At 41.9% G+C, this 72,089-nt stretch overlaps 1 protein-coding gene across 2 annotated transcripts; it reads right to left on the reverse strand.

The window, feature by feature from the left end:
* Positions 1-25,409: 25,409 nt before the first annotated feature.
* Positions 25,410-56,230, reverse strand: FLT3LG (fms related receptor tyrosine kinase 3 ligand). 2 transcript variants are annotated; one of them, XM_070766810.1, is made up of 8 exons: positions 55,982-56,230; positions 50,103-50,181; positions 42,681-42,791; positions 38,742-38,795; positions 37,737-37,883; positions 31,900-32,056; positions 30,422-30,597; positions 25,410-26,460 (listed from the first exon to the last, which is right to left on the reverse strand). In XM_070766810.1, exons 2-8 carry the CDS (start codon positions 50,136-50,138, stop codon positions 26,437-26,439), a joined length of 705 nt encoding a protein of 234 aa, XP_070622911.1. In that variant the 5' UTR covers positions 50,139-50,181; positions 55,982-56,230; the 3' UTR covers positions 25,410-26,436. The 2 variants fall into 2 exon arrangements, with proteins under 2 accessions (XP_070622911.1, XP_070622912.1); XM_070766811.1 differs by lacking the exon at positions 31,900-32,056 and having other exon boundaries at positions 37,740-37,883.
* Positions 56,231-72,089: the final 15,859 nt, after the last annotated feature.

The raw sequence follows: 72,089 nt of genomic DNA on the forward strand, positions 1-72,089 counted from the left end.
GTGACTAAAATTGTGTTAATTATTGCTGAGTAAGAAAGGCTACTGCTTTCTCTTGAGTGGCCAACCACATCGGCACCCGCCCAGTGTGAAAAGAGGTAAGCAAAGGATTTGCGTGTTCAGCCGAGATCTTTTAGAAGATGCAATGTGTGACTGATTACATTTGTAAGTATTTTATTTTTTCTCCATAGAAATTCGCTTGGGCGGGGTGTCTGAAAATGAATCTACTTTGTGCTGCTTTTGGCCCGTTGCTACTTGTAAGTCTGAGTTACGCGAGGGATAACGTGTCATCAAGCACACCCCTTTACTCCTCTTCTTCATCTCTTCCCACCACATTGTCACCCACGCCACCAATGACCTCTGAATCCACGCAAGATCCCACATCTCTCCAGTCCACCAGTCCGGATACCACCTCTCCACCCAATTCATCCCTGCTGCCTCAGCAGAACCAGACCGAGCCCTCGGTCTCCACCGTCCAGGGTGAGGCTCCCGAGTTGGTCAAGGAAGAAGAGGAAGACAGTCCATTTGGGATTTCTGACATGGGTGACCCTATAAGAAATTATGAGTGGGAGGCTGCAGCTAGGCGTGCGGATATGGTGCTGAACATGACCGAGAGGTTTGAAGAAGAGGAGAGGACTCGTCTCAATCTTTCTGGCCTAAATGTGGAAGACTCCGATAAAAATCAGCCTGCACCTCGGGGAATGGCCATTGCGCTGCTGAAACCAAAAGGTGAAGGGCAATTGGGAAGGAGGTTCCTGAGGGGAAATCCCATTTTTGTTCAGTTGAATCTAGGATCCTTGAATGGTCCAGGTTTAGCTTGTCCAAAGAGTAACTAAACATTTAGAACAAGGGTGGGGAACTACGGCCATTTTATGACTAGTGGACTTCAACTCCCAGAATTCCTGAGCCAGGCTGGGAGTTGAAGTCCACAAGTCATAAAACGGCCATAGTTCCAGAGTTGAGTTCCTTCCGGTTTGGGCCAGTTTTCCTGAACTGGTAATAAACCATTGGTAATGTCATGATGATATCACCAAACCAGTTCACTGTCAGTGCTGGTTTAAGAGTGCCAACATCTTTAAAACATAGAAACATAGAAGTCTGACGGCAGAAAAAGACCTCATGGTCCATCTAGTCTGCCCTTATACTACTTTCTGTATTTTATCTTAGGATGGATATATATTTATCCCAGGCATGTTTAAATTCAGTTACTGTGGATTTATCTACCACATCTGCTGGAAGTTTGCTCCAAGGATCTACTACTCTTTCAATAAAATAATACTGAAAGAGTAGTAAATCCTTGGAACAAACTTCCAGCAGACGTGGTAGATAAATCCACAGTAATCAGACCCCCCCAATATTTTTTGGGGGGAATTTTTTCCATTTTTTTCATTCTGTGCATGTGCACAAGCTCAGTTTCTGGCATTGCGCCTCTGTTGCCATCTTGTTTTCAGCTTTTTGGGGGGTTTTAAAATTTTTTGCCACTGAGTATGCACACACCCACAAAGCACATGAGGAATTGAACCAGCAGTGAGGTACGTTAAACCCACCCCTGCCATAGTTCCCCACCTCTGGTTTAGAAGATGGTCCATCCTAATGTGCAATGGTGACCGAGATAAGAATTCAGTATCACTTTTCCTTCTCGTAATTCACATGCGTCACAATGTCATCGTACAAATGAAAGTAACGTCATTTGAGCAATGCCACCACCATGCACATCGTTTTCCTCCCTTGCCCTTTCTCTTGGACACCCCAGCCAAGATTTTTGAAAAACGTTAGCTAGAAATGAAGGAGAATCATGACTAAGACATAAAATCAGCCGCAGCAAAAATGATCTAGAACAGTGTTTTTCACTGATGCGTGGACACCAACTCCCGGAATTCCCCAGCCAGCAAACCCCAAGCTGCCCAGGTTAACAAACACTGATCTAGGTCACGTTTTTCTCCTACTTTCACGGTGTTAAATGCGAGGTTCTTAATGTCCCTGATAGTTTTCTTGCAAAAGTTTCAGTACTTAACCTAGATCCCCCCTAGTTTGGGTAATGAAACTTCTGCAAGAAAACAACCAAGCTCAAAAAGTACCAAGGATCCCTCATTTTCAACCCCGAGCACAATAATTCTTCTTTATTGGTACAGTGTTAAAACTTATACTTTATTTATTTGGTCAAGTGTGGTTAGACATACAAAAAAATTGTCTCTTGAAGTCATTTACTGCTAGGACTGATAGGAGGGAAATTCTTTTTTTTACAAAGAGTTTTGTTAAATCACAACATTTGTTGCTAGCAGCTGTGGTGGCTCCATGTCCTTATGATTTTCTAGATCATCTGTAACAGAAATCTGGAAGCGGAGATGTCTCCTTGTATTGATCTGTGACAGTATCCATAAATTCCCGAGTTCTTAAAAAGTTTGTGGATGACAATCAAACCTTCTCATCTTGGATTCTGGGGAAAAAAACAACCCATGCAATACAGAAATTCTTCTGCTAAATTTGAACAGTATTCCATGTAGACTTGTTCCCTTTCCTCAAAATAATATTCTACTATGAAAAAAGATGGAGGAGTAAACAGTAGGAAAGTAGGACTGGTTTACTTGTTGCAGTTGCTGGAATCCTTTATAAGGCTCCGTGATTGAAGACATACAATTGTAAATTGGATATTCTTTGGACTTGGCTACAAATGCTTAATTATGAGCTCATAAGTCTTAGTCAGACCTCACGAATATTCAAAAATAATAATTTATGGACAATAGAACACAAGCTAATTCAACACCTGTCTGGAAAATAACCAATAATTTAAATCTAAGACCAGGTTTAACATTTCCCCACCCAGCTCCACCATTTGAATTATTGTACAGTGATACCTCGTCTTACGAACTTAATTGGTTCCGGGACGAGGTTTGTAAGGTGAAAAGTTTGTAAGATGAAACAATGTTTCCCATAGGAATCAATGGAAAAGCGATTAATGCGTGCAAGCCCAAAACTCACCCCTTTTGCCAGCCGAAGCGCCCATTTTTGCGCTGCTGGAAGTCCCCTGAGGCTCCCCTCCATGGGAAACCTCACCTCCAGACTTCCGTGTTTTTGTGATGCTGCAGGGGAATCCCAGCAGGGGAATCCCAGCAGTGCAAAAACGGGCGCTTTGGCTGGCAACAGAAGTCCGGAGGCGGGGCATCCCAGTGGCGGCAGCTTGGGTTTGTATGGTGAAAATAGTTTGGAAGAAAAGGCAAAAAACTCTTAAACCCTGGGTTTGTATCTCGAAAAGTTGGTATGACAAGGGGTTTGCAAGACGAGGTATCACTGTACTGTATTATTCCAAAACCAATTGCATCTCACAGACTCAGATAAATGTGTGTCTTCCTGGGGAGAGCAAAGGGAATGAGACATTCTAGGCAGAGGAGAGAGAGAGAGAGAGATGCAAGACAATTGGGTGTGCTAAGTGGTGCGTTTGATTTCTTGGCTTTTATTCAAAAAGGAAAAAGTGCAATTGGGGTGGGTCGGTTGCATTAAATGAAAACTGGTAGTGAATATTCAGCACAGTCTCTGGTTATAAATCCAGGTTAATGAAATAGGGTCATTCTGAAGACAACCCCCCCCCAATGCCCAAAGCAATCACATGGCAGCTTTAGCCAACAAAGGGAAGCAACAGCTGGGTTCCTTAGACTGCTGAAGTACAGTGTTCCCTCGATTTTCGCGGGTTCAAACTTCGCGAATAGCCTATACCACGATTTTTCAAAAAATATTGTTTTTAATAGGAAAGTGAACACAAGAACAAGGGGACACAATCTGAAGTTAGTTGGGGGAAAGATCAAAGGCAACATGAGAAAATATTATTTTACTGAAAGAGTAGTATATCCTTGGAACAAACTTCCAGCAGACGTGGTTGGTAAATCCACAGTAACTGAATTTAAACATGCCTGGGATAAATATATATCCATTGTAAGATAAAATACAGGAAATAGTATAAGGGCAGACTAGATGGACCATGAGGTCTTTTTCTGCCGTCAGTCTTCTATGTTTCTATGTTTCTATTAATTAATAAATACTTCGTGGGTTTTTTTTCTATACCACAGTTTTTTCTCATCCGATGATGCCATATGTCATCACCAAACTAATAATTTTTGCAAGTAAATAACAAAAATAATTATTGTTAATAATTATGTTTATAAATATCAGGATCACTAAGTGTCTTATTCAATGGTGAGTACCAGTAATAATGGTGAGTAAATGGTTGTTAAGGGAATGGGAAATGGTAATTTAGGGGCTTAAAGGGTTAAGGGATGGCTTGTGATACTGTCCATAGCCAAAAATGGTGTATTTTCTTCCGCATCTCTGCTTCGCGGAAATTCAACTTTCGCGGGAGGTCTTGGAACGCATCCCCCGCGAAAATCGAGGGAACACTGTATTACTGTTATAAACTGATCCCATTTCCCCCCCCTTGTTTGGTATGTATTGAATGAAAACTTTTTTCCCCCCTCTGTAAAGGTCAAGCTGGGGAAACTCAAGGAATATCCAAGAATGCCATAGCCCTGTTCCTCTGGGTGTGCGGTATATTGCTGTGCCTTTTCGTGGGAATCTATTGTGCCCACAGTCGAGGATCCAAGAAAGAATCATTCACACACCATCGCTTGAACGAGGATGCATTTGATGACCCGGGTAAACCTGTCCCCCAGGTCCTTCGGGATGGGAAGGGTAACTTAAGAGATCGCTGTCTATGTCTCTCCCCTGTATTTTGCTCCCATAATTACAAGCTTCTCCCTTCTAGTTCATCGACGTCGTTGACAGCCTTTGGTTGAAAGAAAAAATGGTAATGGTGGTAGGAAAGAGTCTACAAGTCTCCCTCTTTTAATAACCAAAGGGTGATTTTTCCAAAAGACAACTGGACGTTCTTGTTTTGTTATTTTTGTTTGGAAACGTTTTGCTCCTCATCCGAGAAGTTCAGAACTGAAGAAGCTTCTTGGGTGAGATCCAAAACAAAAAAACCCAAGGAAGTCGATTTGCCTCTTGGATTAAAGGATCTTTGGAAAAACCATAACCTGGACAAGTGAGAATCGCCATAGACTTTTGATGACCACTGGTTCAACAGCCATTCATAGAAACATAGAAAGTTGACGGCAGGAAAAGACCTCATGGTCCATCTAGTCTGCCCTTATACTATTTCCTGTATTTTATCTTAGGATTGATATATGTTTATCCCAGGCATGTTTAAATTCAGTTACTGTGGAAGTACCATGTCTGCTGGAAGCTTGTTCCAAGCATCAACTACTCTTTCGGTGAAATGATATTTTCTCATGTTGCTTCTGATCTTTCCCCCAACTAAACTCAGATTGTGCCCCCTTGTTCTTGTGTTCATTTTCCTATTGAAACCTTATTTGACCCTATTACCCTTCAAAGTTACAACAGTGCTGAATGAGTGGTACTTAAATTGGTCCTCAAAATATTGGCAGATCTAGCCCCCACCCTCTGGTCAAGTGACCTTGATCTAGACATTTGACAACTGACTCATTTTCACAACACTTGTGGCACCCCACAGTCAGGGGATCATCACTTATAACCTTCCTTGTTGGTGTCCCACAGATAAAGTCAGCAACGAAGGTCAGGGGTCACTCTGGTAAGTTTCTCATATTTTTCCATGCTTGGCTGGAACCATCCCTGGCTCTGCCATGCTCATGCTGTGGCTTGCCAGACACCTGCGCACCCTCTTCTGCCCAGCAGCAGCTGCTTGCCTGCTTGCAACCTGCCCGAGACTTGTTTATCAACCCATGATAGCAATAGCAATGGCACTTAGACTTATATAGACCATATTTGGAATACTGTGTTCAGTTCTGGAGACCTCACCTACAAAAAGATATTGACAAAATTGAACGGGTCCAAAGACGGGCTACAAGAATGGTGGAAGGTCTTAAGCATAAAACGTATCAGGAAAGACTTAATGAACTCAATCTGTATAGTCTGGAGGACAGAAGGAAAAGGGGGGACATGATCGAAACATTTAAATATGTTAAAGGGTTAAATAAGGTTCAGGAGGGAAGTGTTTTTAATGGTAAAGTGAACACAAGAACAAGGGGACACAATCTGAAGTTAGTTGGGGGAAAGATCAAAAGCAACATGAGAAAATATTATTTTACTGAAAGCGTAGTAGATCCTTGGAACAAACTTCCAGCAGACGTGGTTGGTAAATCCACAGTAACTGAATTCAAACATGCCTGGGATAAACATAGATCCATCCTAAGATAAAATACAAAAAAATAGTATAAGGGCAGACTAGATGGACCATAAGGTCTTTTTCTGCCGTCAGTCTTCTATGTTTCTATGCTTCTATATACTGCTTCACAGTGCTTTCCAGCCCTCTTTAAGCTGTTTACAAAGTCAGCCTATTGTCCCCAACAATTTAGGTCCTCATTTTAACCCCAGATGGATGGAAGGCTTGAGCCTGGAGAGATTTGAACTGCCAAACTGCAGGTAGCCAGCAGGCAGCAGAAGTAGCCTAAAGTACCACACTCCAACCACTGCACCACCATGGCTCATGCTTAATCATAGCAACGGGGAATGCTGGCATTTCTGCCATTAAGCAATGCAGTCACATGACATGCCACTTACGATTGCATCACTTGGTGGTGGAAATTCCGGTCGCGATTACTGTTGTTAAGGGATAATACTATGCAACTAAAACATCCAGTTATAGATACAAGAATGAAGCTAAGGACATGAAAATGTTTCTATACCAAATCTTATAAATAGGAAAAGGTCTTTGTCAGGTACCAAAAAGACATTGGTGTAAGTACAAAGCAAGCATTATAAGCACGGGGGATATCATAACTGAATGGTTACCATGGCAAACTCACCACGGGACAACTCTGTGCAACTGACTTGCCACGGGACAATTCGCTGTGGACAATTCCATGTGGGATAATTCAACGCAATAAATGTTATTGTTTCTTCTACATTGTTTTTCTCAATGGAAATAATGTAGAACAACAAACAATGGTGGATAGCATTTATTGCGCCTATCCTGCGTGGATCATCCTGCAGCAAGTTGGCCCATGGTAAGTTGGTCATAGTGAGTTGTGTTGTGGCAAGTTGGTCATGGCAAGATGATTGTGCCGAGTTGGCCATGGCAAGATGGCTACGGTGAGTTGTCCCATTCCATAACAGAGGCATCTTACTGGGCAAGTAAAATCCATTTGAGATGGTAGCAGGACCTAGATAGATAATTCAACAACAATCATCACAGTTTGTAAATAAGGGGCATGGAAGAAGATCCAGGAAGAGCTTCAAGTAGCATTCTCATACACAGTAATTATGCCTTGTGTGGCAACTGTTTTATGAATGGGAATGCCCACCCAACAGTCATTTTGGGAGAGAAGTACCTATGTCAGGTACTGAATCTTTCAAATGTCCAAACCATTCCAGACCTGAAATGCTAAAGTGATAGATGTTGTTATAATTAGTTAGTTGTTGTGTCTGATCCATTGCAACCCCCTGGACAACATTCCTCCTGGCCTTCCTATCTTCTACCCTCCCAAGGAGTCCATTTAATCTCACACCGACTGCTTCAGCGATTTCATCCAGCCACCTCATTCTCTGTCGTCCCGCTCTTCTTTTGCCCTCAATCGTTCCCAGCATTAGGCTCTTCTCCAGTGCGTCCTTCCTTCTCATTAAGTAGCCAAAGTATTTGAGCTTCATCTTCAGGATCTGGCCTTGTAGAGAGCAGTCAGGGTTGATCTTCTCTACCACTGACTGTTTGTTCGCCTTGCAGTCCAAGGAATTCACAGATGTCTTCTTCAGCCCCATAGATCAAAGGCCTCAATTCCTTGGCCTTTCTTATGGTCCAACTTTTACAGCTGGGAAAACCATAGCTTCGATTATACGCACTTTTGTTGGCAGGGTGATGTCTCTGTTTTTTAGTATGCTGTCTATCATTTATTACAAATCTAATAAATAAATAAATTTGCCATAGCTTTTCTCCCCAGGAGCAAGTGTCTTTTACTTTCTTGGCTGCAGTCTCTCTATGCGGTAATCTTGGAGCCCAAGAAAAGAAAATCTGTCACCACCTCCATTTCTTTCCCATCTGTTTGCCAGGAACTGAGAGGGGCAGATGCCATGATCTTAGTTTTCTTAATGTTGAGTTTCAAGCCAACTTTTGCACTCTCTTTCTTCACTGGCGTCAAGAGGCTCTTTAGTTCCACTTCACATTCTGTCATTAGAGTGATATCATCTGCATATCTGAGGTTGTTGATATTTCTCCCAGCAATCTTAATTCCAATTTGTGATTCATCTAGCCCTGCCTTTCTGATTATGTGCTCTGCATATAAGTTAAATATCTCCGAGACCGCCTGCTGCCCCACAAATCCCAGCGACCGATTAGGTCCCACAGAGTGGGCCTTCTCCGGGTCCCATCAACTAAACAATGTCGGTTGGCGGGCCCCAGGGGAAGAGCCTTCTCTGTGGCGGCCCCGGCCCTCTGGAACCAACTCCCCCTGGAGATTAGAACTGCCCCTACTCTCCTTGCCTTTCGTAAGCTCCTTAAGACCCACCTGTGTTGTCAGGCATGGGGGAACTGAGACATCTCCCCCGGGCATATACAATTTATGAATGGTATGTGTGTATGTATGTGTGTTTAGAAAATGGGGTTTTAAAAATGTTTTTAGTAGAAATTTAGATTTGTTGTAAACTGTATTTTCACTTTGTTGTGAGCCGCCCCGAGTCTGCGGAGAGGGGCGGCATACAAATCTAAATAAACATAAACATAAACATAAATAGGAAGGGCGAAAGTATACAGCCTTTGACCCAATCGGTGATTCCATGTCCAGTTCTCACTGTTGCTTCTTGACCCACACTTCTCAAGAGACAAATAAGATGGTCAGTGCTCCCATATCTTTAAGACTTGCCACAGTTTGTTGTGATCCACACAATCAAAGGCTTTAGCATAGTCAATGAAGCTGAATTATATGTTTTTCTGGAACTCCCTAGCTTTCTCCATGATTCAGCATATGTTGGCAATTTGATCTCTGCCTCTTCAAAATCCTGCCTGTACTTCTGGTAGTTTTCAATCCACATACCGTTGAAGCCTTGCTTGTAGGATTTTGAGTGTACACTTAGTAGCATGTGAAATGAGTGCAATAGTGTGGTAGTTTCAACATTCTTTGGCATTGCCCGTCTCTGGAATTTGAATATAAGCTGACTTTTTCCAATCTGGTGGCCACTGTTGAGTTTTCCAAATTTGCTGGCAAATTGAGTGTAGCATTTTTACTGCATCATCTTTTAAGATTTTCAACAGCTAAGCTGGAATACTGTCACATCCACTAGATTTGTTGTTGCTCAAATTTCCTAAGGCCTGTTGTGGTTAGCTCTGGCCCAGCTCCTGCCCCAAGGACTGTGGATGTGGGGGAGACATCCACATGCTGCAGGCCTGTTTTGCCACTGGTGGAATCTGCTGATGAAGGCTCCTCTGACCAAGAAGACATGAGTGACAGGGAGGAGGAGAGTGGGGCAGACAGCTCACAAGGAGATCAATTATCTAGCTCCTCCTTGGATTCAGAACAAGAGTTAATGATACAGCCACGCATGCGGAGAGCGATGCATAGGCAACAACAACTGAGAGATTATCAAAGAAAATGAGGCCACCTGTGGTTGGGTGGGGCTGTGGTAATTAGTGAGGCTGCTATAAATAGCAGCCTGTGGGTTTGGCCATTGTGGAGGATTATCTGATCGTTGTGTTTCATGACTGCTTTGCTGACTTTGATCTTTGTGTGCTGATTTTTCCCCTCTTTGAAACTAACCCAGAGCAAAGTGTGTTTCACTTTGTGAAAGAAGAAGGACTGTGAATTGCCTCAAAGCTGCAAGCTAAGTACCACAGAACTGATAAGGGACTTGTACAAATTACCAATTTGTTTGGAGACAAGTGCTCTTTGCTATACAAAAAGAGTGCTCTGTTTATTTGCATTTTCGGTATAAAGAACATTGTTTTGAATTTTCAAACGTGTGTGTGTGTCTGAAATTGTATCTGTGCATTTTTGGGAGGATTCTACCAGAGAGCTCGACAGAACAAGGCCCATATGACTTCACATTCTAGGATGTCGGGCTTGAGGTCAGTGACTACCATATCATGGTTATCATGGATATTAAGCTTGTGCTTGTATAGTTCTTCTGTGTAATTTTGCCATCTTTTTAAAATCTCTTCTACCTCCCATGGGTCTCTGCCATTTTGGTCCTTTATCATGCCCATTTTGGCATGAAATGTTCCCAAGAAAAACTTGAAGAGATATCTGGTCCTCCCTATTCTGTTGTTTCCTTCTGTTTCTTTGCACTTCTCATTTTAGAATGCATTCTTATCTCTTCCAGCTATTCTCTGGAATTCTGTGTTCAATTGGGTGTATCTTTCTCTTTCTCTCTTTCCTTTCGCTTCCTTTCTTTCTTCAGCTATTTGTAAAGCCACTTTACAAATAGCTGCACTTTCCTGCATTTTTTTCCCTTTGGGATGGTTTCAGTTGCTACTTCTTTCATAATGTTGTGAACTTCCATCCATAGTTCTTCAGACATATCTAATTCCTTAAATCTATTTGTCACTTCTCCTATGAGATTTAATTCATACCTGAGTGGCCTAGTGCTTTCCCCTGCTTTCTTCAATTTAAGCCTAAATTTTGCAATGAGAAGCTCATGATCTGAGTCACAGCTGGTTTCTGGTCTTGTTTTTACTGACTGTATTGAGTTTTCCATCTTTGGCTGCAGAGCACATCGTCAGTCTGATTTCTGTGTTGACCGTCTGGTGATGTCCACGTGTAGAGTCGTCTCTTGGGTTGTTGGAAGAGAGTGTTGGCTATGACCATCGTATTCTCTTGACAAAATTCTACCAGGCTGTGTTCTGCTTCATTTTGCCCCCCAAAGTCTGTTATTCCAATGATCTTTTGGCTTCCTACTTTAGCATTCCAACACACACCCACCCCCGTGATTATAAGGATAAGCATTTTTTTGGGTGTTAATTCCATCAGGTGCTGTAGGGCTTCATAGAACTGGTCAACTTCATCCTCTTCAGCATGAGTGGTGGGGGCACAGAGTTGAACTACTGTGATGTTGAATGCTTTGCCTTGGATTCGAACTGAGATCATTCTGTCATTTTGGGGATCGTACCCCAGTATTGCTTTTCCTACTCTTTTATCGACTATGAAGGCTATCCCATTTGTTCTGAGGGATTCTAGCCCGCAGTAGTATACCTGATGGTCATATGAATTAAATTCAGCCATAGTCCTGTCAATTTTAGTTTGCTGATTCCTAAGATGTCAATATTCAGTCTTGTTATCTCTTGTTTTACCATATCCAGCTTGCCTTGATTCATGGATCTTACAGATTCCTATGGAGTATAGATGTTTACAGCATCAGATTTCTTTTTCAGCACCAGATACACCCACAGCTGAACATCCTTTCAGCTTTGGCCCAGTTGCTTCATTCATTCTGACGCTACAAGTACTAGTCCTCTGCTCTTCCCCCACACTGGACACCTTCTAACCTGAGGGGTTCATCTTCCAGTGTCATATCTTTTTGCCTTTTGGTACTGTCCATGGCAGTGATGGTGAACCTATGGCTTTTTGGCTTGCATAGAGACTCTGGGAGGGCATTTCTGGCCTCCAGAGGGCCTCCGGGGGTTGGAGGAGGGTGTTTTTACCCTGCCCTGGCTCTAGGGAAGCCTTTGGAGCCTCGGGAGGGTGAAACACGAGCCTACTGGGCCCACCAGAAGTTGGGAAATAGGCCATTTCCAGCCTCCAGAGAGCCTCCAGGGGGCAGGGAAAGCTGTTTTTACCCTCTCCAGGCATTGAATTATGGATGTGGACACTCACGCATGAGAGATAGCACACGCGCACACTCTTTCGGCACCCGAGGGAAAAAAGGATCGCCATCACTGGTCTTTGGAGTTTTCATGGCAAAGATGAGAGTTGCCATTTCCTTCTCCAATGGATCTGCTCTCTGCTATGACCTGTCCATCTGTGGTCCTGCACAGCATAGACCATAGCTTCAATGAGCTACACAAGCCCCTTTGCCACGATAAGGCAATAATCCATGAACCACACATATTTCTTTAACTCCCCGCTCTCTTCTTTTCTTTTCAGCTCTCTCCCTGGACAGCCCCCAACATTATGACTGGTTCTTCAATGAAACGGATGGTTATGTTTACCCAATTCCAACACAAATCCAACTTAAACCAATGCAGGCCCTCTCGGTCCCAGATCTTAAACAACCTGCTCCTAAGCTTGAAACGTCACCCAAGAAACCTGCTAAACCTGAGACAGGACCAGACACCAAGGAGATGCCTCGAAGCCCTGTGAAACTGGAGTGCCTGTCTCCAGCCAACCTTGGGAATCTCATCTGAGGTCAAGCTCCTCTCGAGCAGCTCCCCTTTCCTCCGGTACAACTCCTTCCCGTATTTTATTTAACATGCATCTCAATCTGGAAATAATCTGGCTAAGTATGGTTTGAAGAAATTATGATGAATTCGCAGATCCGTGAAGGGCTGGGTTCCCAACAGGGATTAAAAAACAGTCCACTTTCCTAAATTAGGCTACTAGAATATATGTGTAGCTATATAGCTAACTTGTATGCAGGTAGTCCTTGACTTACAAACACAATTGGGACCAAGATTTCCGTTGCTGAGCAAGGCAGTTTTTAAGTGAGTCACATCAGATTTTTTACATTTATTTGCCATGGTTGTTAACTGAATCAGTGCAGTTTTTAAGTGAACCATTCGGTCGTTAAATGAATGCAGCCTCCCCCATTGACTTTGGTAGTTGGGAAGGTCACCACAGGCGATCACGTCACACCTGGATGATGCAATATCATAGGTACATGCTGATTGAAAGCATCCGAATTTTGATCATGCGACCGAGGGATGGGGCAATTGTCATGAGTGTGAGGAATGGTGGTAAGTCACAATTTTCAGGGGTATGACAACTTCCAACTTTGAAGTCGCTAAATCAGAGGTCCCCAAACTTGGCCACTTTAAGAGTTGTGGACTTCAACTCCCAGAATCCTCCAGCCAGCAAAGCTGGCTGGAGAATTCTGGGAGTTGAAGTTCACAACTCTTAAAGTGGCCAAGTTTGGGGACCCTTGTGCTAAATGAATGGTTGTTAATTTGAGCGGTATCTGTATCTTTTCCCCTTCCATATTTCCTGTCAATTTGCCCTCTCCACCTTCTAGAACAGGGGTGTCAAACTGAATTTCATTGAGTGCCGTATCAGGGTTGTGTTTGACCTTGGGGGGCGTGGCCACGGTGGGCGTGGCCAGCTTCATGTCATTTTTTTGTTGGGAGGCCCTGTGGTGGCTCAAGTGCTCTGCCATCAAAAACAGGTTCCACTTTTGGCTGCAATGGCTTCCTGCGACCCTCTGCTACCAAAAATGGAGCTTGGAAGGGCCTCAGGCGACCCTCCCAAACCCTGTTTTTGCTGCCATAGGCACTGTGGGCTTGTCCTTTGGTCTTTCCAGGGATCCTCATGGGCCGGATGTAGGCCCTGGGCCTTCAGCTTGATACCCCTGCTCTAGAATCTAGATGGATGTAACCAGGCGGGGGTTGCCGCTACGACTGCTACCGGTGTGCTGCGCACTCTGCTTCAGGTCTCTAGAGTGTGTGCATATGCATCCCAGTGAGATTTGCTCCTGTGCAGGCACAGGAAGGAAAATCTTGCAAGGGGAAACATGCGTGTATGAGATTTCGGGATTTTTTTTGCTTCTATGCATGCACAGAAGCAAAAATTCACCGGAATCTCTTTCATGCGTATGTGAATTCCTGCACATGCACAGAAGCAAAATATTTCTGGGACGCATGCGCATGCACACCAGAGACCCGAAGCTCCAGTTTTACTTCCAGTGTGGTGTCCTCATCCGTTCCAGCTACTGGATGTAACCCGGTTTGGCACTCTACTGGAAGCAGCATGCTGGAGGTGTTCCTGGACACTGTCTGATCAATTCCATTGCTCAGCTCCCAACAGATAGACAAACCTTAGACCAGTGATGGGGAACCTTTTTTGGCTCGTGTGCCGAAAGGGTGTGCATGGGTGTGCTAGCATGTGTGCATGCACCCACACCACTTCCCTTTCCCCCCATGCATGTGCAACCCCCCTGCGTTGCCCCCTGTGCATGCACACTGGCCTTATTGAAGCCTGGCACATGAAAAAAATGCCCAAACGGGCAAACTGGAAGTTTGGAAAATGCACTTCTGGTTTGCCCACTGTGCTGTTTTGTGCACTCTGGGGCTTCAGGAAGCTTCCCTGAACCCTCGGAATGCAAAAAATAGCACAATGGCAAACTGGAAGTGCATTTTCCCAAACCTCCGGTTTGTCCATTTTGTTTTGCCTCCGGGGCTTCAGGGAAGCTTCTCTGAAGCATCCTGAGGGCAAAATGACCTTTCCCAAGGCTGAAAATCATGTGCATATGCACTGGAGCTGACACAGGGCAAAGTGTGGCTCTGCATGCTGCCTGTGGTTCGCGTGCCATATGTTTGCCATCACAGCCTTAGACCAAACCCTTTCCCCGTGCACTAATATAATTGCTGTATCGCTAGAGATAACCACAAGCAGATACAGATTCCATCCCAAAGGGACATTTGCACCATCACCTATCCTCATATTTTACAACTGTCAATATCACCAACTATTCTCCTTCATAGGGTTCTGCCACATGAAAGCTTTAAACTCCCTTGATGACATCATTTGAAAATGAAACCAGTTTAAGAATTTACTCTTTGGATTTCAATCTGTTCTTCAGCTTTGGCAACAAGTGTGCTGTCTGGCTAGCGATTATAAGGATGTCTGATTGAGAGATCCCATTGCTTCTTCACTCCCATCGCTCCTGGGAAAGCACATGCCAATTATTTTGCTTCTAATGGGAACATATGGTTTCCATCAATTGATCTTTTATATGAACTGCACTTGACACTTTCATCTGGCATGTCCACTCTTGGAATGGCGGGGGAGGGGGGGAATACCGCAGTTTAACCATTATTTCTTTCATTGAAGGGAAAACTCTTACAACTCTTATGAATTTCAGCTTGGGAAAGGGAGGGAGGAGGGGGAGGGAAGAAGGGGAAGGAGGGAGGGGGAGGGAAGGAGGGAGGGAGGAAGAAAGGAAGGAAAGAAGGAAGGAAGGAAGGAAGGACGGAAGGAAGGAAGGAAGAAAAGAAATAAAATGTTTGACTAGTCCCTATGAATTCATATTAATTTTAAAAAAAGTTGTGGAGATAGAAACCAGAAAATTGGTACTCCCTGTGACCTCTTCCTGAAGATGTAGGGGGAGCTATGTGCAAGCCCAACTTGCAAAGCATGGGAGTTCAGGTTTTATCTAGGCTTAAGTCCTATCCTCAAACATAACATTTCAAAGATGTTTAGAGGAAGAAATAGCCAATATAGAATAGAATAGAATTCTTTATAGGCCAAGTGTGTTTGGACACACAAAGAATTCATCTTGGTGCCTATGCTCTCAGTGTACATAAAGAAAAGATAAGTTCGTCAAGAATCATAAGCTACAACACTTCATGATGTAATCCTTAGACTCAGAGTTCGCACTGCAGGCACAAATGACCAGGGTCAAATTGCCCTATTTCAGTCACATCATGTGAAGTTCTAGTTCTTTGGAGAAGGCTCTAAAGCTGGGAAAGGCGGAAGGCATGAGAAGAAGAGGATAATATGGTGTTTGGGTTCAATTATTTTGGCAATAAGCACATAGGAACCTGAATAACCAGGTTGGAGACAGATTTATCCTGGACAAAATCTATCAATTTGGTCAGTAAGAATTGACAGCACATATAATCTATCATGAAGGCAGTTATTTCTAAGACGTGAAGAGCAAAACCTAGACACTGAGATGGCATCTCATTGCAAGGTAGACTTCCCTAAAGAGGATGTCGCCAAAGTCGTGATGGTTGTTGAGTGTGGGCTTTGTTCTCTAATACATCTGAAGACATCAGCTTTGGAAAACTGATGATGGGGGCGAGATGTTTCCATTGAGGAAAACGCCAGTTTCTTCCTTTGCTTAAGTTCTGAACTAGTTTGTAATGGCTTAATTAAAATACTATCCCGTGAGCTAAGTTTAAACCAAAGCACAAACCAAGTGTAATTCATCCTTCCTGCAAATTAATGGATTACTTTTACTGCAGCCTAATTACTGGGGGGAAAAATATCACACCTAAATATTTGCAAGAGTTGCTTGTCATATTATAGAGTTAAGGTGTACCTCCTTTAGCGCAAACAGAGGGAAGGAGTGGTGTGAAGATACTGTCAGTTATATTGTTACAAATAAATATACTTTTTCCAAAGTTCCATTGTACTGTTTCCATTGTTCATTTGTGTTCATTTTGGCGTTTGGATATTTAGTGCAGCTGTATTCATTAAGGTTAAAGTTGTGGTGGCAAAAATTTTAAGAATCCTGTGCTAAGCCTATAAACCAGTGGTTCTCAACCTGCGGGTCGGGACCACTTTGGGGGTCAAATGGCCGTTTCACAGGGGTCGCCTAAGACCATGCGAAAAAAACATATTTCCTATGATGTTAGTAACTTAAGCTTCTATTCTGGCACCATGGAATATATTTTTACAATCCAACCAATCAGGCATTTACAGTGGAGGTGTCCCTCTGACCTTCCTGTCAATCCGCTTAAAGCTCTGTTGGGAGAATTGGTGTTAGACTTATGGTTGGGGGTCACCACAACATGAGGAATTGCATTAAGGTGTCACACCATTAGAAAGGTTGAGAACCACTGCTATAAACTGACCAGATGATTTAAGCTCACCCCAATTAGCTGCCTAACAAAAAGGCATTATGAAAGATTTCAGGTTATCAATCAAATATCTGGCAGCAAATTTAGATTATTAAACTCTTGAACTAATAAAAAGTTCAAACTTCTCAGGAAATTTAGATGTTGCCCTGAGAAAGATGTTTTTCTCTGGAACATATGAAGAAACAATTGGCTACAGATGTGTCCGAGAATGCTCTTAAATGTGTATGTCTATTATGGGTGGATCAGGGCAGAATTGATTCACACTGGAGTAAAAGAAAGACAGAGCCAATGCTAATGTCATGGCAAAATGTCATAAACTCTGTTTCTGAAGATAAAACAATAGCTGGATGGAGAAATCAGTGAAAGGAAGTCTGGCTAAACTTCATAAAAACGATTCGTTTTGTTAAAATGCAGTACAAGGAGATGGCTTTGTAATGGGTGAGGAAAATTATTTTTGTTGGTTAAGTAGGAGGGGGCAGTGAACTTTACCCCATTTTCAGTCATTCTAATGTGTACTGCCTCAATATGAACAAAAAAGAATAATGCCCAGGTAATGTATTGAAAGAAGTTAGACCCAGCGGTGGACTACAAGCCGGAATGCTATTTGCGCTCGCTGCCGCAGCTCGTAAATTCTTGCGGGACCAACGCGATTTTGCTGCTGCACCTGTGAAGGTGGCAAAATAGCGCACGGAGCCGCAGGTAAAACCTCGCTGAAACACGGGAGCAATTTTGCTTCCTGCACAGGTACAGCAGCAAAATCGTGCTGGTCCCGCAAGAACTTAGGAGCCGCGGTGGCGAGCGCAATTTAGCATTTCGGCTCGTAGCCCATCGCTGGTTAGACCCATTTTTCTCCTAGAAAAGGAAGTTAGCACATTTTTCTCCTAGAAAAATGGAATAATCCTAAGAAATATTGAAAAGGGAGAATATGTGTCCCTTGATGAGGAAAGGAGAAACATGTTAAGCAGCTTCCTGCAAGTACCTGCCCTAGGGTGATGGAATTAAGACCTTCACCCTTAGGACATGATAGGAATTATCCCTCTACCCCATGGAAAATTACTAGGAGTCAAGCAAACATGTACTCAAGACAGCCTACAGCAGTGATGGCGAACCTTTTTTCCCTTGGGTGCCGAAAGAGCATGCGTGCACGCTATCACGTCTGCGCAAGTGCCCACACCCACAATTCAATGCCTGGGGAGTGCGAAAACAGCTTCACCCACCCCCTGGAGGCCCTCTGCAGGCCAGAAATGGCCTTTTCCCCAATTTCTGGTGGGCTCAGTAGGCTTGTGTTTCACCCTTAAGCCGGGGGGAGGGTAAAAATGCTCCCCCCAATCCCCCGGAGGCTCTCTGGAAGCCAAAAATGCCCTCCCAGAGCCTTTGTGTGAGCCAGAAATAACCTGGCCGGCACAGACATGCATGTTGGAGCTGAGCTAGGGCAACATCTCGCATGCCAGTAGATATGGCTCTGCGTGCCACAGGCGCCATAGGTTCGCCATTATAGAGTTGCTCCTCCCTGACCCACTGGATACACATAAACACATGAATGAGCCAGGGTGGCGCAGCAGGTAGAGTGCTGTACTGCAGGCCACTGAAGCTGACTGTAGATCTGAAGGTCAGCGGTTCAAATCTCATCACCGGCTCAAGGTTGACTCAGCCTTCCATCCTTCCGAGGTGGGTAAAATGAGGACACGGATTGTGGGGGCAATAGCCTAGCTCTGTTAAAAAGTGTTATTGCTAACATGTTGTAAGCCGCCCTGAGTCTAAGGAGGGTGGCATAAAAATCGAATAAATAAATAAATAAACAATAAACTCTCCAGATGGGGCCCAAGAGGGCATAAAACCAGAGAACTCCGCTCTTTTTCTCCTCTTCACCCAACATCTGGAAGCATGTGATCCACCTTTTCTTTTCAGGAGTTCATGCCATGTGCTCTTGGCCTCCATTACATTTAGATTTGATTTAGATTTAATTGGATTTGTATGCTGCCTCTCTCTGAGGACTCGGGGCGGCTCACAGCATGTGCAGAAAAACAAGAAACAATAACAACAATCCAATTAATACATTAAAAAACAATCTTTAAAATTTTAATTAAAAAACTATCAATATCATTCATTCAACTATCAAACTAAAGCATTCATTGGTCAGGAGGGAAGATCTAAGGAACCCCAGGCCTGGTGGCAAAGATGAGTTTTTAAACTCTTTCGGAAGGTGAAAAGGGTGGGGGCAGTATGAATCTCCGGGGGGAGCTGATTCCAGAGGGCCGGGGCCGCCACAGAGAAGGCTCTTCCCCCAGATCCCACCAGCTGATATTGTTTGGTCGATGGGACCCTAAGGAGACCAACTCTGTGGGACCTCACCGGTCGCTGGGATTCGTGCGGCAGAAGGCGGTCTCGGCGATAGTCTGGTCCTATGCCATGTAGGGCTTAAACCTTATTTCTAAGCAACTTCCATGAATCCAGTGTCTTTTTCCCACTGAACCCAGAAGGATATTCCTGAAGGAATTATGCAAGACTAGATAGCTCTAACTATATAGTTAAAAATGAGAAACAATTAAAAATTGGTCTATACTTAGAGAGTATTAGAAAGATTAATGGAAAATGTCAGTAGTTTGGTTATATCCGACAATAGCTTTTGGTCGATAGGGGGACATCAACACCCCATTTATTTGTTTGTTGTATGTCTTTGTCTTTGAATAGGTTTATTGTATGTTTTTGTCTTTGAATATGTAAAGGCTCTATTACTTACTTACTTATTTACTTACTTACTTACTTAATTGATTAATTAATTAATTGATTGATTGATTGATTGATTGACTGACTTATATGCTACCCTTCTCCGAAGACTCAGGGCGACTAAGTGATGTATATATAATTATATGTATAATTGAAAATAGAAGTATCTGAAACAGGAAATTGTATTAATCATGACTAAATTTGATTAGCCTTTGGCTATAAATTCCCCACTTGTTTGTTATATTTTTTTTCTTTTTCTTAATATTTGTTTTTGGTTGTGTTACTTGTGTGCTATAAAAATTTAAAAATAAAAAAAGGATATTCCTTATAATAGCATGCCAAAGTGACCTCCAAATTTATTGTTTTTAACGGCTATTTGGAAAGAATTCTACTGCCCTGCTAAAAAGTGTTGTTTTCCATTTCATAAGTGGATCATTTTCCTGAGTTCTGACTCATGCAAGATATTAGGAACAATTTGTCATGCAAATTTACGAGCAAGTTAACCAGTTATTTGCTCAGCAAATCTTCACAAGAAGCACAATTAGTGATTTGTAATACTACGTTTACTATGAAAGGAAGCTAACAGAATCTTGCAAGTCTGAAAGGGCTCTTTCCACATTTTATTTTATTCTCGTCAAAACTAAGTAGGATCCCATCTGGGATGCTTTCTCCAACCCAATTCCCTCCTTCAGATTCAGATTTGTCTACCGGAGTATTGTGTAGGCCAGGGATCAGTAACCCATGGCTTTGGGCCACCTGTGGCACTTTCATCGCTCTGCCATGGTTCCTTATCACCAGTGGCGCCACAACTGACTGGGCTTTCAGTTAGCATAGGTAGAGGAAAAAGGACGCTGCACTAGGAAGAGACTCTATGATGGGGGAAACCGGACTTCCGGTTGACTCCAGAATTGAACGGGGGGCTTCAGTTTAGGACCTTTGCGGCTCTTTGAGTGCTGTAGTCTGTGGCTCCCAAGCTCATCCATACATGTCATTATAGAGGTGGATTGAGAAACCAGCAGAGAAAGATGATTTCTTATCAAACGACTCATTAGATAATCCATCACTCAATTTTCTAAACATTCCTAAAACACACAGCCAAGTCAATTGTGGATGATGATAAAATCCAAATTCTGATTGTTATCAGATACTAATTGTGCAGATAAAAGATTTGGGACAGAAAATGAATGAATCATTGTGTAAAATCAGTAGGACTAAACAGGAAAGCCTTGTCCAGCAATATGTCTTGAGGTGAAGAAAAACAGATTTCGGGTTTAATTTGTGTTCTTTCTGCCATGGAAAATTGGACCGGTTTTTACTAAAGGGAATTTCAGTTAAAAGTTAGTTTTTGGTCTCCCTAGGGAAAAGACTCTTTAAGTTGTGAAGAATGTCTGGAATCAAAATTTCTTTTCCTCGGAAATTATAATGAATGTCAACATGGATATTTTTTAGGATGGAAGGAAAGAGAAGAGGACAGCAAGGTTTGGTCTTGATTACAGTGGTGATGGGAGAACTATGGGAAAGTCTGGTGGGCCAAATTAGGGAAAGAGCGATCATGAAAAAACATTATTATTATTATTATTATTATTATTATTATTATTATTATTATTTCAATACAACACAGCAAATGAGATCACTATGCTGGATTTCGTATTTCATCCCCAGTCAAGTGCTTCCCAAGCACCTAGGACTGCGTGATGTAGCAGCGAATTATGTTTGCCGATCCCAGTAAAGTGACCTTTTGCAATTGACAGATGGAGATTTTGTCAATTCCGATGGTTTTCAAATGTCCGCTGAGATCCTTTGGCACTGCGCCCAGCGTGCCAAGTACCACTGGGACCACTTTCACTGGCTTATGCCAGAATCATTGCAGCTCGATTTTTTTTAAATTATTATTATTATTATTATTATTATTATTATTATTATTATTATTATTATTAATTAGATTTGTATGCCGCCCTTCTCCGAAGACTCAGGGTGGCTCACCTATGTAGTTGCTAAGAATTGTTATCAATATTATGACACCTATGAATAACCATCCACTTACAACAATTCATTTAGTGACCATTTGGTTACAACAATCTGAAAAAAAGTAACTTATGAACATTTTTCACACTTACAACCTTTGTATCATCCCCATGATTATGTGATCAAAATTCAGATGCTTAGCATCTGGTTCATACTGATGACCATTGCTGTGTCCCAATGTCAAGGGATCCCCTTCTGACAAAGCGAAATCAAAGGGGAAGCCAGATTCACTTAACAACCGTATTACTAACTTAGCCACTGCAATTATTCAATTTAACAATTAGCGCAACAAATATTGTAAAATGTCTTCGCTTAACAACAGAAATTCTGGGCTCCGTGGTAGTTATAATTCGAGAACTACCTCCATTAGTCACCTTGTAGGAGCGTATTTATGATGGATGCTTCTTCCTTAAATAAAAACTGAATTTAAAAGGTATTTTGTGAGTACAGGAAGTATTCCACTTACGAATGACAACTTAGCAATCAGTTACAATGGATCCAAAAAATGGTAGTCAGATTCAAAATTCTGAAAGCTTCCCCTGATCAAGTGATCTCTTTTTGGATGCTTGGCAACCAACCAGAAGTGTTTTGGACTGGTTCGCCCCAAACCGGTAGAAAACTGCTGATGATGTCACAATGACTTCATGGAACAGGATCGGTCGGTGCTGGTCCATGGGTATTGCCATCTTTTTTGTTAAAAAAATTCAGATTTTTTTTTCAATCCCCCCCCCCCCCCAGTTTTTTCTTCTTCTGCGCATGCAGAAAAGCCAAGTTTCCGGCACAGCACATGTGTCACCAACTTGTTTTTGCGTTTTTTGGGGGGGGGGGATTATTTTGGATTTTTTTGGGGGGGATTATTTTGGATTTTTTTTTGCCCTGCGCATTCATGTGCACAAAGTGTGCGCCCACCCATGTGGCACGCCTACGTGGCAAGGCAGGAGGCGAACCACAAGGAGATAAATGAGAACCCACCTCTACAGCTAACCCATATTTATGGTGATTTGTGGTGTCCTGGGACCACAATTGGCCATTGTGTTTATTTATTATTGTTTTGTTATTCTTCGGTATCATTTTGCTTCCTTTGTAAACAGTTGTCAGAGATGAGATGAAGAGAGCTACCAAATCTGGGCTGCGCATGCTGAGTGATCACAAGGAAACAGAAAAATGATTCCCAAGTTCTGACTTTTCTCATATCTGGTCTAAATTGTCCAAAACGGATCGCTCTAGATGGTTTTCAAATTATTCATTTTAACATGATTCTGTTCCTATCCTCTGAAGTTAACACAATGATTCCTTTATTAGGAATGCCAAAAGTCCTGGCAAATACAGTGATACCTCGTCTTACGAATCCCTCTTCATACGAACTTTTCATGATACGAACCCAGTGTTTAAGATTTTTTTGCCTCTTATTCCAAACTATTTTCACCTTATGAACCCGAGCAGCCTCCGGGATTTCCCTGAGCTCCTCGATTCCCTTCATTTTTGCCTGCGCTGCTTTGAATCCCAGCGACAAACTCCCCCCTCGCAAACTGCATGGGGAAAAGAGTCATGGAGCTCAAGAGAGGAGAAAGGTGTTGGGAAAATGAGCAGAATGGGGTGGGCAAAAATGGGAGGGAACATGGAGCTCAAGAGAGGAGAAAGGTGAAAACGGGAGGGACCCATGGAGATCAAGAGAGGAGAAAGGTGTGGGGGAAATGAGCAGAACAGGGTGTGCAAAAACAGGAGGGAAAGACCCATGGAGCTCAAGAGAGGCTCTTTTCGCCTTGCTTCCTTGGGACTGCCACCTCTTGCCACCTCTCACTGTCACTCCCCCCACTCCGTTTGCCTCAGCTTTGTCTGCCTGCTGCTTTTTTTTTTAAAGCCTTAATGTTTTGGATTTTCCTAATGGGCTTGCACGCATGATTGGCTTTTCCATTGATTCCTATGGGAAATATTGTTTCATCTTACGAACTTTTCACCTTACGAACCTCGTCCTCGAACCAATTAAGTTCTTAAGACAAGGTACAGTGATCCCTCGAGTTTCGCGATCTCGAGTTTCTCTAAACGCTATATCGCGAGTTTTCAACCCGGAAGTAAACAACACCATCTGCGCATGCGTGCCTTTTTTTTTTATGGCCACGCATGCGTAGATGGTGGAGTTTCCCACCGGGCAGATAAGCTGCTGGGCGGCTTCCCTGGGTCTTCCCCCTCTTGCCCCGTAAGACCCCAGCGGCGGCGCGAGCAACGGCGTGGACGGGCGGGCGGCACGCGCGGGGACACCCCAGCTCCGCTTCCCAGCTGGGAAGCGGCCCCAGCAACGGCGTGGGCAGGCGGGCGGTGCGCGCGCGCTTGGGGAAACCCCAGCTCCGCTTCCCAGCTGGGAAGCCGCCCCAGCAACGCGCGCGCGCTTGGGGACACCCCAGCTCCACTTCCCAGCTGGGAAGCGGCCCCAGCAATGGCGTGGGCGGGCGGTGCGCGCGCGCTTGGGGAAACCCCAGCTCCGCTTCCCAGCTGGGAAGCCGCCCCAGCAACGCGTGCGCGCTTGGGGACACCCCAGCTCCACTTCCCAGCTGGGAAGCGGCCCCAGCAACGGCGTGGGCAGGCGGGCGGTGCGCGCGCGCTTGGGGAAACCCCAGCTCCGCTTCCCAGCTGGGAAGCCGCCCCAGCAATGCGCGCGCGCTTGGGGACATCCCAGCTCCGCTTCCCAGCTGGAAAGCGGCCCCAGCAACGGCGTGGGCGGGCGGGCGGCACGCGCGGGGGAAACCCCAGGCGCGAGCAACGGGGTGGGCGGGCGAAGGCCGGGCGGCGGTGGAAGTAAAAACACCATCTGCGCATGCGCAGATGGTGTTTTTACTTCCGCACCGCTACTTCGCGAAAATTCGATCATCGCAAGGGGTCCTGGAATGGAACCCTCGCGATGATCGAGGGACCACTGTATTACTGTAGTTTCTCTCTCACGGCAGGCTAACAATTCTGTCCAGCAGGGAGATTAATAATTGCCTGCCACATCTATTCATCTCTGCCTCCTGCCATTTATCCCCAGATGCAGGATGGGGCTTCACGAGCTGCGGTGACTCTTCTATCCCAAGGATCAGCCCATGGATTTCCACTGCTCTCCTCTCCCTTCTGTGTATCCGGCATCAGACACTGGATCCAGCTGTTCCTCCTCTTCCTCATCAACCACTTCCAGAATTGTGGGCTGTTGATTCTCCATCTGAGCGCTGACAGATGGCCCAGTCTCCACCTCTCTCCCTCCCCCCCTCTCTCTTCCCTCTTCATCCTCTGAGCTCCCAGGTTGCCTTGATGCTGAACCTGACTCCCATGCCTCCTTCTCCTCTGATTTGACTGCCGAAGTGGCCAGCGGCTAACAGGCCACAACAGATTCAGGGAATGAGAGCTGCATAAAGATGATATGTCAGAACCTCAGCAACATTTAAGATGTATGGCCTTCCACTCCCAGAATCCCATGCTAGCGGAGGAATGCTGGGAGTTGAAGTCCACACTCGTTAAAGTTGATGAAGGTGAGAAACACTGTCTCAGGCTTATTTCCTCTCCACAGGTGATTTTGGGACAGCCTGTCTATTGCTTGATTCCAGTAAGAGACCATTACAGGTTAGCTGGCCACATTCTACAAAAATGCACTGGAAAGTTCCTCTTTGTGGAACATTCATGCAGTTATTAAACATCTGCTTTTACAAAATAAAAATTTACAAAATAAAAATTTACAAAATAAAAATTTGCTTTTCACAAAATTAAAAAAAAACACATATTAACAATCTTCCTCTCTGTGTGTCTCTGTCTCTTTCTCTCTCCCTCTCTCCCTTTTCATATAAGTCCATATAGCACATACCATATAAGCACGAGTTACAACTTACAACCATTCGTTTAACAACTGTTCAAAGTTACAATGGCACCAAAAGAAGTGACTTACAACCAGTGAAGGGCTACCAAAGATTTTACTACCACACTGTGGGCGTGGCTTATGCATTTTCTTTTAACATCTTTCAGTGCAAATTAGGGGCTCTCGGGTGGAGCTCCATTTTCACTACCCCACTGCGTTCCCTCCCCCCACATTCGGGCAGTAGTCCACCCCTGCTTACAACCCATTCTTGCCCTATGGACATCACAGCATCCCCATGTTAATAATGTGATCAAGATTTAGATGCTTGGTAACAAACTTATACGTGTGATGCTACCAGTGCAGTAGTGGACTGCACACACACAGAGTTGCTGTCGGATTACACAATTTGTACACAACCACTCTGGTGGCAGTACAATGGGTGCCGTCATCTTTTTTTCGTGCGCATGTGCAGAAGCAAAATCCTGTGAGGGAACACACGCATATACACAGTTTTGGTGATTTTTTGCTTCTGTGCAAAGAAATTACATGCACCCCTTCATAAAATTTTAGCACGTTTTTGCTTCCTGCACGTGCTGATGTGCAAAATATGCTGGAGACACACAGATGCGCATGCAACACAACCGAAGCTGCACGCACTGCGCACCGGTAGCAGTCCGACCCTGGCTGCAACACGTGGTCACCTTCCCAGCTGGCTTTTGACATGCAAGTTAATGAGAGAAGCCAGATTTAATTCACAACTGCATGAGTAACTTAAGAACTGCAGTAATTTGCTTAACAACCGTGGCAAAAGAAAAGAAAAGAACGTAAAATCAGACACAATTGACTTAACATCCATGTTTCTTGGCATCACAAATTCTGGTTCCAATTTCAGTCATAAGTCGAGGACTATCTATACACTAAAAAAAGAAAGGTGCAGCATCTACCGAAGGGTGGGAGCCACAACTGAGGATCGTGGCTCATTAGCAGGTCTTTTTTTGACAGCAGCCCCTCTGACCCGTTGTGCCAGGTTAGTCCTCCAAGGTAAAGGCTGGGTGTGGGAGAGAGCAGGACCTACGATGCTGGGTGATGTGGGTCCCGTACCGCTTTGTGGGACGTAGTAACTTTAAATTGCTCTCGAAGAGGAGCACTGAAAAAGATAAAAAGACAAGAAAGGGAAAATATATTGAGGGAAAGAAAACGTGGGGCAGATACAACCTGTCAAGTAATCTACAACCGTATTTATCAACCTTTTAAGATATATGGAGAAAGAGAAGAGAAAGAGAAAGACAGGGAGGGAGGGAGAGAGAGAGAGAGAAGGAGGGAAGGAGGGAGGGAGGAAAGGAGAGGGAAGGAGAGAAAGAGGGAGGGAAGGAGGGAGGGAGAAAGAGAGGGAGGGAAAGAGAGAGGGAGGAAAGGAAGGAGGGAGAAAGAGAGGGAGGGAATGTAGGGAGGAAGAGAAGGAAGGAGGGAGAGAGGGAGGGGGGAAGGAGATAGGGAGGGAGGGAGAAAGAGAGGGAGGGAGAGGTCTCCGTGGTCACAAAACGGTTATTTGGCAACTAGGTTTATCTGATCACCTGTTGCTATCTTCCCAGTTGGCTTCCGACAAGAAAAGGCCATAAGGGATTCACTTAATGACTGCATGATTCACTTTACAACTGTGGCAAAAAAATTAAAATTTGGGAGGACTCACTTAACAATGGAAAGTTTGGCACCTATTGTGGTCATAAGTGGAGGACTACTTTTACTATGGGATAATCTCAATTTGTGGACTCAGGTAGTCCTTGACTTATGACCACAATGTTGCTAAGTGACAATTGGTTAAGTGAGTTTTGCCCCATTTACGACGTTTCTTTTACCACATTTGCTAAGCGAATCACTGCAGCTGTTAAATTAGTAACATACTTCTTTAGTGAATCTGGCTTCCCCATTAACTTTGCTTGCCAGAAGGTCGTAAAATATGATCACACAACCCTAGGACACAGCAACCATCATAAATATGAATCAGTTGCCAAGCTGAGTGTAAATCACATGATGATGGGGATGTTGCAATGGTCGTAAGTGTGAAAAATGGTCATAACTCACTTTTTAAATTGTAACGTTGAATGATTTCTCAACAAACTGTTGGAAGTCAAGGACTACCTATAGTAGCTTGCCCTGTTAATCTTGGTGGGGTGTGGTTCAGGGGCGGGTTCCTCCTGCCTGCATACCGGTGCGCCATGCATGCATAGCAACATTTCTCATGCATGCACACATGCTATGCTCATGCATGCGTGCATCCCATCATGCAATTTTGCTTCCGTGCTTGTGCAGATGCAAAAAATCACCCTAAATGGCACATGGACAAGCATCCCCTCGCATTTTTTCTTCCATGCATGCGTAGAAGCAAAAATTGGTAAAAACAAATGGCACTGGCAAAGAACACCAGAGCTGTCATGCGCAAAATGCGCAATTGGCGGGTTACTACCGGACTACTGCATGGGGCACCCCAGTAGGAACCCATCTTTGCTGTGGTTTCTTCCTTCATAGCTCTTTCATTAGAATATTATTTTCTCTCTAATTGTTTATCTATTGCTGCTTATCGCCTGTTGGAAAGGATATCTTTTACAAATGTAAGGGATATCCTGCAACCATATTAGTCATAGAGATAAGGCTTGTTTATCTATCATTTAAATATGCAATTGAACGATAAGTTAGAAGACCTTATGTTTTATCTTCATTGTTTTGCATTTGGCAGGGAAAATTGAGCAAAAACGAGCATTGTGATGGTTTATGGTTGTATTCTTCTGCAATCCAGTTCAGTTCGCAGTTTTATAACCTGACCCAATTGGCAAGCTACGGGTTACACTCAACGCAGTAAAAATGCAGAATGAAAACAAAGGAATACTGAATGTGAAATTAATATAATTCCTCCATATGGACAGGAGAAACCAATCCTAATTAAAGCATGGTTGAACTGGGTTGTTATGAAAATGCCTGAAAGGGGGAAACTTCTCAAATTATTTTATTTTATTTTATTTATTTTATTTTGTCCAATACAAATTGAAAGGTAAAGAGAATAAAAACATGTAGTAGTAAATATCAGGGAAGGGATAGAAGAAAAGATATGAGAACAGAATACGTCAATGAAGAGTAGAGGAAAGGATATATGAATGGGAGAAAAGGTATGTAAAATATAGGAGAGACAATTGGACAGGGGACGGAATGCACCCTAGTGCACTTTTGCTCGCCCCTTACTGACCTCTGAGGAACCTGGTGAGGTCAATCGTGGATAGTCTAAGGGAAAAATGTTGGGGGTTGGGGTTATTTTTTATTTACAGTTACAGTTATTTTGTATGTATGTATGTATTATGCACGCATAGTCAATACTTAGAATAAGCAAAGACGACAAAGGTGTGTATGTTTGTAGAGGATGGGAAAATAGGCAAATATCAAGACATATTAATGCAGTAGAAAGATAGTACTGTATGTGGTCATTGCAAGAAAGGAACAATGCTATCTAAGATTTGGAAATAGTACTTGTATTGATAATGCTTGTGTTGATAACAAATAGCAATTAGATTTACGTACCGCTTCACATTGCTTTACAGCCCTCTCTAAGCGGTTTACAGAGTCAACAATTTGGGTTCTCATTTTACCGACCTCAGAAGGATGAAAGGATGAATCAACCTCAAGCCCTGATATGGTCTAAAATTGAATCTGCCTTCTTGGTTGCTCTATGACAGTATGAACCCATGTTCACTTGCAATAAGCTATTATTCAAGATCATTTTCACAAATGCAATTACCAAGCTATTATCAATCCACTACACGTGAATTGTGTTTCTTGAGTGAGGAACTTTGTACTGTATGTATCTCTGTTACTTGCAGTCCATATCTCCATTCTCTCACACAGCATTTTGTGAATTTTATTTCTGTCTACTGGGGAATTAGGAACTCGTCCAATTAAATACCATCTACAGGACTGGTTTTCTCTATCTCTTTATCCAGATGTTTCAATGACAATATTAAAGAGCATAAGACTTTCTGCCTGTAAATAAACCGATATTCTAAGAAATATCGGTTTGAATATTTACTAAGTCTGCACTACTATTACTACTAGTTTTTTCTCACCATTCCTGTCACCCATTTCCTCCCACTTATGACTGTACGACCATAACTTGTTGCTTGTATCCTTAAGATTTTTTATTAATATTGTTTCCTCATTGCTGAGTAAATGTATCTTTTTCTTTTATGTACACTGAGAGCATATGCACCAAAGACAAATTCCCCGTGTGTCCAATCACACTTGGCCAATAAACAATTCTATGCTAATTCTTTTTTTTTTAATAAAACATTTTGAAATTGAATTTAATATAATACAATTTAAAATGAAATTGGAATACAATATAATTTTAAATGAAATTGGAATAAAATACATTCTAAAATTATATTGAAGAAAATACAATAATTTAAGATATAGATAATATATGATAAAATTATATTTTGATCTTTACATAAATAAATAGAGGCCATTCAGTGAGAGCCTAGCAAAGTTCCTTGGAGACCCTGGAAAGTGACATTGTTCCTCTTTGGGGTCTGTGTATGGTTTGGCCTCTGCGTTCAGGGTGTTGTGTCACCAGAACCACCAGCTGAAGATGAGGAGGCGGCCTTCATCACTGTGGAATCCAAATACAGCAATCCATCAATTCCCACATCACCATAATTGATGAAAGATGATGTCAGACCTTCAGCCCTGGTCAACAATGTGATGGTTGCTGCAATTTGTCCTCCGTCGTTCATCAGTTATGGTGATGTTGGGGCTGATGGATTCGGAGATGTCGGGTTCCACCATGATTATGGCAGCCTCCACATCTTCACTTCATGGCTCTGGTGACACTTTCTGGGAAGATGGGTGGCCGTCCGCCTTGCGGAAAGAGGCGGACGATGGTAAACCGGAGGTCGGCAACGCCATGTCTGCCTCGGGGTCGCCCTCTCTGAATTCCCTTCCGGCAGCGCTGTTCTATGCTAATTCTATTCTATTCTGTAACTAAGGTAGAATCCAAGGCTGTTTTACACACTACTGCCGTATTATGCATTTTTACCAGAAGCCGTTTCTTGTTAAGAATTTACCTGGCATCTTTTCCATGAACTGATGAGAAGACAGACGAAGACGGGTGAAAGAAGTAACCACCAGTAAGTCCTTTTGTGGGGTATGGGCTCAGGGGGCTGCCTCTTTTCCAGCTTCCAATCAGAAGTGTTGGTTTTGATGGGTAACAGAATTTTCTGTAGTACAGAGAGAGACTGACCTATAGGGGCAGATCAAATGCCAGCTGGTAACAAAGGGGAGGACGGGGAGGATGGAGCAGAAAGTAAATGATATTCAGAGGAAAGACACGGTGGCAGGATAAACATACACATGCTAAATTTTCAACCTGTTCATAAAACTTGTCGGTTATGTTGCCGGGCCAAAATCAGTCATATTATGGCTTTAACAGGAAGATTGACCTCACCAGGTTCCTAAGAGTAAGTAGTGTGCCTTCCGTCCATCCCCTGTCCAATTGCCCCTCCTATATCTATATATCTTTTCTTCCATTCATATATCCCAGCGACCGATTAGGTCCCACAGAGTTGGCCTTCTCCGGGTCCCGTCGACTAAACAATGTCGTTTGGCGGGTCCCAGGAGAAGAGCATTCTCTGTGGCGGCCCCAGCCCTCTAGAATCAACTCCCCCATGAGATTAGAACTGCCCCCACCCTCCTTGCCTTTCGTAAACTCCTTAAAACCCACCTCTGCCATCAGGCATGGGGGAATTGAGACATCTCCCCTGGGCCTATACAATTCATGTATGGTATGTTTGTGTGTATGTCTGCTTTAATAATGGGTTTTTTAAAAATGTTTTTTAAATTATTAGATTTGTCATGAATTGTTTTATTGTTGTTGTGAGCCGCCCCGAGTCTACGGAGAGGGGTGGCATACAAATCTAATAAATAAATAAGTAAGTAAGTAAGTAAGTAAGTAAGTAAGTAAGTAAGTAAGTAAGTAAGTAAATAAATACGTACATACATACATACACAAACAAACAAACAAACAAATAAAATCTTTTCCTTCCTTCTCTGGTACCTTAGTATGATCCTTAATTACTTTTAAAATGGGAAATAATTAAATAGTATGTTTTTACTCCTTTAATCATTTTAATCATTATTTAGAAATGAGCTTTTATCACAATTAAATAACAAAACCTTAAAATGTGGCTGTGCTCCTCAACAAATAATGCTATCATTTGTCTTTTTTGTGGCTATTCAAATAATGTGACTTAATAAACTGAAAAAGAGTCCAAGCACCTATTTGAAAACTTATCTTGGTCAGTAAGCCACTCCCACCCATGACCTTTAAGCCACTCCCCAGTCACATGATTGTCAAGCCACTCCTACCTGGTCACATGGTCGGCAAGCCACTCCTACCTGGTCACATGACCATCAAGCAACACCCACACAATAAGCCATGCCCACAGTGTGGTAGTAAATTTTTTTGCAGCCCTTCACAGCACACATGGAGACATGGCCAAAACCTTTGTCCCCTCACACCCTTCCCCATCCCTTAAAATGTTACCTATTTGGCTCTGAATAATGGTGCAGTTCTTAAAATCAACAGGCTTTTCTTCTGATGTAATATCCTCTATTTTCATTGATAGAGACTGAAGGCGGGAAGGAATGACATCTACAAACTGAGAGATATTTATCAATTCAAAACTGGTAGAACTATTACCCTGAAAAAGAGCAAGAAAAATACAAAGCATTAATGGCCGCTTGCTCATCCCGGTGTGACAGCTGTAATTACTACCTCATACTTCAGAAATCAATGCCAAAGTTCAGACAATGTTCATTATTCGTGGTTTTGCATCTTTTGAAGTTTAGTTTGAAAAAAAAAAGCCCAGCAAAAAGAAACTAGTTGAGATGACAAAAGTGACTGCTTTGATTAAATGTCAAAATTAGGCGGGTTTTCTTTCTACATAGAAACCCTTTGAAACTTTTTGCTTGACAAAGATAAAAACTAAGTCTTGATTTTGATTAGATATGTATTGATCATTATAGAAATGTGTGGAGTTTAATAGATATGTATCTTATTTTGGCTTTTTATGCATTTATTTCCATTTGAAGTAAAGCAGTGGCTCTCACCCTATGGTTTGAGGACCCCTGGAAGCCACGATGCCATCACAGGGGGTCCACAAAGGTTTGAAGAAATGATATAATTTAAATCTCAAGTTAAATCTTGTGGATCTGTGGCCATAGTCTGTGGCTACAAAGGGGGATCCATGATGAAGAAAATATTGAAAACCACTGAAATAAACATAGAAACATAGAAGACTGATGGCAGAAAAAGACCTCATGATCCATCGAGTCTGCCCTTATACTACTTTCTGTATTTTATCGTAGGATGGATATATGTTTATCCCAGGCATGTTTAAATTCAGTTACTGTGGATTTACCTACCACGTCTGCTGGAAGTTTGTTCCAAGGATCTACTATTCTTTCAGTAAAATAATATTTTCTCATGTTGCTTTTGATCTTTCCCCCAACTAACTTCAGATTGTGTCCCCTTGTTCTTGTGTTCACTTTCCTATTAAAAACACTTCCCTCCTGGACCTTATTTAACCCTTTAACATATTTACATGTTTCGATCATGTCCCCCCTTTTCCTTCTGTCCTCCAGACTACACCTTTAACATATTTAAATGTTTCGATCATGTCCCCCCTTTTCCTTCTGTCCTCCAGACTTAATGATTGAGTTCATTAAGTCTTTCCTGATACGTTTTATGCTTAAGACCTTCCACCATTCTTGTAGCCCGTCTTTGGACCCGTTCAATTTTGTCAATATCTTTTTGTAGGTGAGGTCTCCAGAACTGAACACAGTGTTCCAAATGTGGTGTCACCAGCGCTCTATATAGCGGGATCATAAAGGATGTATTATTTATAGATATTTTCTTATCCAAATAACTAATAATCATAATATGTGTATTTGTGGAATTGATGCATTTATGGGCTATATATTTTATTTAGACTGAGAGAGTTTGACATCCCTGTAATCTGTTTATTGAGGATAGAATCTGTGTGACTGAGCGGTGCTTATCATTTAGTGTCTGGATGCCCTTCCTAACGCCTATAGGGAGGTCATAGCAAATATTTAATCCTTGTACCCTGACATACATGTCTAGGCCACATTTAGACTAAGAGACCATTGTTATTATTTGATTGTTGAGTATGGTATGTATACAGGGGTGGGCTACTGCATAGATGGGGGGGGGATGCAGAGGGGTAGTGAAAATAGAGCTCCACCCCAGAGCCCCCAATTTGCACTGAAAGATGTTGAAAGAAACTGCAGGGCGTCCTGCATAAGCCATGGCAACAGTGTGGTAGTAAAAATTTGGGTAGCTCTTCAATGTATGTACCGTATATATTTTATATTTATATAAATATTATCTTGTTTTATCTTACAACTTTATCTGAACTGAATGCAGTCAAGTATAGTAACTTTTGGTTGGCATGCATTTATGTGGTATGAGAAGAAGAACATACATAGTTACTTTCAGAGACATATTATAAGAGGTTCATTAATGGCAATTTGGGAAAAGATGAAAGCGAAACACTACTCAAAAGTACCATTTTGGATATCGATGATAGAAGTGTTTATGCACCCCAATAGACTAAACTGGTCTAATATTTTAATATATAAGGATATACTGACCCAATCATTGAAGTTAAAACCTCTTCAAGAATTAGAAAAACAAGGCATAAAACTGGATTATGTAGAATAAAATAGAACAGAATAGAATAGAATTTTATTGGCCAAGTGTGATTGGACACACAAGGAATTTGTCTTGGTGCATATGCTCTCAACGTACATAAAATAAAATATACATTTGTCAAGAATCATGTGGTACAACACTTAATGATTGTCATAGGGGTCAAATAAGCAATGAAGAAGCAATATTAATAAAAATCTTAGGATATAAGCAACAAGTTACAGTCATACAGTCAACATGGCAGGAAATGGGTGATAGGAATGATGAGAAAAACTAGTAGAAGTGCAGATGTGTAGAAAGTCTGACAGTGTTGAGGGAATTATTTGTTTAGTAGAGTGATGGTGTTCGGGAAAAAACTGTTCTTGTGTCTAGTTGTCTTGGTGTGCAGTGCTCTGTAGTGACGTTTTACAATCAAGATTTGAGAAAGACTTTAAAACAGAAAGTATTAACTTACAAAAAACAGAATTAGATCAAATCTTATTGGGTCAGGATGTTAACTTGATCAAAAAAATTTACAAATATTTCTTAACGGTTGAATTAAAATTGGAGCAGGCTAAGGACACAATGATAAAATGGATGAGAAATATAGGTCATACAATAGATAGAGATTGTTGGCAGCAATTATGGGAGAGAAATTATAAAATGACAATGTCAACTGCATTTAAGGAAAATATTTATAAGATGTTTTATAGATGGCATATATCACCACAAAAGCTAGCGAAAATGTTTCAGAATCTGTCGATGAACTGTTGGAAATGCAGCGGGTTACCTGGCTAATTCTATCACATGTGGTGGACTTGTCTGGAAGCACGTAAGTTTTGGACATGAATTCAACACTGGATTCAGAAGATTTTAAGAAAGACTATTTATCTTAGATCCGAGATATACCTTCTGGGTGTTTTACCAGATAATTTTGATAAAGAAGAGACATATTTAATTATACATATAATTACAGCAGCTAGGATCATATATGCACAATGTTGGAAATTGAATAGGATACCAATGGAAAGGGAAGTTTTGAGAAAAAATATGGATTGTGCAGAGATGAGTAAATTGACTTTGAAACTTAAAGATAAACAAGACTTGGATTATTATAAAATTTGGGGGAAGTTTTATGATTGGATAGAAAATTAAGAGATACATTATGTATGTATTAGTAATTGGTTAATTTTGGAAAAATTGAAACAAGAGAATTTGATTCAAGCTTTGCAAGCAGATGGCAAAGATGAGAAATGGTGGTAGCACTATATAATGACATAACACCAAATTTACTTATTGTTTAGATTTAAACATATAGAACTTTATTTTACGATGTAGGTGACATATTATGAATAGTTTCTTTTACTAAAGACACACATATATAGAGAGAATTTTTAATTAGCTATATGATGCAAGATTAAATTTAGATAAAAGAGATTTTATTATTCTTTACATTGTTGTAACCTTTTGTAGTAAGATGGTGAGGGAAAAAATTTAATTTATAATTTTAAGAATTGCTAATAATGTATAAAATTAACAGAACATTTTATACGGGGAGAGATAACACCCACCATGGAGCGAGTAATGAGAAAAGAAATGTTTGTATATGATTGATTTTAAGCATTGTTGTTGTGTTTATAACTATATATTATTTGGTGGAGAAAATAAAAAATCTTATACCGAAAAGTATGGTAACTTTTTTTCCTATGTAAATTTTGGAGGGCTTTTTAATATTACTTTTAAAATTTTCCCTCTTGTTCCTCCTCCACTTTTCTACTTTTTGTTGCAACATTTTAATTTTTTTATATTTGAAGCTTAATAAATCCTTTTTTTAAAAGAGCAATGCAAACGGTAGGAAATGGGCTTGACAGCAATTTCCAGCTTAAGACCTAGTGATGCTATTTATTGCAAATAATAATCATTTTGGACTAGATGATCTCAAAGGTCTCTTCCACTTGTACACCACACGGTGGAGTTAGGGTTGATTCGGACTGGAAATGCTCAACACCTTTTGCTTCCAAAAGAAACAAACCCACTTACATAACAAATATAGGTAGTGCTTGATTTACAATCAATCATTTAGTGACCATTCAAAATTATAAAGGCATTGAAAAAAACGACATGACTATTTCCCACACCATTTTCATACCATTGCTGCATTCCCACAAGTCAATTGCTCAAAATTTGGGCGCTTGGCTACTTGCATGTATTTATGTCAGTTACACTGTCCCTGGGTCAAGTGATCACCAACTGTCTTCTGACAAGCAAAGCCAATGTGGGGGGCCAGGTTTGCTTAACAACCACATTTAACATCTGCAATGATTCACTTAACAAGTGTGGCATAAAAGGTTGTAAAATGTGGCACAACTCATTCGACTTAACCGTCATTTTTAGCAGCATAAAATTTTGGACTCTGATGTGATCGTAAGTCGAGGTTTACCTGTAACAAAATCTGTCTCTCAAAAGAAGGGAGGAATTTCTCTTCCAGTCAGAAAAAAACTGAGGAACTTAAATAAATTCAAATAATTTCCCATTTTCTCCCAACCCAAAAATAGGGTTAATTTTTTTAAATGTTTCCTTTTCTCTCATTTTGATTACAAGCGGTCAAATTGGTATTGATGCTTAGTGACCACGTACATAAAAGTTTTTCTGTCAGACAAGGAATACACACAGAAGTGTTCACACTTCATTTAGCACAGGGGTCCCCAAACTTTTTACACAGGGGGCCAGTTCCCTCGGATTGTTGGAGGGCCGGACTATAAAAAAACCTATGAATAAATTCCTATGCACACCTCACATACCTTGTTTTAAAGCAAAAAACAAAATGGGAACATACTATTTAGAGGGAGGAGAAGGTCTGAAATTCGTATATGTTTATGTTTTGTTTTTAATTTTCTTTTGTTGACATCTGATTGGCTTTACAAGGTTTTCTTGGCTTATGAAAAATGTATAAAGAAAGAAGGAAGCACTTTGGCATAATGGTTAATAAGTTAGAAATATAATTGGTGTTGCACTTTTTGAAGGAACATTAAGGAGGATATTTAATTAAAAGAAATGAATATAACTGATGACAAAATTAGAAAAAAAACATTTGCAACTTTTTTGATGATTGATATTAGTTACTAACAAAATACTGCATTTTATTCATGGAAAATTGGATGGTCCACCGTGTTGTTTGAATGTATGTTGAGAGAAAAAATTAAAAAAATTACTCCCCCCAAAAAACAGTCCTTCCTTCCTCTGTCCCTCCATTCATTTCATTCTTCCTTCCTTTCTTCCTTGTTCCCTCCATTTCTCCTTCCTTCCCTCCATTCCTCTCCACTTCTCCTTCCCTCCCTCTCTTTCCGTTTTCTTTCTTTCTCTCTCTCTTTTCCCTGTGCTCTTGTCACTCACCGACGGGCCGGATAAATGGCCTCAGTGGGCCGCATGTGGCCCGTGGGCCATAGTTTGGGGACCACTGATTTAGTATTATTAGAGCCCTGAATTAATTTAAGTCTTCTCTCTTTAGTTTGTTCAGATCTAAATTAACACTGCATTTTAAAAAAATAGGAAATTTTGATTGTAGTCTGTTCTAAGCTATTAGGAGCAGGCAAGTTAGGTTAAATTGTGAATAAAATAGGTATGATTTGTATTGTATTCCAAAGTACTCTAAACAAAGTTCAACTTACTACTTCAATATTACAATCTTCAACAAATTTTGTGTGATTATATATCTTCTCGAATAACTTTTTCAATCTTTTCCCAGACACTTTGATTAATTTCTTTAAGTTTTCATTGATGAAATGAAGGTCCCATAACGAACTGCAGAATATGTCCTGGGGAATATAAATGGAGATGGGATGCAGAGAAAACATGAGACCAAAAAGAAGAAAAAAGATTGTGCCCTCATTATAAATCAAAACTACCAAAGTTGGCTTGCAAACCTTTGAATTCTCGGTAGATGGGAACAGAGAGACACAAAATCTGGGCTCACTGCTGCCAACCAGTGGTTCTCTATATCATTACAGACCAAATCTGCTAGCATGGCTACTAAGAATATTTTACTCAAGCAGAAGTAGCCTGCATTGCTGAACTCTAACCACTGCGCCACCCCATGCAATGATGTTAAGGATCCCTGCAGACTTAATTTCCCACTACCCCGCCATTAGCATATTAGAGGTCTAAAATAGACATATTAATTTTTTTAAAAAACAACAATCCTCCAAAGCATTTCCAAATTGAACTCCAGCAACTTTGAACTTTCCTCCACCTAGAAAATATTGGCTAGATACAAAAGTCTTATTTCAACATCAGGCTATATTCTCAGTTGCATGGCAGGAAATTTGTTGAAGGTTGACCTGTCATCTTTAGCCAATAAGTCATGGGCAGTTTCATGAAAAAGGTTTGGCTATTTTCATTAACAGAAGAATGATCAATACACAATAGTAGAATGATCAATGTACAAAGCAACGTTGTTGATTTCATTGAAAGGCAAAAGTATTCATGAAAAACAGGGGTGGAGAACTATGGCCCTTTTACAGTCTGTGAACTTCAAATCCCAGAATTCCTGAGCCAGCCAGGCTTGTATCTACCTGAGCCAGCCAGGCTTGGGAATTCTGGGAGTTGAAGTTCACAGATCATAAAAGGGCCACAGTCCCTCACCTCTGAGGTAAAAGCTGCCATAAAGACTGTACCGGTTTCAGATTGAACGGCATGGATACTTTGTAGTCCAGGAGCAAATATTCTTTCTGAGGAGAGAGAAGGAGAAAGACAAGATTGCAGATAACCTTTGACCTTCGACCCTCCATTAAGATCGTAAATCAAATCACCTATGTCAGAAACCCAATGTTGGGTTTGTGTGAAGGTGTTTAAACAACTGCCTGTTGTGGTTGTTAAAGTGACTGTCACCATTCTAAGAAAGTTGTTAAGTAAAGCAATTGGCCAATTTTGCCAAAAAACAGAAATAAATGAACCTTTTTCCCCTCAGGTGCCAAAAGAACATGCACGTGTACCCACACACATAATTCAACGCCTGGGGGGGGGGGAAACAGTTTCCCCCACCCCCTCCGTAAGCCTTCTGGAGGCCGGAAATAGTTCATTTCCCAACTTCTGGGGGGCCCAGTAGGCTCGTGTTTCACCCTCCCCAGACTCCAAAGGCTTCCCTGGAGCCTGGGGAGGGTAAAAATGCCTTCTCCATCCCCCCCGGAGGCTCTCTGGAAGCCAAAAAAACCCTCCCAGAGCCTCTGTGTGAGCCAAAAATCAGCTGGTCGGCACACACATGCATGTTGGAGCTGAGCTAGGGCAATGGCTTGTGTGCCAGCAGATATGGCTCCGTGTGCCACCTTTCGCACCCATGCCATAGGTTCGCCATCACTGTGCTAGGCTGTTGGCAAAACATCATAAAACATTGTCACATGACCATAGGATGCTGCAAATACTGGAAATACAGATATCCCTCGACTTACAACCACAATAGATCTCAAAATTTATGATGCTAAGCGAGACATTATTAAATGAGTTTTGCTTCATTTTATGATCTTTCCAGCCACAGTTGTTAAGTAAACCACAGTAGTTGTTAAGTTAGTAGCATGGTTGTTAAGTGAATTTGGCTTTCCCATTGACTTTGGTGGTCCGAAAGTCGTAAAAATGACTCTATGACACTATAAAGATCATAAATATGAGTCAGTTGCCAATGGTCTGAATTTTAATCACATGATCATAAGTCACTTTTCTCAATGATGATGTAACTTTGGACAGTCACTAAATAAACTATTGTAAGTCACACACTACTTGTATGGGTCAATTATTGAGTAACGCATGGTCATGTGATCCCAGGAGGGAGGCCCGACTAAGTCATAAGTACCCTTAAGGAAGTCTGTTGTAACTTTGACCAGTCGCTAAGCAACCAGTTATAAGGACTACTTGTAAAGTGCTATTAGATGCTCCTTGTATTTCAGTTCCACGGGTAAGCTGAAGAGTGGAAATAAAATACCCTTAATTCCTAGATCAAGAGTAATTGCCCTCATGGCTGGAAATGAGGGAATGAGAAGTCCAGGGGTGGGTTCCTCCCAGTTCAGACTGGTTCACCCGAACCAGTAGCGACCCACTGGTGATGTCACGATGATGTCATGGCACCCAGTTCAATTGGTGTCAGTCTGTAGGTGCCGCCATCTTTAAAAAAAAAATTTAAAAAAATTTTCTTAATTGTTTTTCTTCTTCACATGCGCAAAAGCCGAGTTTTAGGCACTATGCATGCAGTCACCACCTTGTTTTCGGCTTAATTTTTTAAAAAAATGGAACTGCGCATGCATGCGTCTATGAGGCACCCCCATGAGGTGTGGGAGGATGCGAACCGGAAGTGAGGTAAGTTAGAACGCAACCTTGTATTAATCCAACAGGTTTGGAGAGTGCCACGTCAGGCTATAACAGTGTTTCCCAACCTTGGCAACTTGAAGATATTTGGACTTTAACTCCCAGAATCCCAGCATTCGCTGGCTGGGGAATTCTGGGAGTTGAAGTCCAGATATCTTCAAGTTGCCAAGGTTGGGAAACAATGGGCTAGAATGATGTAGTTCAGTTTTGTGTGGTGCCATAACTAATGTTTTAAATTTAAAGTCTGTTTTTATAGATAGATGTTCATTCTAAACTTTTGACAAGATGGAATTTATGACTGCTTTTTTCTTTTACACATTACAGTTCCTTAGCTGAGGAAGTCAGCTTTGTCCCAAGACATTTCCCTGGACAGGGAGCCAGCACGATGATTTTATTTTATTTTATTTTATTATTTTATTATTTTATTATTTTATTATTTTATTTTATTTTATTTTATTATTTTATTATTTTATTTTATTTTATTATTTTATATTTTATTTTATTTTATTATTTTATTTTACTTTACTTTACTTTACTTTACTTTACTTTACTTTACTTTACTTTACTTTACTTTACTTTACTTTACTTTATTTTATTTTATTTTATTTTATTTTATTATTTTATTTATTTTTGTTTTTTGTTTGTTTGTTAGATTTCTATGCCGCCCTTCTCAAGGGACTCAGGGTGGCATAGAAATCTATATATACTGTATTTAATTATTCAGGGTTTCAGTTCTTTAGCCTAAAAACTCCTCACAAAATAAGGGACAGCGTGTCCTTTCTGCAAACATGTTTTTTGGATTGACTGTATGATTTTTTCATCACTATAACCAGCACCTGTATTTTTGCCATTGATAGAAGTAAAAACAAGAATGAAAAGATGTGCAGAGTAAGGAAGATGACCTTTGTCAGGGTTATGTAAGAACCATGATCTATTCTAGGCAAAAGGGGTTGAAACATTATTCCAAAGTGACTCAGGAAGGCACTTCCCTGATTCTCAGGGGTATAGGACGTTTGTGGGGAAGAGAAACATAGAAACATAAAAGACCTCATGGTCCATCTAGTCTGCCCTTATACTACTTCCTGTATTTTATCTTAGAATGGATATGTTTATTTCAGGCATGTTTAAATTCAGTTACTGTGGATTTACCAACCACGTCTGCTGGAAGTTTGTTTCAAGCATCTACTACTCTTTCAGTAAAATAATATTTTCTTACGTTGCTTCTGATCTTTTCCCCAACTAACCTCAGATTGTGCCTCCTTGTTCTTGTGTTCACTCCCCTATTAAAAGCACTTCCCTGCTGGACCTTATTTAACCCTTTAACATATTTAAATGTTTCGATCATGTCAGTGGTGGGCTACGAGCCGGAACGCTAAATTGCACTCGCCGCTGCAGCTCATAAGTTCTTGCAGGACCAGCACGATTTTGCTGCTGCACCTGTGAAGGTAGTAAAATCGCGCATGCAGCTGCAGGTAAAACCTCGCTGAAACACGGGTGCAATTTTGCTACCTCCACAGGTGCAGCAGCAAAATCACGCTGGTACTGCAAGAACTTAGGAGCCGCGGTGGCAAGCACAATTTAGTGTTCCGGCTCATAGCCCATCACTGGATCATGTCCCCGCTTTGCCTTCTGTCCTCCAGGCCATACAGATTGAGTTCATTAAGTCTTTCCTGATAAGTTTTATGCTTAAGACCTTCCACCATTCTTGTAGCCCGTCCTTGGACCCGTTCAATTTTGTCAATATCTTTTTGTAGGTGAGGTCTCCAGAACTGAACACAGTATTCCAAATGTGGTCTCACCAGCACTCTATTCAGCGGGATCACAATCTCCCTCTTCCTGCTTGTTATACCTCCAACTATGCAGCCAAGCATCCTACTTGCTTTCCCTACCACCTGACTGCACTGTTCATCCATTTTGAGACTGTCAGAAATCACTGCCCCTAAACCCTTCTCTTCTGAAGTTTTTGCTAACACAGAACTGCCAATACGACACAAATACAACACAATTAGGCTTGCATGATTTTGTAATTATTTGGTAAATTTTGAAATGTGGATAATTGTTTTATACGTTTATTTTAATTCATTGTTCTACACCATTGAAAATCTTCCCTGTCCCCTGAAATGGGTAGCCATATAAGTTTGTTCCAAAAATAAATTCTCGCCAGTGTCAATAAGGATAGATTTAATTTTCCATGAGGTTGAGTTCTTGCTCGATTCTACTGAATGAGGTTGGCAGCCTGCTGAACTATGCAATATACTCACCAATGGTTTTATATCCTGGGAAAAATCAGAAGTAGCGATGGGTGGATAATTAAAACTACAGCTCTTGAGTGGCCCAAACGGGGAGAAAAACAGCAATAGGAGCAGCAAGACCTAGGAGAAAATTGGCACATTCCTTTTTATCTAGAGCTAAGTATCTCTAAGTATACTTAATATTTTAATTGCAGTAATAAAAAAAACCCTATTGCTGAGTGGAGAAATTCCTCGTGCTGTCTGAGCTCGGGTGGTTTCTTGCAGATGTTTTATTTATTATTATTTATTTATTTATTAATTGAGCTTATATGCCGCCCACTCCCTAAAGACCCTGGGCGGCTACCAATAAATAAGAATAATACATAAACACAGCATTAAAATCCCACCCAAACATGCATACTCTCACTCTAACTCTTAGCCAAATTTAGGTTTAATTCGCTCAGTGGTTCCTGGCCTGCTGGAAGAGCCAAGTCTTCACAGTTTTATGGAAGGCTGGTAAGATGGGAAGAATAAAAATCTCCGGAGGCAGTTGGTTCCATAGAGTCGGAGCCCCCACAGAGAAGGCCCTTCCCCTGGGCCTGTCATTCAACATAGTTTGGCTGATGGGCCCCGGAAAAGGCCAACTCTGTGTGCTCTTATTGGTTGCGGGGAGGTATGTGACAGAAGGCGGTCCCAAAAATAGTCTGGTCCTGAGCCATATAGGGTTTTATAGGAAATATCTAACACCTTGAATTGTGTTCAGAGACCAACCAGCAACCACAGCAGCTCGTGGAACATCAGAGTTATTTGGGGGTACCTGGAAACACCCATAATAGCTTGTGCGGCTGCCTTTTGTACCAGCCGTAGTCTCCGAATGCTTTTCAGGGGTAGCCCCATGTAGCTTTATTATTCAAATGGATGGAAACTAATCAAGGAGAGACCCAATCTAGAATTAAGGAGAAATTTTCTCACAGCCAGGACAATTAATCAGTGGAACGACTTTCCTCCAGAAGTTGTGAATGTTCCAACACTGGAAATTTTTAAGAAGAGATTGGACAACCATTGCCTGAAATGTTATACTCAGGTTTCCTGCCTGAGCGAGGGGTTGGACTAGAAGATCTCCAAGGTCCCTTTCAATTCTGTTATTCTATTCTAAACAGGTAACTTCTTTAAGCTCAGGGAGCACCAGGGACTATATATATTTTCTTCTACTGGTACCTTCTTGACTTTATTCCTCTTTTCTAATCCACAGGCTTCTGAAGTCCTTCCAGAATGCCACCCTTGTTTTGCAGATCAAGATAATCCCTTCTGCAAATCTCTTCTGTTTTTCATTCAGAGAACCATTCAAAGCAAGTATTCTTCTTTCATGTTTTTATTTATATATCTGCTGGCACGTGAGCCGTTGCCCTAGCTCTGCCCCAACATGCATGTGTGTGCCGGCAGCTGATTTTTGGCTCACACAGGGGCCCTGGGGGGGCGTTTTAGGCTGGGGGAGCACATTTTTACCCTCACTGGCTCCAGGGAAGTCTTTGGAGTCTGGGGAGGGCAAAATACGAGCTTACTGGGCCCCCCAGAAGTTTGGAAACAGGCTATTTCCAGCCTCCAGAGAGCCTTCCAAGGGGTGGGGAAAGCTGTTTTTGCCCTCCCCAGGCATTGAACTATGGGTGTGGGCACTCGCGCATGTGTGATAGCGTGCGTGCACACACACACTTTTGCCACCCAAGGAAAAAAAGGTTTGCCATCACTGCATTAGACAATACCCAGTAGTTTTGAAATACAGTGATCCCCCGCTCGTTGCGAGGGTTCCGTTCCAGGACCCCCCGCAACGAGCGGGTTTTCGCGAAGTAGCGCTGCGGAAGTAAAAACACCATCTGCGCATGTGCAGATGGTGTTTTTACTCCCACAGCGCTAGCGAGGAGCCGAAGATTGGGGGCGGCGCGGCTGTTTGCCGCCGGCATGGAGGGCTTCCTAGCCCCCCAAATTCGCTCCCGGACTCAGCTCGAAAGCGCCGATAGCAAGCGGCAAGGAACGGCTTGTCCACGCCGTTCATTCTCGCCGCTTTCGAGCTGAGTCCGGGAGCGAATTCGCTCCCGGACTCAGCTCGAAAGCGCCGATAGCAAGCGGCAAGGAACGGCTTGTCCACGCCGTTCATTCTCGCCGCTTTCGAGCTGAGTCCGGGAGCGAATTCGCTCCCGGACTCAGCTCGAAAGCGCCGATAGCAAGCGGCAAGGAACGGCTTGTCCACGCCGTTCATTCTCGCCGCTTTCGAGCTGAGTCCGGGAGCGAATTCGCTCCCGGACTCAGCTCGAAAGCGCCGATAGCAAGCGGCAAGGAACGGCTTGTCCACGCCGTTCATTCTCGCCGCTTTCGAGCTGAGTCCGGGAGCGAATTCGCTCCCGGACTCAGCTCGAAAGCGCCGATAGCAAGCGGCAAGGAACGGCTTGTCCACGCCGTTCATTCTCGCCGCTTTCGAGCTGAGTCCGGGAGCGAATTCGCTCCCGGACTCAGCTCGAAAGCGCCGATAGCAAGCGGCAAGGAACGGCTTGTCCACGCCGTTCATTCTCGCCGCTTTCGAGCTGAGTCCGGGAGCGAATTCGCTCCCGGACTCAGCTCGAAAGCGCCGATAGCAAGCGGCAAGGAACGGCTTGTCCACGCCGTTCATTCTCGCCGCTTTCGAGCTGAGTCCGGGAGCGAATTCGCTCCCGGACTCAGCTCAAAAGCGGCGAGAATGAACGGCGTGGGCGGGCGAAGGGCGGGCGGCAGCGAGGAGTTTGCGTGGGCGGTGGGGAAACTCCTCGCTGACGCCAGCAAGAGGGGGAAGACTCAGGGAAGCCGCCCAGCAGCTGATCTCCCGGTTGCCATCTACGCATGCGTGCCGATAGAAAAAACGGGCATGCATGCAAAGATGGTATTTTGACTTCCGGGTTGAAAAATAGCGAAGTACCCTGTTCGCAATGGTTGGGGACGCAATAAACGGGGGATCACTGTACTGTATACTAATGGCATGGTGGATCAACAATTCCTAACTTGGGAACAGAAGTCAAAATATGTCTTAAGGATGCTGCTAACAAAGCACTTGAAATGTGTGACCTAATGTAACTCCTCATGGGAATAGTTGTGGGATCAATGTACCTGTGTCAATCAAAATCTCTTTTTACATGTCTGGAATGCACTAATGATATTTTGTGCTTCTTCCCTCTGTCATTTGAGTCTAAATCACAAATTGTTTTAATCTCGGGAATATTTGTGGAAAGGTCCTGGGTTCAATTAATACTCAGGTGTGGAAATTTCTAGCTTAGCCTTAGAATTAAAGTTAGCTAATTCTAGATCTTAGCATTAAAATTAGCTAATTCCAAGACTAGCTCATTCAGAGAAGAGCAAGAAAGATGATTAGGAGACTCAAGGATAAAACATATAAAGAACAGTGGCTGGAACTGGATATGTCTAGTCTTATGAAAAGAAGGACTAGGGGGTGACATGATAGAGGTGTTCCAATATTTCAGGGATTGCCACAAAGAAGAGGGGGTCAAGCTTTTGTCCAAAGCACCTGAAGGTAGGACAAGAAGCAATGGATGGAAACTAATCAAGGAGAGAAGCAACTTAGAACTCAGGAGAAATTTCCTGACGATTACAACAACTGATCACTGGAATAGCTTGCCTCCAGAAGTTGTAAAGGCTTCAATGTTGGAAGTTTTTAAGGAGAGATTATATAACCATTGACTGAAGTGGTGTAGGTTTTCTTGCCTAGGCAGGGGGTTGGACTAGAAGATCTCCAAGGTCCCTTTCAATTCTGTTATTCTATTCTAAACAGGTAACTTCTTCAAGCTCAGGGAGCACCAGGGACTATATATATTTTCTTCTACTGGTACCTTCTTGACTTTATTCCTCTTTTCTAATCCACAGGCTTCTGAAGTCCTTCCAGAATGCCACCCTTGTTTTGCAGATCAAGATAATCTCTTCTGCAAATCTCTTCTGTTTTTCATTCAGAGAACCATTCAAAGCAAGTATTCTTCTTTCATGTTTTTATTTATATATCTGCTAGCACGTGAGCCGTTGCCCTAGCTCTGCCCCAACATGCATGTGTGTGCCGGCAGCTGATTTTTGGCTCACACAGGGGCTCTGGGGGGGGGCGTTTTAGGCTGGGGGAGCACATTTTTACCCTCACCGGCTCCAGGGAAGTCTTTGGAGTCTGGGGAGGGCAAAATACGAGCTTACTGGGCCCCCCAGAAGTTGGGAAACAGGCCATTTCCAGCCTCCATAGGGCCTTCCAAGGGGTGGGGGAAGCTGTTTTTGCCCTCCCCAGGCATTGAACTATGGGTGTGGGCACTCGCGCATGTGTGATAGCGTGCGTGCACACACACACTTTTGCCACCCAAGGAAAAAAAGGTTTGCCATCACTGCATTAGACAATACCCAGTAGTTTTGAAATACTGTATACTAATAGCATGGTGGATCAACAATTCCTAACTTGGGAACAGAAGTCAAAATATGTCTTAAGGATGCTGCTAACAAAGCACTTGAAATGTGTGACCTAATGTAACTCCTCATGGGAATAGTTGTGGGATCAATGTACCTGTGTCAATCAAAATCTCTTTTTACATGTCTGGAATGCACTAATGATATTTTGTGCTTCCTCCCTCTGTCATTTGAGTCTAAATCACAAATTGTTTTAATCTCGGGAATATTTGTGGAAAGGTCCTGGGTTCAATTAATACTCAGGTGTGGAAATTACTAGCTTAGCCTTAGAATTAAAGTTAGCTAATTCTAGATCTTAGCATTAAAATTAGCTAATTCCAAGACTAGCTCATTCAGAGAAGAGCAACAAAGATGATTAGGAGACTCAAGGATAAAACATATAAAGAACAGTGGCTGGAACTGGATTTGTCTAGTCTTATGAAAAGAAGGACTAGGGGGTGACATGATAGAGGTGTTCCAATATTTCAGGGGTTGCCACAAAGAACAGGGGGTCAAGCTTTTGTCCAAAGCACCTGAAGGTAGGACAAGAAGCAATAGATGGAAACTAATCAAGGAGAGAAGCAACTTAGAACTCAGGAGAAATTTCCTGACAATTACAACAACTGATCACTGGAATAGCTTGCCTCCAGAAGTTGTAAAGGCTTCAATATTGGAAGTTTTTAAGGGAAGATTATATAACCATTTGTCTGAAGTGGTGTAGGGTTTCTTGCCTAGGCAGGGGGTTGGACTAGAAGACCTCCAAGGTCCCTTCCAACTCTATTATTCTGTCCTGTCCTGTCCTGTCCTGTCCTACTCTACTCTACTCTACTCTACTCTACTCTACTCTACTCTATTCATATGAATAAAATTATGGTAATGGATTGTTATATCACTATCTGTTCTCTCATAAAAAGGAGTTTCATGCTTTATTTTAATTTTTTTGTTGCCACTTCCTCCCTACTACAAGGAGATCCGGAATGGTTTACACTATTGGGTTGAGAAATTGTGATGCTTAACAATGTTTTTCAATCCTAGTCTATTTTAGTCAATTGATTAGTCATGTCATGTTTATTAATTCTAAAATAAATGATGATTATAGACCACTTTGGCTGGATTCTCATATACTAATCTACAACCCTTATGACTAAATTTTAGTTAAAATAGTTAAATTACATATTACATTAAGTGATAATGTGGTTTCCTGGACTTGTACTTTGCATAGCTGTGGTTTCCTTAATAATATAAGTGAACTATGTCTTAGCATGATTTACGAACGCAATCAAGAGAAGCTGTTTAAAACAAACCCTCTTAAACCTCTGAGAAAAAAATCTGAAAATTATGCTTTTTGAGGGTTAACAGATGAGCTGCCTATAAATTCATTTATTTATTTATTCAGTGGTTTTATTAGATTACTTACTTTTATATTAGAACATTCAGTTCACAGTTAATAAAGGTTGAAGAATATGTGGGAGGTGGATTAGTTGATAGCTATTTATTTTATTCTATGTTTAATCCACTTTTTGTTCTGTTGAAGTCTGCAAGCAAATCCAACCACCGCCTGTCTCAGTAAAGATTTAGGTGGAGCTCCATTTGATAATTTTTTTTTAATGTCTAGGAAGTAACCATTCTAAACAATTGTCCAATTGTTTCTTATACCCAGATATTTTCCCCATGGGTTATTGAATGCTTACTTAGCCTTGTACTTTTCAATCTTTGCACTAGGTGACTTTCACTTGTGGACAGAACCAAATTTCTGTCTTGAGAATCTCTCGTTCCTAGTTTAACTTGCAGAAGTAAAATAGAAAATCAAAGACCAGAGGGGAAAAAAGTGTTAACAACAACAACAATAATTCTGAGAAAAGAAATGTGCTTTGATCACTTTTAAGTCTGTGGAGAGGGGCGGCCTACAAATCTAAATAAATAATAAATAAATAAATAAACTTGTGTGAAAGATGTTTTTAAGAAAAGGATTGCCAATTGTAATTCTTGCGAAAGATAGAAAATAAGAATCAAAACATGAGAATTCTATAGCCTGGAAATGATATAGATCCTATATCATGTTAATCTCATCTAGAATCAAGAATATCTGTAGGGTGAGATTAACATGACTGGGAGCCAAACCGTGCATCTGTAGATGTTAATCTCCTGACAAGGTTTTATTAGTTTCTTAGGGGTAAACATCCCTGATTCTTTTCACCACTCCTCCTACAATTTAGCTTCCAGCTTTCTGACAATCTTAACTTCACTCTTCTTTCTGATTCCCTTTTAAAGGAGTTGAATAGTTTGCAATACAAAAGCTTTTTGGAAGCTGGGACTCTGCAAATATGTTAGGAATACAGCTGCCGGAGATTCAGAAAATGAATATATAATCAAAATCTGTCATTTTTTCCTTTAGTTGTACTGGATAAAGAACTTGGGGCAAAAAATTAGAACTTTACTATTATATGTGCTGACTATAGCAAAAATATTATATGTACAAAAATGGAAAGGTATATGAATTCCATGAATTGAAAAAGTGATGGAATTTATAAAGATGGTTAAATTAACTGTCTTATTTAGGGATAACAAAAATTGTTTCCATTTGGAAACCCTCCTGCTGAAAAGAGAGGAGGGAAATTAAATTCTAACTTTGCTTTTTGATGATTAAATGGTTTTTGTTATAGAAACGGCTAATACTAATCTTATATTAAAATTGAGATTATAATTTTTAATATATAATTTGCTGCACCAAAAAAGTTAGAAAACACTGCTTTCTTTCTTCAACTTTTTTCCTTTTCCCCTTTACCGATTTTCCCTACTGTCTACTTTCATTTGTATTTTATATTCAGAAAAAATTAATATAAAAAATACTTTAAAAAGGGGAGTGCAACTCACTGAATTCCACTGGCCACACGGTCCAGAAATTCTGGGACCTGTAGTTTACTCCCTCTGAAGGGCAGGCAACAGCAGGCAACTTCATCAACTTGTCATCAACTACCGGTATATCATTTGACTTACCACAGAAGAATCTGGAGTTCTATGATACCAAATCATCTCCACGTAATATGGTGGGTGGCCAGCATGCTGAGGTTTCTCCCTAAAAAAAGAGGAGAAAGAATTCTAGAATAAAAGAAAACATGTTGAGAAGATTAAGCAGCAAAACACACCACGCAGTTAAATATATTCAGTACCAGTTGTCCTCCTTGTCTGGAACCCCATCAAAAGGTTAAAGATGGAAGCTGGGGGAGGGGGGGAGACCACAGATGGAAGACTAAAAGTTGAGAGCAATGACAGAACATTGTAATATTGGCAAACTACTTATGTACATGTAGTCCTTGATTTACAACCACAACTGAGCCCTAAACTTCTGTTGCTAAGCAAAAAAAAGTTATTAAGTGAGCTTTGTCTCATTTTACAACCTTTCATGTCACAGCTGTTAAGTGAACACTGCAGTTGTTAAATTAGTAACAGTTATTAAGTAGATCTGGCTTTCCCACTGATGATCACATGACCCCGGGACACTGCAACCATCATAAATATGAACCACTTGCCAACCATCCAAATTTTTATCATGTGACCACGGGGATGTTGCATGTAAAATAACTGTTGCAAGCATAGTTCCCTCTAAGCTGAGCAGTGAGCAATCGCTCACTTAAAAATCATCATCAACTCAGAGTTTTCCAAACCTGCCCAGAAGCCGAGAGGGAAAGAGTGAGAGGGAAGGAGAGAGAGAGGAAGAGAGAGAAACAGATAGAAAAAAAAGAGGAAGGAAAAGAGAAAGAAAAAGAATGGGAGTAAGGAAGAGAGAAAGAAAATCAAAATCTAGTTTGAACCTGCTCAACTATTTAAGTGGCATTTTGATATTGATAGAGTTGCCCTATTATGAGCTCACTGTTATAGACACACAGTACAGTATTTTATTTTGAAATTCTCTGAGGCAAAACAGGGTGGGTTTTTTATTTGTTTGTTTGTTTGTTTGTTTATTATTTGTTTATTTATTTCTGGGCCGCCCAATCCCGAAGGGACTGCCGCTCAGACACTATACTTTTCCGCCCACCCCCCCAAAAAATTAGAGGGAACACTGCTCATGGTCATGTCATCAAAGTTCAGATGCTTGGCAAATGATTCATATTTATGATTAATGGCCATGCCATTCCCTATTGCAACTTTCTTCCCCAAAGTCAATGGCGAAGCCAGATTCACTTAACACCCAGGTTACTAATTTAGTAAGCACAATTATTCACTGTGGCAAGAAAGGTTGCAAACTGTGGCAAAACTCACTTAGCAAAACTCTCCCTTAGCAACAGAAATTTTGGGACTCAATTGTGGCCATAAGTTGAGGACTAACCTCTATGCAGCTTCCCTTTCACAAGTTAGTTTCAAAAGCTTTTGCGTGAGTCATGTAAGAAAAGCATGATTTATGCTGCCACCTGCTGCAGAAGATCACTTTACAGATTAGAATAGCCAGCAATACTTCAATTAACAAGTAACTGAAGAGCATAAACCAAGTCTGAACTGGAGACTATGTGGACAGTTTCATGTTCTTTTTCTTGGCAACAATACAAGTAGTTCTCGACTTATAACTGTTCTGCCAGGCTCTCTGATAGGAGCCTCCCGAAAATTCAAGGATACAAATTTCAGAGACACACACGTTTGAAAATTCAAAACAATGTTCTTTATCACAAAAGTCAAAATAAACTAAGCACTCTTTTTGTATTGCAAAGAGCACTCTTCCCAAAACAACCGGGTAGTCTGTACAATTTCCCTTAAGCAGTCATTAAGTACTTAGCTAGCAGCTGTGGAGAAACTTCACACCCCTTCTTCTTCCAACGAAGGGAGACACACACACACACACACACACACACGCTGCTCTACTTTGGTTTCAAAGGCATGAAAAAGCAACAAAGTCCAACACACAAGATTCCTGACGAAACTGCAACAGATATTCTTCCACAATGGCCAAACCCACATGCTGCTATTTATAGCCGCAGCCCTAATTACTGGAGCCCCACCGAAACACAAGTGGCCTCCCTTATTTCCTGTAATATGTTCTCACTTGGTCTCTTCTACGCATAATTCTGCGCTTGCGTGGGTCCAAAATGTCATCATCTGAAGCTATAGAAGATAAGGAAGATTGACTGCCTTGGCTGTGTGCCAAGCCCTCCTCTGCTCAGTCACTCCCACCTTCTTCTTCGTCCGAGGAAACTAAGCTCTGATCTGATTCTGTCGTCAATAACACAGGCCTGTGACATGTTGAAGTTTCCCCTGCATCCACCTCCCCATTCCCTGAGGCAGGAGCTGGGCCAGAGCCAACCACAACAATAACCAGTTATGGACAGCCAAAATTTTTACTGCCACATTGTGAGTGTAGCTTATTTTGTGGGTGTGGCCTGATGGTCACGTGACTGGGTAGGAGGGGCTTGCCAGCCATGTGACCAAGTAGGAGTGGCGTGAACGATCATCATCATTCAAGTGAACTGTTAAGTCCTTGACTTACAACCTCACCAGTGTTGCTCTCTGGGGTGACAATTTGCTTCACCTTTCCCGCGTTTTCCTTCCTGGGTCACTCCCTGCCTCAGTCTGCGTATCTAGGTGAACCAGTGTCAATCAGCTGCCAATCAGCTGTTGTGAAAAGATGGGGGAGGAAATGGGCCCCCTGCAACTCCTGCCGATGCTGGTCTCCCTGCAGCTTTCCGAGGAGGAGGAGGAGGGTGGGTGGGTGGGATGGTCAGCTGGAGTGGACACACAACTTCATTTATGTTGTGAGCCACCCCAAGCCTCAGGGAGGGGTGGCATACAAATCCAATACAAATCGACATATGAGTTTAATTCGTTCCAGACCTGAGCTCGTAAGTCGATCAACTCGTATCGCGAACGAATGCCTTTAGACTTTGTTTTTTGCGCCAAGACCGGAAGCAAGGAGATTCTTGCGCCAACTAGCGGAAGCTCGGCTCGTATCCCGAATTTAAGCTCGGGTGTCGAACAGAAATTTCGCTCACGTTGCGGCTCGTAACTTGGAATACTCGCATGTGGAGCAGCTCGTATCTAGAGGTACCACTGTAAATAAATAAATAAATTTCCATTGGTGAAACTGTGTTCCACCCTGTCCTGCCTGCTACCCACCCCTGCTTACAACCATTTGTTTAGTGACTGTTCAAAGTTACAACAGTGGCTTATGAGCTTTTTTCACATTTATGACCCATGGTCCTGTAATCAAAATTTGGGCACTTGGCAACTGGCATGCATTTATGACATGTGGGTCATGTGATCACTATTTATATTCTTAACAGGTATATTGTTAAGTGAAGAAAAGGGAAGCTGAAACTATTTCATTTTTATAAGATTGCAAAAAGAACAGGGCAGTGTTTCTCACTAAGAGTTCCCCACACTAAACTATACATTTAACCTAATGGTTTTTATTTATTTTACTTCTTTGGGCTCCAGGTATATGGAGCATCACATTCTACTGGGAATAGAACAGAACAGAGTAGAGTAGAATAATATGCTCTCAGTGTACATAAAAGAAAATATGCACTTGTCAAGAATCATGAGGTACAACACTTCATTATTGTCATTAAGATTGTCATGAGATAGAAAATTATGAAAAATGAATTTTTTAAAATCCTATCCGTCAAATTCTCTCCTGATAACATTATGGACATGTTCATAGAATAGAACAGAACAGAACAGAACAGAGTAGAGTAGAACAGAGTAGAGTAGAATAAAACAGAACAGAATTCTTTATTGGCCAAGTGTGATTGGACACACAAGGATTTTGTCTCTGGTGCATATGCTCTCAGTGTACATAAAAGAAAATATGCACTTGTCAAGAATAATGGAGGTACAACACTTCATGATTGTCATTAAGATTGTCATGAGATAGAAAATTCTGAAAAATGAATTTTTAAAAATCCTATCCGTCAAATTGTCTCCTGATAACATTATGGACATGTTCACCAGTTTTCTAAGCAGAAGTAATAACTCCTAGGAGTAATTTGCCAGTTCTCTTCTCCTTCTTGCTGCCATCTCCACCACCACCACCAATCACCATCCCAGCTTCCAATCTATCCTGTAATTCTGGAATTTTTCACCCTAGTTTTTTCCAGGTCTGGTCCTGCTCATTTTCCAAAAGCCACCCAAGGCTCGTTGACTTAGCATCAGTAAATGGAGAATTATGTCCCCAACCCCCCAAAATTAAAAGGGATTGTTTTTAAATAGTGAGAAAAAAACTAAAATCCCCCCAGAAGCCCTTACTAAGCTAGTTTTGATCCCACACAAACCACCAAAGCAGTTTCCATGTCAAGATAATCTCAATTACAAAGAATTTTTTCTGTTTATACACTGGCAGATTATACTGTTTACAAGATACGCAGCCTGAGAACATCCGTTCACACAGTTATCATTCCTGGTATCAACCGCATTAATCGAATACTACTGTGACATATATGCCAAAAGTCATTTCAAGCACACTTTCGCTGGCGGAGAGGGGAAAATTTTATTTGCCGTTTCTTATGGGTCAGCTGAGACAGCAGAGCATCTTTTGATGATTGTTTTTCAAAACCTTCATACAAATTGGGGGGCTGGGGAGGAAGAAGGGACATTATCTCTACTCTTTTCATGTAAACTGGGCCTTTGGGGAGCTTTGCAAAACTCTGTTCTTGCCTTGCAAAAATTTAGCACGGAAAGGATGTGGGTGAGAAACAGACACACTTAGCATTCTAATCACCTTTCACTCATCCTTAGATGGCTTGTTGAGATACATATACGCATTTTTTTCCTCCTGTGTAGGTAGTAAAGCATCATTACAGTTTGAGTATAGGTAGTCCCCAATTTACAACCATAAGTGAGCCAAAAATTTATGTTGTTAAGCGGACCGTGGTTACAACTTTTTTTTGCCACAGTGTTAAATGAATCCCTGAAGTCATAGAGTTAGTTACACAGATGTTAAGGTGTTAAGTATTATTATTATTATTGTTGTTATTATTATTATTATTATTATTATTAATTAGATTTGTGTGCCGCCCCTCTCCGCTGGTGTTAAGTGAATCTGGCTTCTCCATTGACTTTGCTTGTCAGAAGGTTGCAAAAGGAGGACCACATGAACCCAGGACACATAAATATGAGTCATTTGCTAAGCATCCGAATGTTGATCCAGTGAGCACAGGGATGCTGCAAAGGTGGCATGAAAAATGATCATAAGGCATTTTCAGTGTGCTGTAAATAACTGTGCTAAGTTGTACTGGGAAAAGTTCTGTTCCATTATGTTTTTTTAAAAAATTTAAACCCAGCAAAGCGCCAGAAAGGAGAAAAAATAGGGCTGCTGCAGAATTCCACTTGACTGGAAAACGGAGCTGTCCATTGGAAACTCCTCTCCAATATCCACCTGTGGACGCTCTGTCCAGAGAACCCCTTAAAATGAGAGCTCAGCCCCATACCAGGCCAAGCGCCCCTATGAGCCCAGGAAGTTCACCAGGGAATGGATCCTCAGAAATCATAACCATCAGCTCCAAACCATCAAGCCCCTCGTTCCCACCTTAACCGCCTCTCCTGCAGCCAAAACAAGCCTATACAGCAGGTGATTCGCTTGAAGAAAACCCCACATTCCTGAACTGGGGTTGCGAGAGGACTAAACCAAGACGCAGAAAAGGTGCCCCGCGCGTCAATGCCCCCAAGTCTAAATCACCGGGTCTATGGGGGAAGAGTCCTGGAAGCCTCCCGCCCGCTATCCTAAATAGGACCCAGCCCTTGACATTCCGCGGAAGGCTCCCCGCTCTACCACCCCAAATAAGAAAGTGGCGGCAGCCCCTGCTTTTCCTCTCCTCGAGTCACCCCACTCGAAGGAAAGGGATGGGAGTAGTGAACCTTCTGGCTAGGCAAGAAAGAACCTCCTGGCTTACCTGCAGAGATGCGACGCGGGCAGATGAAGGAAGCGCGGGAAGGCAAGTAGTTTTTCTGGGGTCTAGGTAGGGGGGGAACGTAGTTCAGTGCCGACCCCTACTTCCTAGCCAGCGGAGGCGCTGCAGAAGAGTTGCCAGCTGTGCTGACACGTGCGTTACAAGGGAAAAGAGTATAATAAAAAGGCCCAGGACTCCGTTAAAGCAGCAGACAGTGAAAGCGAAAGTTCTCCCTAAACGGGGAGGAGCTCGCACGCCTGGCCGTCCAGGGACTGATGCTATCTTGCGCAGGAGGGGTGGGTGAGACGCGGGAACCCGATCCAGGAATCAGCATGAAAAAGCGCAATCCTTCTTCTTCTTCTTCTTCTTCTTCTTCTTCTTCTTCTTCTTCTTCTTCTTCTTCTTCTTCTTCTTCTTCTTCTTCTTCTTCTTCTTCTTCCTCCTCCTCCTCCTCCGTCGTCACCAACATCTGGTGGGGCCAGGAATTGGAGCGAAAAGCCACTCCGGTCTTGGCCTTTCAAACTCATGCACATACCCACTCGCCCTCACCCCCAAAAATCAGGAGGTTACAAATTATAACTACCCGGGCAATTTAAAGGCTTCCACTTTTCCTCTCCATTCTGCTTTTCTTAGAGGACTTTGCAAGCCGCTAGCCCTTCTGGAGTACTCTTTAGGATTCCCTAGCCGCTTCTTTCCAAGGAGATCAAAGAGCGGTCCTTTGATCTCCCTGGAGATTTCCAAGGATTCCCTAGCCGCTTCTTTCTTCAGGCGGCTAGGGAATGATCGCAGCTTTCCGCCCTGCCAAGTATTCAAGGGACTTGAGGGTCCCGCGGCGTCTTTTTACCGATTGCCTTCGCCGGCTCTCCCCCACACATACCCCGAAAAGGTTTTCGTGAGGGTCCATCTTGTCCTCAAAGACCCCTCGTTGAACCCGCGGCCAGTGTCGCAAGGATTCCGCCTGGCTGCCTGTCTTCGCTCGGATCTTGCACCGCAGGTCTCCCCGGGGGAAGCCTGGGGTTTGGAAGGGAGCATCCAGACAGCCGAGGAATCTGGGTGGAAGTTGGGGCCAACGGTTTGGATAGAGACAGCCTGGTAGGGAGAGAAGCAGTCGCCCTAGTGAAAATTTAATCCCTACATGCCGAGCTTCCATTGGGTGAAGATCAAGTGTAATCCAAAAAATCGCTATTAAATCCATTTTAAGAAAATAGTTTTCTAGACCAGAACATTTTTTAAAAAAAATAATGTTTATTAATTTTTCCAATTTTTAAAAAGAAAACATTTCAATAATTTAGTACAGATTTATACCCGATATCTTGTGTTATATCACCTCTTTATAGATACATATATTATGTTACATATTGCAATATTCCTTTCACATTTTATTCCTGTCTTTACTTTTGTTACCCATCCAATTGTACCAATTTTTCCAAATTTCATAATACTCTGAATTGCTAGTTCCCTTAATCTCCCTGGTCATCCTATCCATTTCTGCATATCTGTAATTTTTTTCTATGATGTTATTTTCTGGTGGGGTTTCTTTGTTTTCCCAGAATTGTGCATAGGATATCCGTGCTGCCGTAATTATATGGGTAATTAAATATTGTATTTTGGAGGGGTGTAAGATTACAAATGGTGGTCACGTGACCTTAGGACATCATAAATACCTGCCAGTTGGCAAGTATCCAAATCTTGATCAGGTGGCCAGGGGATGCAGCAACAATTGTAAACATGAAAAGTCCACTTTTTTCACTGCCGTCCTAACTTTGAACAGTCAGTAAACAAATATTTTAAGTTGAAAACTACTTGTAACTCCTCTGTGGTGTTCAAAACAGTGGGGAGAATTAAGATACAAAAGGAATATTAAAAACATTGAAATCAAATAATAGACTACAGTAGTGGCATAATTGACTTGGGTGTCCTTTTTCAGGTGTCAAAATATGCCAGTCCAAGGAAGACTGCGTGTGCCAAAAGATTTGTTTTTATAAATATTGAACTTGGTCTAGAAAACTATTTTCCTAATATAGATTTATATTTATGATATGTGGCCTATGAGGGTAGAACAAGAAGCAATGGGTGGAAACTAATCAAGGAAAGAAATAATTTGGAACTAAGGAGAAATTTCTTGACAGTTAATTAGTGGAACAGCTTGCCTCCAGAAGTTGTGAATGCTCCAACACTGGAAGTTTTTAAGATGTTGGATAACCATCTGTATGAAGTAGTGCAGGGCTTCCTGCCTAAGCAGGGGGTTGGACTAGAAGACCTCCAAGGTCCCTTTGAACTCTGTTGTTGTTATCATTGCTAATCCAGATCAACCCACCTACTGGAGTTAACATTATGCACTGAGGCTTTTGGTTGACTTTGCTTGACAAAAGGTGATCATGTGACTCGAAGATACTGCAACCATCATAAATTACTGAGTTCCCAAGCCTCTGAATTTTGATCACGTGACCATGAGGATGCTGCAACAGTTGTAAGTGTAAAAAAGTGTCCTCACTTTTCCAATGCCATTGTAATTTCGAATGGTCACTAAATGAACTGTTGCAAATTGACGACTATCGGTAGAATTAGAGGATAAAGAATCCTTCTTAACCTTTAGCAGCTTAAAGATGAGTAGATTTCAACTCCCAGAGTTCCCCAGTCCAACAAAGCTAAAAATAATATTATGCTTTTGTGATCCTGGAATAAGATTAATAGTGAAGCTGCAGTTCTCAGCCACTTCTTCATTTGTTAATTTTTGGAGTATTTTTGAAATGAAAGGCAGATATTTCATGGTATGAAAACAGCAGGGTACCAAATGGAACAAAACACAGAGTTTTAACTCCAAGCATTGGAGTTCAAGGGCAGTTTTTCTGTTCATGGTCTAGTATGGTCTGACATTGACAGACAGTTGAACTTAATTCCCTGAGACTAGGATAGGGTCTCCAAACTTTGCAATTTTAAGACTAAAGAATTAGCTTGGTTTTCCTTAGCAGCCTGTTCAATTTTCCAAATCCTCCAAAAAATCTAAATTATAATCCTGGTTTGATTGGCAGCTATGGATGATACATGTAAAGGGTGCTGAACTTGGTGCTACTTGTGGAAATAAGGAACTAGGCCAGTGTTTCCCAACCTTTTTTGAGCTGTGGCACATTATTCATATTTTCAAAATCCTGGGAAACATTGAGCCGGAGGGGGGGGGGTGTAAAAAAAAGTTTGGACAAAAAAATATCTCTCTTCCTCCCTTTCACTCTATTTCTCTCTCCCTCCCTCTTTCTCTCTTCCTTCCTCTTTCTTTCTTTCCATCCCTCTTTCTTTCTCCCTTCCTTCCTCTCTTTTTTGCTCTCTTTCTCCCTCCTTCTATGTCTTTCTCTCTCCCTCCTTCCCCCCCTCTTGCTCTCTCTTGCTTTCTCTCTCTCTCTCTCTTGCTAACTCTCTTTCTCTCTCTTTCTGTCTCTCTTGCTAGCTCTCTCTTTTGCTCTCTCTCTGTGTCTCTTGCTATCTCTCTCTTGCTATCTCTCTCTTTCTCTCTCTGTCTCTCTTTTTCTCTCTCTCTTACTATCTCTCTCTTACTATCTCTCTCTTTCTTTCTTTCTTTCTTTCTCTCTCTCTTTCTTTCTCTCTCTCTCTCTCTCTGTCTCTCTTGCTATCTCTTTCTCTCTTTCTCTGTCTCTTGCTATCTCTCACTTTCTCTCTCTCTCACTTTCTCTGTCTCTCTTGCTATCTCTCTTTCTCTCTCTCTCTTTCTCTCTTGCTATCTCTCTCTCTCTTTCTCTCTCTTTCTTTCTCTCTCGTTACACCACGCGAGCAACAGCGGCATCGGGCAGTAGCCAGGGGTGGCGGCAGAGCGGTTGACTGAGCCCTGACGGCGGCAGCTGGACGTGCTGCTGGACGTCGTACATGCTGGTGCTGCACTGGGCATAGGTGTGGGGCTGGCACCTCCAGCCCAGCCAGCAGGCCAGTGCCAGCCCCACAGCGCCAGCATGTACAGAGTCCGGCAACATGTCTAGCCGCCACCATCGGTGCCTCCACCCTGGAGCTCCCTCTCGCCGCCACCATCCCCTAGTGACTGCCCGGTGCTGCTGCAGCCAACGCCCTCCTGCTGCCGGTGCCCTCCCACTGGGCCACAAAGGACATTTGCCACCGCCCCGCCAGGGAAGCTCCAGCTGGGCGGGGTGCTGCCGATGCCTCCACCCTAGAGCTCTTGCTCGCCGCCGCCATCCCCCGGCTACTACCTGGTGCCACTGCTGCCAGCGCCCTCCCGCTGCCGGTGCCCTCCCGCCGGGCTCCAAAGGGCACTTGTCCCTGCTGCCAGGGAAGCTCCAACTGGGCGGGGTGCTACCAGTGCCGGTGCCTCCGACTTGGAGCTCCCGCTCCCAGCCGCCACCCCTGGCTACTATCCAGTGCTGCTGTTGCCGGCGCTCTCCTGCTGGGCCCCAAAGCTCATCTGCCACAAAGAAGGAAGGCGCGAAAAAGGAGGTGCGAAGAATGAAGTGCAGCTTCCGGTCTCGGAAGCTGAGCTTTGCGGCACACCTGACCATGTCTCACGGCACACTGGTTGAAAAAGACTGGATTAGATGGACCATGAGGTCTTTTCCTGCCATCAATCTTCTATGTTTCTATGTTTCTAATGGGATGGAGCTCCATTTTTGCTACCCCTCTGTGTTCCCCCCCATCCGGGCAGTAGCCCACCCCTGAGAGAGACTCATTACATGCAAGACAAGTTAGTTCAAGCTGTGATTTGTCATAATTGTAATGGTTAAGGGGTACAGCTCACGAAAACCCCAAATCCACCATCTCAGAAAATTAGAATACTACATGCGATCAATAAGACAAGGATTGTACATAAAACAATATCGATCCTCTGAAAAGTATAAGCACGCATATGTACTCAGTACTGGGCTTGGGCCCCTTTTGCAGCAATTACTGCTTCAATGCGATGTGGCATGGAAGCTATCAACCTGTGGCACTGCTGAGGTGTTGTGGCAGACCAGGATGCTTCAATAGCAGCCTTCAGCTCTTCTGTATTGCTCCATCTCATGTCTCTCATCTTTCTCTTGGCAGTGCCCCAAAGATTCTCTATAGGGTTCCGGTCAGGCAGGTTTGCTGGGCAATCAAGCACAGTAATCTACAGTCATTGAATCAGGTTTGGGTACTTTTGGCAGTGTGGGCAGGTGCCAAGTCCTGCTGGAAAATGAAACCAGCATCCCCATTAAACTCATCTGTGGAAGGAAGCACAATCCTTGTTTTATTGATGGCATGTAATATTCTAATTTTCTGAGATTGTGTATTTGGGGTTTCCATGAGTTGCACCTCATAATCATCACAATTATGACAAATCACAGCTTGAACTATCTTGCCTTGCATTTAATGAGTCTATATTATTATATTATATTATATTATATTATATTATATTATATTATATTATATTATATTATATTATATTATATTATATTATATTATATTATATTATATTATATTATATTATATTATATTATATTATATTATATTATATTATATTATATTATATTATATTATAATTATATTATATTATATTATATTATATTATATTATATTATATTATATTATATTATATTATATTATATTATATTATATTATATTATATTATATTATATTATATTATACAGTATTATATTATATTATATTTATTATATTATATTATATTATATTATATTATATTATATTATATTATATTATATTATATTATATTATATTATATTATATTATATTATATTATATTATATTATATTATATTATATTATATTATATTATATTATATTATATTATACAGTATTATATTATATTATATTTATTATATTATATTATATTATATTATATTATATTTATTATATTATATTATATTATATTATATTATATTATATTATATTATATTATATTATATTATATTATATTATATTATATTATATTATATTATATTATATTATATTATATTATATTATATTATATTATATTATATTATATTATATTATATTATATTATATTATATTATATTATATTATATTATATTATATTATATTATATTATATTATATTATATTATATTATATTATATTATATTATATTATTATATTATATTATAGTGTTCCCTCGATTTTCGCGGGGGATGTGTTCCGAGACTGCCCGTGAAAGTCCAATTTCCGCAAAGTAGAGATGCACTATTTTTGGCTATATCACAAGCCTTCCCTTAACACTTTAAATCCCTAAATTACAATTTCCCATTCCCTTAGCAACCATTTAGATTATTACTCACTATGTTTATTTATGAAAGTTTATTAAAAAATGTTTTTTAAAGGCAGAGGAAAGTTTGGCAATGACATATGACGTCATCGGGCAGGAAAAACTGTGGTATAGGGGGGGAAACCGCGAAGTATTTTTTAATTAATATTTTTGAAAAACCATGGTATAGACCAATGATTTTCAACCTTTTTTGAGCTGCGGCACATTTTTTACATATACAAAATCATGGGGCACATTGAGCGGGGGGGTGGGGTAGGGGGCTAAAAAAAAGTTTGGACAAAAAAATTCTCTCTCTCTCTCTCTTCCTCCCTTTCGCTCTATTTCTCTCCCTCTTTCTCTCTTTCTTCCTTCCTCTCTCTCTCCATCCCTCTTTCTTTCTCTATTCCTTCCTTCCTCTTTTTTGCTCTCTTTCTATCTCTCCCTCCTTCCCTGCCTCTCTTGCTTTCTTTCTCTCTCTCTTTTGCTTTCTTTCTCTCTTCCTTCCTTCCTCTCTTTTTTCCTCTCTTTCTATCTCTCCCTCCTTTCCTGCCTCTCTTGCTTTCTTTCTCTCTCTTGCTTTCTTTCTCTCTCTTTCTCTCTCTCTTGCTTTCTTTCTCTCTCTCTTGCTTTCTCTCTCTTGCTTTCTTTCTCTCTCTTTCTCTCTCTCTTGCTTTCTTTCTCTCTCTCTTTTGCTTTCTCTCTCTCTCTCTCTCTCTCTCTCTTGCTGAGCTTCGCGGCACACCTGACCATGTCTCACTGGTTGAAAAACACTGGTATAGACGTTCCACGAAGTTCAAACCCGCGAAAATCAAGGGAACACTGTATATTATATTATATTATATTATATTATATTATATTATATTATATTATATTATATTATATTATATTATATTATATTATATTATATTATATTATATTATATTATATTAATTATATTATATTATATTATATTATATTATATTATATTATATTATATTATATTATATTATATTATATTATATTATATTATATTATATTATATTATATTATATTATATTATATTATATTATTACATTACATTACATTACATTACATTACATTATATTATAATCATAGTTAATGGTACGTTGAACCCACCTGAATAGGGCCATTAACCACAACATGTTCCTTCTCTCTGATTCTGCTCCAGCAGACAGAACCTACATAAAGCATGAAGTTTTCCAGTTGAGATGAAAGATTTCTCTTTTACAAAGCCGGAAACTCTAGGAAAAAAAACAAAAGGAATCTCACAGTCTACTGGAGTCACCCACAGAACGAGCATCGGCACACTCAATTGAAAAGATATATTGCGTGCTGGCTTTCACGGACCAAGATTGGTGAGTCAGATAACATACCACTGCTTGGCTCAGTTTAAAGCCTCCAGAACAGGCTGCTTTTTTCTACTTGCCCTGGCATAATATTTCCTTATGACATTAATCTCATTGTCAGTCTCCCAAGTTTTAATCCATTGTGTCTCAAATTGGAAATTTTCAGACATGTGGATTTCAAGTCCTAGAATTTCCCAGCCAGCAAGTTGCCGACATTGCTTTTCTGTAACTATTCCAGGGTTTAAGTGGGAGCTTCCTTCTTCTTCTAAAATAGTTCTTGCCATAGGAATGATCTCCCCATAAAAACAGACGTCTTTTTCCTCTTCTTGTGTTGCCTTCAGCAAATCCCTATGCTCCTATTGTATACATCAAAAGTGCTTTTCCAAAAGGCACACTGAGTTTTATTTTTTCCCCTTGAAGATGTTTTACTTCTTGCCTGTGAAGCGTCTTCAGTTCTCAGAAGTGAAGGAAAGGAAGAATCATTTATAAGGAAAAATCTAGTTTTTGGGGGATAACCATGACCTGAATGAATATGGAGAATCTCCAGAGACACTCCTATTGACCATTTAGAAACATAGAAACATAGAAGTCTGACGGCAGAAAAAGACCTCATGGTCCATCTAGTCTGCCCTTATACTATTTTCTGTATTTTATCTTAGGATGGATCTATGTTTATCCCAGGCATGTTTAAATTCAGTGACTGTGGATGTATCTACCACGTCTGCTGGAAGTTTGTTCCAAGGATCTACTACTCTTTCAGTAAAATAATATTTTCTCATGTTGCTTTTGATCTTTCCCCCAACTAACTTCAGATTGTGTCCCCTTGTTCTTGTGTTCACTTTCCTATTAAAAACACTTCCCTCCTGGACCTTATTTAACCCTTTTAACATATTTAAATGTTTCGATCATGTCCCCCCCCCCCTTTTCCTTCTGTCCTCCAGATTATACAGATTGACTTCATGAAGTCTTTCCTGATATGTTTTATGCTTAGACCTTCCACCATTCTTGTAGCCCGTCTTTGGACCCATTCAATTTTGTCGATATCTTTTTGTAGGTGAGGTCTCCAGAACTGGACACAGTACAGTATTCCAAATGTGGTCTCACCAGCATTCTATATACAGTAGCGGGATCATAATCTCCCTCTTCCTGCTTGTTATACCTCTAGCTGTGCAGCCAAGCATCCTACTTGCTTTCCCTACCGCCTGGGGGTTGTTTTCTTTGGAGCAGTATATCTATCATTTTTTCAGAATGATATTATTCCAGAGGGCATGCCAAACTATCAGTTTGAGCTGTATTGGACAACCCCAGTGCAAAATCCAAGCAGGAACCCACATCCCTAGGCTAGCCTTCTTTCCCAGGTCTAGCCTTCATTAAGAAGAACAACTGAAATTTTGCAGGATTCAATCTTTATTTATTTATTTATTGGATTTGTATGCCACCCCTCTCCGGAGACTCGGGGCAGCTAACAGCAATAATAAAACAATGTACAATAATAATCCAATAAATACTAAAAATGATTAAAAACCTATTAATATAAAAACCCAAACATACATACAGACATACCATACATAAAATTGTAAAGGCCCAGGGGGAAAGAGCATCTCAATTCCCCCATGCCTGGTGGCAGAGGTGGGTTTTAAGTAGCTTACGAAAGGCAAGGAGGGTGGGGGCAATTCTAATCTCTGGGGGGAGTTGGTTCCAGAGGACCGGGGCCACCACAGAGAAGGCTCTTCCCCTGGGTCCCACCAAGCGACATTGTTTAGTTGACGGGACCCGGAGAAGGACAACTCTGTGGGACCTAACTGGTCGCTGGGATTCGTGCAGCAGAAGGCGGTCCCTGAGATAATCTGGTCCGGTGCCATGAAGGGCTTTATAGGTCATAACCAACGCTTTGAATTGTGACCGGAAACTGATCGGCAACCAATGCAGACTGCGGAGTGTTGGTGTAACATGGGCATATTTGGGAAAGCCCATGATTGCTCTCGCAACTGCATTCTGCACGATCTGAAGTTTCCGAACACTGAATTGATCACGGGAACTAATGGTTTATTCTTCCAAACTTTGAAGCTCTTGCTGGACCCCGTCTCTCTTTCTCTCTCTCTCCAGAATACACGTAGTAGATTGTTCTGTGTATTGTATTTATATGGTACCTGGTTTATACATGTGTAGTTTTTAGTTTTTAACTAGGGTGTTTAATGGCAGGCTATTAAGTCATTGATGGTTGTTTCATTGTGAAGCTGAACCCTCTGCTCCTAAGTACCTGATAAGGCAGTGATAAATCAGCACTCCTATTGTCCGACAAGGGGTAGGGAGAGCAATTGGAATAATGATTTACCAGCAGCTTATCAGGTACTTAGTGCTCAGAGAAGCAACTATCAGTGACTTAATGGCCAGTCCTTAAAACACCCTAATTAACAACTAAAAGCTTCACACAACCCGGCATCATATAAATACTGTATAGGAAATCCTTGACTTATGACCACAATTGAGCCCCAGATTTTGATTGCTGAGACACTTGTTGAGCTTTGCCTCATTTTATGACCTTGTCACAGTTATTAATTGAATGACTGCATTGCCAAGTTAATATTAGAGTTGTTAAGTGAAACTGGCTTCCCTATTGGCTTTGCTTGCCAGAAGATCACAAAAGTTGATCACATGATCCCGGAACAGTGCAACCACCATAAATATGAATTGGTTGCCAAGCCTCTGAATGTTGATTACATGGCCATGGGGATTATGCAAAGGTTGTGAGTATGAAACATGGCTCATAAGTCACTTTTTTCATTGCTGTTGTAACTTTGAACTGTTGTAAGTCGAGGACTACTTGTGCAACTCATAGAAGAGTCCATTGCACTGGAAAGAGAGAAATTCCCTAATGATGGATGTCAGGGTTCCAAATGGCATCTAAAACTAAATCAGAATCCAAGGCAGAGTATTTCTCAATGTTCCAATTTATTAATAGAGCCGTGCTGGTACATCTGGGTGAAACCCGAGTCCTCCAAGTTTCACCACCCAATTCAAAGTTCAAGCCCTTGCCCCCACACCCAGAAATCCATCACGTTGTACAATTTTCAATTGCCACGCTGCCAGAGTCTACCTATCTCCTTCCGTGCAGGTGCAGAGGTGCAGAGACAAAGGATGACCTTGGATTCCTAGAAAGAATTTGTTATGGCTGTATGCCAGCAGCTTCAAAAAATCCCACCTCCTATCCTGCCCCAAAATGTATAGTAGAATGGTATAAAGCAGTGATGAAGAACCTTTCTTTCCTCGGGTGCCAAAAGAGCGTGCATGCACATTATTGCACATGTGCAAGTGCCCACACCCATGATTTAATGCCTGGGGAGGGCAAAAACAGCTTCCCCTACCCCCGGAGGTCCTCTGGAGGCTGGAAACAGCCTGTTTCTCAAATTCTGGTGGGCTCAGTAGGCTCATGTTTCACCCTCCCCAGGCTCCAAAGGCTTCCCTGGAGGGTTTAAAATGCCCTTCCCAACCCCTCCAGAGACTCTCTGGAAGCCAAAAACGCCCTCCCAGAGCTTTTGTGTGTGCCAAAAAGCAGCTGGTTGGCACACACATGCACGTTGAAGCTGAGCTAGGGCAACGGCTTGTGTGCCAGCAGATATGGCTCTGCGTGCCATCTGTGGCACCCATGCCATAGGTTCACCATCACAGATATAAAGTGCGGGAGAAGCGTAAGATCTCAATTAAAATAGCTTCGGCCTGACAGGCAGACTCCCCTCCGAAAAAAAATGTATCCTAAAGGAAGAAAAAGAAAAATAACATAGGAGGTTAACATAGCATTATCAACCAACCCTCCACCAGGGGGATCCTTCCATATTTATCATGGAATTGCTTCAGGCTTGTTCATTCCAACATTTTACCCAGGCAGCTTCTGGCAAAGGGCATCCTTTCCGATGTATTAAATATTGTAACTGACCCCTATGCTTCCTGGAGTCTAAAATCTTATTTATCTCATAGTGAGGGGGTGGTTGGATTTGTGGCCTTAAGCTTGACCCAATCACAGGTTTTAATAAACTGCAGTGGAATACATGATGAATCTCTCCCAATATTCAAGCTGAATTGTGAATGGGTTGATAACCATTGGGAAAGAATCCCAAAATACTGGTCCTAGTTTCTTGTTGGGCATTTTCAAACGGATATATTTGGTAGACAAGAAAAGTTTGTCCCCCACTTGGAACGGGTGCTCTAGCACAGTGTTTTTCAACCAGTGTGCCGCGTGACATGGTCAGGTGTGCCGCGAAGCTCAGAGAAAGAAAACAAGAGAGAGAGAAAGAGCAAGAGAGAGAGAAAGCAAGAGAGAGAGCAAGAGGGAGAAAGAAAGCAAGAGAGAAAGAAAGAGAGAGAGAGAAAGAGAGAGAGAAAGAGCAAGAGAGAGAGAAAGCAAGAGAGAGAGCAAGAGGGAGAAAGAAAGCAAGAGAGAGAGAAAGAGAGAGAGAGAAAGAGAGAGAGAAAGAGCAAGAGAGAGAGAAAGCAAGAGAGAGAGCAAGAGGGAGAAAGAAAGCAAGAGAGAAAGAAAGAGAGGGAGGGAAGGTGGGAGAGAGAAAGACATAGAGGGAGGGAGGGAGAAAGAGAGCAAAAAAGAGGAGAGAAGGAAGAAAGAAAGAAAGAGGGATGGAGAGAGAAAAAAGGAGGAGAGAAAGAGGGAGAGAGAAATAGAGCGAAAGGGAGGAAGAGAGATAATTTTTTTGTCCAAACTTTTTTTAGCTGCCCCCCCCCCCAATGTGCCCCATGGTTCTGTAAATGTAAAAAATGTGCCGCGGCTCAAAAAAGGTTGAAAATCACTGCTCTAGCATGATAAATATCTGGACAAACCAAACGATCCCCCTGGTGGAGGGGTGGTTGATGATGCTATGTTAACCTCCTATGTTATTTTTCTTCTTGTATGCTTTTGCTGCTTCAGCTAGTGCTTTCTTGGTGTTCTCCAACCCTTTTTTCAGTGTCTCCATCCACTCCGTTAGAGACATGAAAGTGGGGATCTCCGTGGGTAGTTTATTTATTTGTTTTATTTATTTAATTGGATTTGTATGCCGCCCCTCTCCGAGGACTCGGGGCGGCTCACAGCATATACCAAAACAAAACAATAATATAAATCCAAGTAAAACCTATCAAACCAATCGTTCAACATACTTAAACATTCATTGATCAGGGGGAAGATCATGGCATCGGACCAGAATATCTCCGGGACCGTCTTCTGCTGCACGAATCCCAGCAACCAGTGAGGTCCCACAGAGTTGGCCTTCTCCGGGTCCCGTCGACTAAACAATGTCGTTTGGCGGGACCCAGGGAAAGAGCCTTCTCTGTGCCGGCCCCGACCCTCTGGAACCAACTCTCCCCAGATATCAGAGTTGCTCCCACCCTCCTTGCCTTTCGTAAGCTCCTTAAAACCCACCTCTGTCGTCAGGCATGGGGGAATTGAGATACAGTGTTCCCTCGATTTTCACGGGTTCGAACTTTGCGGAAAGTCTATACCACGGTTTTTCAAAAATATTAATTAAAAAATACTTTGCGGTTTCCCCCCCCTATACCACGGTTTTTCCCGCCCGATGACGTCATATGTCATCGGCAAACTTTCGTCCATCTTTAATAAATATTTTTTTTAATAAACTTTAATAAATAAACATGGTGAGTAATAATCTAAATGGTTGCTAAGGGAATGGGAAATTGCAGTTTAGGGGTTTAAAGTGTTAAGGGAAGGCTTGTGATACTGTTCATAGCCAAAAATAGTGTATTTACTTCCGCATCCCTACTTTGCGGAAATTTGACTTTCGCGGGCGGTCTCGGAATGCATCCCCCGCAAAAATTGAGGGAACACTGTATTCCCTTCCCCCTAGACTTATAAAATTTATGCATGGTATGTCTGTATGTATGATTGGTTTCTTAAATTTGGGTTTTTTACATTACTTTTAATATTAGATTTGTTCATATTGTCTTTTTACTGTTGTTAGCCGCCCCGAGTCTGCGGAGAGGGGCGGCATACAAATCTAATAAATAAATAATAAATAAATAAATAAATAAATAAAAGTCCCAAGCCTGGCAGTAAAGATGAGTTTTTAAGCTCTTTTGGAAGGAGAGGAGGGTGGGGGCAGTGCGAAACTCTGGGGGGAGTTGATTCCAGAGGGTTGGGGCTCCCACAGAGAAGGCTCTTCCCCTAGGGCCCGCCAACCGACATTGTTTGGTCGACGGGACCCTAATGAGGCCAACTCTGTGGGACCTCACCGGTCGCTGGGATTCGTGCGGCAGAAGGCAGTCTCGGAGATAATCTGGTCCTATGCCATGTGGGGCTTTATAGGTCATAACCAACACTTTGAATTGTGCCCAGAAACGGATTGGTAGCCAATGCAGTCCACGGAGTGATGGCGAGATTTCTTAGTTCAAGCATAGTAACAAATTCCATGCCACTGGGAACCTGAAAAGGACTTAGTCCAGTGCTGCTATGGACAGCATTGTTATATGCTACCTCAGCAAATTGCAGTAGCTCTGATTGGTAATCCACATAACAACAGATGTATTATTCAACCATTGCGTTCGTACGTCCAACTGTCCTTTTTATACTCGGATGAAAAGCCAAGCTGAGTCCTTGTGCAGATCCAATTGCACTCAGGAACTCTCTCCAGAAATTGGGTGTAAACATGTACACCTCAGTCGGTCGGAAACGTCTCTTTTTGGCACGCCATGCAGGTGGTAGATGTGTTTGAGAAACAACTCTGCTAGCTTCAAGTTTCAAGTTTCAAGTTTATTGGATTGATATGCAGCCCCTCTCCGAAAACTCAGGGCGGCTAACAGCAATCATCGACAGTATATAATAATAATCCAATACTAAAAGCAAATTAAAAACCCTTAATATACAAAACCAAACACACATACAAACATACCATGCATACCATTGTAACGGCCTAGGGGGAGAAGAAATCTTAATTCCCCCATGCCTGGCGGCAGAGGTGGGTTTTAAGTAGCTTATGAAAGGCAAGGAGGGTGGGGGCAATTCTAATGTCTGGGGGGAGTTGGTTCCAGAGGGCTGGGGCCACCACAGAGAAGGCTCTTCCCCTGGGTCCTGCCAAATTACCATATTTCTGCTGCTGTCTGGGAGTTCTATGATGAAGGCCATCGCTATCACTTCCCAGGGTTTGCTGGGATTAGCCTCTTTCTGCAGGAATCCAGGCCGATATTTCCTAGTCGTGCACATGGCACAGCTTTTGACGTAGTCCTCAACTTCAGCTTTCATCTTTGGCCACCAAAACTGGTGCCAGGTTAGGTGGAGAGCTTTCAGGAACCCAAAGTGCCCCCCCAGTTTGGAGTCATGGCTTTAGTTGCAGTACTTCCAGCCTCAAGCTTGCAGTACACATAGTTTGGATCCCTTCCAGGCCAAGCCTTCCTTCACGGTTAAGACTTCATTGTTGTCTTTGAGCCAAGGTCACTGGGCAGAGCTGCTTTCAATGCTGTAGTCCATTTGTCCTGGCCAGGAGCTCCCGGTTGGCTGGCTTGGCTTTGGGTAATAACTTGTGCTGCCGCCTTTACCTGTTGAGGGAGGATGAGGGATTGCCCCTCCTGTTCCTTTTGGCTCTCATACTGTGGCTTTCTGGACAAAGCATTTGCCAGTAAGTCCTTTCCATCCGGGATGTGTTTCAGCTCGAATTTAAATCAGCAGACTTGCTTTGGTGAGAGCTTCCTGGGTCTTTTCAGGACTTTGAAGTTTTTTTATGATCTGTCCACACCTTGAATGGCACCTTGCCTCCTTCTAGGAATTTCTGACAGTCTCAATGCGATCAGGCGGTAGGGAAAGCAAGTAGAATGCTTGGCTGCATAGCTAGAGGTATAACAAGCAGGAAGAGGGAGATTGTGATCTTGCTGTATAGAGCGCTGGTGAGGCCACATTTGGAATCCTGTGTCCAGTTCTGGAGACCTCGCTTACAAAAAGATATTGACAAAATTGAACGGGGTCCAAAGACGGGCTACAAGAATGGTGGAAGGTCTTAAGCATAAAACGTATCAGGAAAGACTGAATGAACTCAATCTGTATAGTCTGGAGGACAGAAGGGAAAGGGGGGACATGATTGAAGCATTTAAATATGTTGAAGGGTTAAATAAGGTCCAGGAGGGAAGTGTTTTTAATAGGAAAGTGAACACAAGAACAAGGGGGCACAATCTGAGGTTAGTTGGGGGAAAGATCAGAAGCAATGTGAGAGAATATTATTTCACTGAAAGAGTAGTAGATCCTTGGAACAAACTTCCAGCAGACGTGGTTGGTAAATCCACAGTAACTGAATTTAAACATGCCTGGGATAAACATATATCCATCCTAAGATAAAATACAGGAAATAGTATAAGGGCAGACTAGATGGACCATGAGGTCTTTTTCTGCCATCATTCTTCTATGTTTCTAATTGCCTCCAGGTGAGCAATGCCCAATTAACTGCATAGGTTTCTTTCTCCCAAATGGCCCACCTCCTTTCATTGGTCATGAGCTTTTTCGAAACGTAGGTGCATGGCAGGAGTTATCCGTCTTTGATTTTCTGC

Source organism: Erythrolamprus reginae, chromosome Z, assembly GCF_031021105.1.
Source record: "Erythrolamprus reginae isolate rEryReg1 chromosome Z, rEryReg1.hap1, whole genome shotgun sequence".
Classification (NCBI taxonomy): domain Eukaryota; kingdom Metazoa; phylum Chordata; class Lepidosauria; order Squamata; family Dipsadidae; genus Erythrolamprus; species Erythrolamprus reginae.

What these genes read in the sequence shown, in the direction of transcription:
- FLT3LG (XM_070766810.1), bottom strand. Translation starts at nt 50,138, where the DNA reads ATGATTTGGTATCATAGAACTCCAGATTCTTCTGTG. An exon ending in AAGATTGTAATATTGAAGTA is followed by an intron (nt 32,057 to 37,736) that starts GTAAGTTGAACT and finishes GCTCTTTTTCAG; the next exon opens with GGTAATAGTTCTACCAGTTT. An exon ending in CATTATTCAGAGCCAAATAG is followed by an intron (nt 30,598 to 31,899) that starts GTAACATTTTAA and finishes CTGCCCCTATAG; the next exon opens with GTCAGTCTCTCTCTGTACTA.